Here is a 68199-nt window from a genome sequence, read left to right as displayed (position 1 = left end):
TGAGAGAGAGAGAGCACAAGCAGGGCACAGGGAGAGGAACAAGCAGATTCCTGGCTGAGCAGGGAGCCGTCAGGTAATTTGAATAGCCCTATAACTACTGAGATAATTTAAAACATGAGAAAAAAATCTCCAGGCACATATGGCTTTACTGGAGAATTCAAGCCAATGTTTGAAGAAGTAACACCAATGCAACATGATCTCTTCCAGAAAATAGTAGAGGGAACACTTCTCAACTCATTCTTTGAAGCCAGGATTACCCTAAAACAAACAAACAAAAAAGACAAAATGGTATAAAGGAAAACTACAGACCAATATTTCTCATGAATATGGGGGCAAAATTTTACCAAAATATTAGCAGATAGGATTCAGCAATATATAAAAAGAATTATACACTATGACCAAGTAGCTATTATTCCAGGGATGCAAGGCTGATTCAATATCTGAAAATCAAACAATGTAATCATATTAATGGGATAAAGAATAAAAATCAGATGATCATATAAATTGTTGTAGAAAAAAACATTTGACAATTCAACACCCATTTGTGACAAAAACTCTCTGAAAACCAGGAATAGAGAGGAAATTCCTCAACTTGACAATCTATAACTAACCTAAAAAAACACGAAGCTAATATATCAATACTGAAAGACTGAATACTTTCCCCTCTCAGATTGGGAACAAGGCAAGGATGCCCACTGTCACCACTCTACTCAGTGTAGTACTGGAAGTTCAGCAAGGTTGCAGAATACAGGATCAATATAAATATTAGTCACTTTTTTTATATTGACAATGAACATGTGGAAACTGAAATGTAAAATACAATTCCACCTATAATGGCTTTTAAAAAAATAATTAGATGTAATAAATATAACAAAACATATACAAGAAAATGACAAAACAGTGCTGAAAAAATAAAAGAAGACCTAAATAAATACCACATTCATGAACTGGAAGACTAAATACAATAAAGATGTCAATTCTCCCCAAGTTGACAAGCAAATTGCATGCAACTACTTTCAAGATCCCAGCAAAAGTTTGTGTAGCTATAGACAAGATTATTTTAAAGTCTATATAGAAAGACAGAGAACTAGAATAGAACATTTCTTTTTTTAAGATTATTTATTTATTTATTTATTTATTTATTTATTTATTTATTTATTTTAGAGAAAGAGCATGTGCGTGAGCAAGGGGAGAGGCAGAGGGAGAGGGAGAGAATCTTCAAGCAGACTCCCTGCTGAGCATGGAGCCTGATGGGGGGCTTGATCCCATGACTTGAGCTGAAATCAAGAGTCGGTCACTCAACTGACTGAGCCACCCAAGTGCCCCTAGATAGAACATTTCTGAAGAAGAATAAAGGGGTGGTCACTCTACTTGATTTCAAAGCTTATTATAAAGTAATATACAGTAATCAAAACTGTCTGTTATTGGTGGGGGGAATAAATACATAGATCAACTGAATGAACTAAAGAACCCAGAAATGACCCCAAATAAATGTGGCCAACTAATTTTTTATAAAGAAGCAAAAGCAATCCAATGGAAGAAATATAAGTTTTCAACAAATGGTGCTGGAGCAATTGGCTATATCCATAAGCAAAACATGAACCTCAACTCAAACCTCACACTTCATACAAAAATGAACTCAAAGTGGGGATCATAGATTTGTATGCAAAACATTAAACTATAAAACTTTTAGAAGGTAACATGGGGGAAAATCTTTGGGACATAGGGCCTGATGAAGCATTCTTAGACATGAGACCAAAAGCATAACTCCTAAAAATCTATAAATTGAAATTCATCAAAATTAAAAATTTGTGGGTTTTGTTTCGTCTTGCTCTGTGAAAGGCCTTGTTAAGACAATGAAAAGACCAACTACAAACTGGAAGAGAATATTTGCATATCTAGAATGCATATATATAAAGAACTCTCAAAACTCAACATTAAAAAAATAAAATTAGACGATGGTGTTAAGCCTAAAAATAAACCGGTAAGTTATTTTACCAGCAAAAATTAGTTTATTCGGGAATAACAGAATTGCAATGCAGGACAAACAAGCTATGGTAAAAGGCATAGTCCAACAAACAAAGGAGAGGAACGCTATTTTATGGACAAGGAAGAAGTTAAAAGGGGTTGTTTGGAATGCAAGTCTGTTGGAGAAAAACACAAGTCCAGGGTGATAACAGTTTCTCATTGGCTGAGTTGCAGGGGTAGTTGATTTCTTGTTGGGGCCTGTAAATTGAGGATACTTACCTGTTGAGAATTCTTCTTTTGGGGTCTATAGTTAACCATTCTTCCTGTAATTGACATTGAGTGGAATGGCTCCCCCTTTTAGCTTCCCCTTCTAGCCTCCCTGCTCCATTTTAGTGAGGTTTTTCTTCATTAATTTTCACAATGGGCAAAAGACATGAGGAGACATTTCCCTGAAGATGACATATATGGATGGAAAATAATCATATAAAAAGATGTTCACACTGGGTGTTGTATGCAACTGATGAATCACTGAACTCTACCCCTGAAACTAATAATAAAAAATAAATAAAATAATAAAAAGATGTTCAACAATCACTAGCCTTTAGAGAAATGCAAATTAAGATCACAAAGAGGTAATACTACCACCACACCTATTATTGTTAGACAGCTAAAATTAAAAACAGTGGCAATATCAAATGCTGGAAAGGATGTGCAGTAACTGAATCTTTTATATATTGCTGGTAGGAATGTAAAATTCTCCACCCACTTTGGAAAACAATCTCAAAACAGTTCCTCAGAAGGTTAAATGTAGAATTACCATATAACTCTGCACTTCCACTCCTAGGTATATACCTAAGGGAAAAACATAACCACCCAGAAATTTGAACACAAATGTGCATAATAACATTATTCATAAAAGCCAAAAGGTAGGAACAGCCCAGGTGTCCTTCAAGTGATGAATGGATAAAGAAAATACGGTATATCCATACAATAAAATATTTGGCAATAAAAAGAAATAAAGTACTGATAGATGCTACCACACAGCTGAACATAGAAACATTAAGTTAAAAAGGATGATCACAAAAGACCACATATTGTATGATTCCATTTATATGAAATGTCTAGAAAAAGAAAATCTATAGAGATGCAAAGTAGATTTAATGGTTGCCTAGAGCTGGGTGGGGGTGCTGAGAGGAAATGGGAGCTGACTGCTAATGGGCATGGGTTTACTTTGAGGGTGATGAAATGTTCTAAAATTGATTGTGGTTGAGAGTGCCTGGCTCGCTCAGTCAGTAGAACATGAAACTTGATCTCCAGGTCATGAGTTTGAGCCCCAGGTGTGGCATGGAGTTTATTTAAAATAAAACATTTTAAAATGATTGTGGTGATGGTTGCACAACTCTGTGAATATAAACCACTGTGAACATAAAACCACTGAAGTGTACACTTTAAGTAAGTGCATTGTATGGGCAATTAGAAAATGGGCAAAAGTCATGAAGAGACATTTCACTGAAGGGGATACACGGATGGCTAATAAGTACCTAAAGAGATGTTCAACATCACTGGCCATCAGTGAAATGCAAACCAAGACCATGATAAGATATCACTACATAACTATTAGAACAGCCAAAATAAAAACTAATGACAATACCACATGTCGGTGACAGATACAGTGAAACTGGATCATTCATACATTGCTGGTAAGAATATAAAATGGTACAGCCACTCGGGAACATCGTTTATGAGTTTCTTAAAAAACAAAACAAAAAAATACACCTACCATATGACTCATCAATTGCATTCCTAGGCATTTATCCCCCCAAAATGAAAACTTATGTCCACACACAAACCTTTACACAATTGTTCACAGCAGCTTTATTTGTAATAGCCAAAAACTGGCAGCAACCAGCATGTCCCTTAGTAGGTGAACAGTTAAATTGTGATCCATCCATACCATGGAGTAGCAAGAACAGGGCACAATATTGATAATGATTCTGAAGGGCATTATACTGAGTAAGAAAAAAAAAGTCAACCTCAAATGGTCATGTTACATATGATTCCTTTTATGTAACATTCCTGAAATGACAAAATGATAGAGATGGAAAACAGATTGCTGGTTGCCAGGGGCAAAGGGAAATGGGCTTGACTATAAGGGAGAGCCTTGTGGTAAGGGACTAATTCTGGATCTTGCTGGTAGTGATAGCCACATACATCTAGACATGTGATCAAAGGACTTGGAACTGTACACACACTGTACTAATGCCACACTCCTGGTTTTGATACTGTACCAACTTTGCGTAGGATATGGGCACACTAGACACTCTATTCTATCTGTGCAACTTCCTGTGAATCTATAATTATTTCAAAATAAAAAGTTCTATTTTTGCAGCTTCCTGTGATTCTATATTTCAAAATCAAAAGTTAAAATCCCCAGCAATCCCAATGGGGACTCTAGCTGGGGGACAGGGTCCCAAAGGTCTCTGACAAGAGACCCACTGGGGACTTAAATCCCTGATCATCACCTAGGAGTGCCTGAGGCCTCTGCTGGCATAACTCCAGGCATTGCTTACAGTCTTCTAACAAGAGGAAACTGGGCAATAGGCTCATGGACGTGCCTCGACTTCTGGAGGCCAAGGGCTTATGGAGGAGGCCAGGGTGGAAGCAGGACTCTGTGACTTTGGTGCCTTTACTCGTCCTTCCATCTTTTCCTCCAAAGAGGTAGATGGTCTCCATTTTGGGTGACCAGGTGTTCTAAATACTTTCTGCAATCGATGATTCCTTCCTGTTGATGATTCTTCCACTGGCGCCTGTAATTGACAATTCTTCCTCTAATTGACATTGGGTGGTACGCCTCCTCTTCTGTGGCGGGTGACCACTATTTTGGGTGACATCCCACCCCCCCAACCGGGGAGGCAGTGGAACCAGGCAACTAGGTGCCCCCTGTGAGTCATGTGACCCCTCCGAGCCTCCTCCCCAGGACTATAAAATGAGAAGAGTAATAGCGCCTTCCTCACAGGGTTAGTGCAGCTACACATGTGATGCGCTCAGCTGCGGGCACAGCTTATGACAAGCATGTGATAAACAGAACTGGATTCAAATCCCAGCCCTGCCAATTGTCAGTGGTGACATCCCTCAGTTTCCCTTCTAAGGGAGATGATGGGATCGGATATTGGCAGGACTGACCTGGTGGGTGTGGCATGAGAAATCATGAGCACAGCAAGCACTTCGCACAGTGGCTGTCATAGAATGAGTGCTCTGTCACAATGAGCTGTTAGTATTATGGACACTGTCACTTGCTCTGCTTGACCAACACTCCTTGGTGACGTTGAGTCACACACCTCTGGCTGCTCAGCTCTAGCCTGGGCTTGACAGAGAGACCCTATTGTTTCCCTCCCATTATCCAGGGAAGATATTCTGGGCAGACCAGACTCTGGGATGGGGGTGGGGAGTGTCTTCTGTTTGGCTGCTGCCCTGCCCGTGAGGCCCGTGAGGCCCGTGAGGCCCGTGAAGCCCGTAAAGCCCGTGAGGCCCGTGAGGCCCGTGAGGCCCGTGAGGCTGAGGTTGTCTCCTCCTGTACAGAGAGCAGGCTGGAGTTAGAAGCCAGGAGGGTGGGGAAGAGAGAGGCTTGGCTACTCCTGAGCGGTGCTATGCGTCCCCAATCCTGGCCCAGGGGAGGAGGCTTGGGAGTAGCCCGCCCTGGCCTGGAGCCCTTTCATCGATGAGGATATCAGAGCTGCCTACTGCACGCACTGTCCTCAGGACAGGATTGGGCGCCACCAGGGATGGCTTGTCTCAGCCAGGGGGGACCTGGGAGGTTGGGGGGAGAAGAGGGAAAGGAGATCCATGTTGTCATGACCCTGGCCTGGTGCCTGGGCGTCCTCCTTCCTACACGGGGTGGCCTGTCCCTGCCAACACAAGACCTGCTCCGCTCTACGCGAGCCCAGCCAGACGTCATCTCCTGCATCTGTCCCCGTCTCTCTGAGCCACCATGCCATGGGTTCTGACTCTTCCTCAGCTTGTCATTTCCCAAGGGAGGGGTGCCAGCAGCCTGTTCCTGTTGACGGGGCCCGAGTAGAGCACACTCGTGTTCTTCACGAACTTGTTCCTTCCACCATCTTCAACAGCTGAGGAAGTGGCTATCTTGGATTCCTCTCTTTCCCTCCCCTCCTGCTTTAGCAAGCTCCATCAATTCCTCTTACGAAAGAGGTCCTGACCTGTCCGCTCTCCTCATCTCCACTTCCTCTCTCTTGGCCTCCTGAGCCCTTTGCCTGCATCTGCTGAGCAGCTGTGCTCATTGTCCCCGCAGGTGTCAGCAGGGTCTTAGAAACCTCAGCCCCTCCGAAACATTCCTCTGTGTCTCATCCTCCAACGACAACCCAGTTCACTCTGAGTAAAAGCCTGAGCCCTAACCATGGCCTATAAGGCCTTCTGTGATCAGGCGCCCTTGGGCAACTGCTCTGGTTCACCAGCCCCCTCCAGGCATGCTGGTTTCTTTCTTGTTCCTGAGCATAACAAGTGCATTCCCACTATGGGCCTTTGCACCTGATCTTGGCTTTTCCCTGCATCTACATTTCTCAGAAATGGACAGAATTCCCTCCCTTGCTTCCTTCTGCTCTCTACTCAAATGCTCTCTACTCTTTCTAAAACAGCACATTCTGGCCCAGCACATTCTGTCCTATCCTGCTTAATTTCCTTCTTAGCACGCTATCTGACCAACACTTGTTTATCTGATTATCATCTGTCCGTTCCACAGGATGTCAGCTCCATGAGGTCAGAGAGTGTTTCTTCTTGGTCACTGCGGTATCCCTAGAGCCCAGCATAGAACTGGCACGTAGGAGGTGCTCAGTAAATGTGTGTTGATGGAACAGATAAATTCTCTCCCAGGAGAGGGGTGGAGTGTGACATCCTGAATTTTGGTCCTCCTTGTGTGTCATCAACTGAATGCTAGTCCCTCCTATGAGATGGGTCTTTGCATCAGATCACTTCATTTTTCCTGAACTTCAGAGTTTTGCCTATGACTTTCAGGACTTCTGTCCTGTCTGTGAACCTTTATTTCATACATCTCTTTAAAATAATTCACTTGATAGATTTTTTTTTTAAGCTTAGCCTCCTCCTAAGCTTTTATTTAAAAAAAAAAAATCACCAGTTTGATATGCTGGTGCCCTTTTTTTCTGATACGTGCTAAATGAAACATACGTATTAGCATAAAAGTTGCTGTCCCTTCCTCCTGGGATCAGCTGGCTCATCAGCATGGTGCTCAGGTAGTGCTTTGGGCAGCACAGGGTTACTTCAGTCCCTCATTATTGACACTGCTGTGCTCCTCAGGGCGAAGTCCTTAGGGGCATTCCTCCCAGGCCAGACGTGCTGGAGCCAGGGTCTGTTGTCAGAGGACAGGTGTGTCAGGGCGGGGTCCCTGTGCGTGTGCCAGGGATCCAGTGGAGATGGCTCCCGGAACTGCTGTGAAGCCCCTACTAGTCTCTGCCCCATCCCCGACCACTCTCCGGCCTTGTTTTCAGCTCCTGGAATTTTGCCAAATATGTTCCCACTTGGGGCCTTCATACACGGTGTCCCCGTGGGACTTTCCTGTCAGTGGGATGCCTCCCCTGACCCCTGAGACCCCAAGACACACCTCCATTCTGCGCTCTAGAAGCCCCCCTTGCACTGGTCTCGGGAGCAGGTATCACAGGTTGCAGTTGGGCATTATGCATGAAGCCATTGATTCAATGTCCTCCTCTCTACAAGACTGAGAGAGCCCCGCGAGGAAAGGGCTCGGGCAGGCCTCGGGGTCTGTCCCCTCCCCGCCGCTCCTAGCCCCACTACCAGCCTCAGCTCTGCCTTGCTCCTGCAAGGGGACTTCCCAGTCCAGCTGAGGCGGCCTCATCGCCTTCCCTCCCAACGTGGTTTGGTTAGTCCTGCCTCTCAGTCTTGACTGTGGCCTCTGTAGTATCCTCTGCCTTCTTCAAAAACCAACTCTGTTCAGGAGCTGTAACCACACGGCAGCTCTACTCTTAGGGTTCCCTCAGCACCCTCGGGCCCATGAGCTCCCGGTGCTTCTCACCAAGATGGCGGAGCGCACAGTGGTGAGAGCTGTGGGCTCTGGGCTTAAGTTGGGGCTGTGCAGTTACCAGCTGGAGGACCTCAAGGAAGTGATTTAACCTCTGTGCCTCAGCTCCTCTGGGTTTGCAAATGTCAATGCATCAGAATCACCTGGAGGGGCCCCACCCCAGCGTTTCTGGTTCCCGCAGTCTGGCGTGGGGACTTGAGAATCTTATCTTTTTTCTTTTTTCTTTTCCTTTTCTTTCCTTTTCCTTTCTTTTCTTTTTTAAGATTTTATTTATTTATTTGAGAAAGAGCACACACGAGCGAGGTGGAGGGTAGAGGAAGAGGGAGAAGCAGACTCCCCACTGAGCAGGGAGCCTGGTGTGGGGCTCGATTCCAGGACCCCGAGATCATGACCTGAGCCAAAGGCAGATGCTTAACCATCTGAGTCGCCCGGGCGCCCCGAGAATGTGCCTTTCTAACAAGTTCCCAGGTGATGCAGTGCTGCTGGTGTGGGACCCCACTTTGAGAGCCATTGTCATACTACTTAGGGAAGGTAAGTGGAGATTAATTAATGTAGATCAGGTAGAACCATGGGGCACATAGCAAGTGCTCAGCAACTCTTAGTTATTAATACCATTTGTACCGGAGAGTCTGGCCCTCTTCAAATTGCCAACAGGGGTTATGGAAAAAAAGAACTGAGTCCAGGGCCTGGCCACTCTGTTTCCTAGCTCTGGGATCCTAGGAAAATGACCTAGCTTCTCTGAGCCCCAGTGTTAATCTTCACAGCATTGTCCCGTCCCTTCCCAGGATGGCCTGAGCTTCCTGAAGGGGCTCCATACACAGCTGGTGCCTACTTAATGTTTCTTGAACCAAAAAAGTAAAGCTGGAAAGGCTGGAGCTACGGAGTATGGCATGAATGTGAGAGATGGTGGTCAAACCAACACAGGCCCACGAAACACCCCGACCTGCAGGGGACAGGAGGGGATGTGAGTGAGTGAAGGGGCCAGACCCAGCCCACAGCTGCCAGCTCAGAGTGGGGGCAGCTTCAGGGCGGTGGCCTTGGGCTCAGGGCTAGAATTCTTGGGCCCTTGTCCCCACACAGGACCTTGCAGAGGGCAAGGAGAGGGGTGGCAGGCTCCCCTAGGATGGATCAGAAATCATCAGGATCTAGACAGGTGCACGGCTTCATGGCCTTTATTTCAGTCCCTCTGTATAGGTCCTGGGGCCGGGTGTGGAGACCAGGCAGGGGTAGCAATAAATAACATGGATGGACAGACGGAGCTCCCCTCCGGACAGATGAGGTTAAAGGAGGTTAGAGAGGAGCCACAGTGCAGGGTGGGTGCTGGTAGGGCGGGGGGCAGCTGGGAAGGAGGGGAGGCCAGGCCCCCAGGACCTCACTGTCACCTGCCCCCTCCCTTTCCTGCCCCAGCCCCACCACTCTGAGGAGCAAGAGAGCCCATAGCCAGTAGGGGCCAGTGAGGGTCCTGAGGGAGGGGTGGCCACACAGGCTGCCCCCAGCTCCCTCACTTGACACGGATTTCAGCATACTCGGCCAGCTCCTCTGTCAGGGTGTAGCTGTCCTTGGTGGGTCGTTTTCCCAGGTCCGAGTGAGAATAGCTCAGGTCCAGCTCTGGGGGTTCCCCCCGAAGGCCCAGCAGCCTCCTCTCAGATCCCAGTCGCCTCTCACTCTATGAACAGAACCAGCCCATTAGAAGGGTCTTGTGCCACCTTTTTCAGGGGCAAAGGCTGCAGTTACTTGCACCCCCACAGCTCCAGAGTTGAGTCCCAAAGCCCTGTCCGTGTAGACCTCCTTTCTCAAGGCACGCTGGCGCAGCCGGGGGCCTTTGTCCTTGCTGGTGCCCCATGCACAACAGCCTCTTCTTTGCTAAGCCTGAGAGTCATCTACAAATCCAGGAAGCCCTCTTCAACATAGGAATTTGGGGGGGCACACGATTCAACCCATAGCATCTTCGCCGATTAAGGCCACCTGGTCGGGATCCTGCCTTTCCAAATGTGTGTAAGTGCCTGGCTCTGGACGGCCTTCCCCTATGTTTGGGTCTAGGGTGGCTCCCCTCCTCAATCTGGGAGATCCTTCAGGGGTGACTTTGGCTTCCCTGTCCTGTGTTCCACCCCGCCCCCACCCCTACAGGGGGCCTTTGGACACAGACACAGGACAGTGGCCACAGATAGAAGGGAGCAGCAACAGGACAGAATAGACAAGGCCAGGAGGGCTGGGCAGAGTCAGACTTAACCAGGGAACATCCTGGATGCCTGACGAGAACGCACACACATGCACGCCAACCCCGAGGCCCGACAAGGGCCCAGAGGTGGGCACACTGAGGCCCCTGGAACCTACCTCCTGGGGCGCTCATTCCAGGGTAGAGACCTCTCTGGACTATTGGAGAAGGAAATGCAGTCATAGACCCGGGTGGAGAGGATGGGGGCTGCCCTCCACTGAGTCCCTCAGCCCCCTTTGCAGCCTCAGCCTGAGCCCCGCTCCCAGCCCAGATGCAGCCACCCTCCACGCCTCCTCCCTTTCCCTTCTGAAGGGGCCAGCCTCCCGTCTGCCCCTTGGCCTCCCAGGCCCTCCCAGGCCCTCCGTGTCCTTGGCACCCAGTTTCTCCAGCTAGTCTGGAACCACAGGCCTCTGGCCCTCACCTCGTACTTCTCTGGCGCCCCAGAGATGCGGAAGTCGCTGCTGAACAGGACCGGGGGGTTGTCCCCCGCCGAGAAGCTGGGGCTCTCTGTCACGTTCTTTCTGCAGAGCAGGACGTGTCAGCCCCAGCAGGAGTCCCAGGCCTCCCTCTCCGCTCCCTTTCTGCACCCCATCTACCTTAGGAGTTTGGCTCAAGGGACCCCAGGGCTGTTCCCACCCATCTCTCTAAGACGGGGTAGATGGCCTCTTCAGAATGACCAGCCTCTTCCTGTCCCCCACTGCCCATCCCTCCATCTAGCCCCTGGTCTCTGCCACTTTTGGGGAACCCAGCCTGGCTTCCTGGGGTTCTTTCCATGTGCTCTGGCTCTGTCAGCCCCTCTTGCTACCAGGATGTGGAGCAGAAAGATGAATTCGTTTTCAGGGCAGCTGATGTGTGTGTGCCACAAGGAGGAAAAACAGCAAAGGTGTGGTAGGTGGGTGTGGTTTGGGGCTGGGGAGTGTGTTTGTTGCCGAGGACGATGTGTGTAATCACCCGGGCCCTGGAACCGACTGTGACCGACCCTGTGGCTACGAGCCAGGGGCAGCTGGCTTTCCCGCACTGCACCGCAGGAGGGTTCCTAGAGGCCAGGAGGCTATGGCCACAGAACGTGGAGACAAGGTTGCCAACAGGGGAAAGTGCAGCGCCTGGGCACTGGCCCACCCGTGCATGTTAGCAGGAGCCTCCTCCGTGCAGCCAAACATCCACAGAGCAGAATCGCCCTCCCACACACATGCAGGGCTGCCCTCCCTCGCCCACCTGCTGCCTCTAACTGACCTCCCTGCCTCCCCAGCCCCGGGAGACTCCCTGCCTCCCCAGATGAGCCCTGACAGGCCACTCACTTTCTGCGTGTCTGGGTAATGTAGCAGACGATGGCAATTAGGATGGCAAAGGCTACCACGGCTCCCACGGGGCCGATCTTGGCCCACATCAGGCGGTCTGAGGACAGAAGACCCAGGCACCCTCAGGAATGCTGGTGGTAGTGAGGACACCCCGGGGTCTTGGGAGATGGGCTGGGGCAGAGGTAATGGTGAAAACATTTCCATAGCTGGCATGGCCTTGCACTGCCTGACTGGCCTGGAGGGCTTAGTGGCCAGAGGGTCCAGGCGAACATTAAAGCGCAGGCAACCCAGGGCAGCCTCTCCTTACCAACTGGAAAGGGCATCTTTACTGCTTGATCCACCTGCGTCGCCTGACCCGTGCTTGGTGGCTGATGCTCAGCCTCAGGGAGGGAAGCCTGGATTCAAGAGAAGCCCCCTCCACCCCCGTGGCTCCCAGCCCCCGATCACAGCACTCACGGGCTCCCTGGAAGGGCAGCTCCAGGCTCTTGGTGCCGTAGAGGTTGTGGGCCGTGCAGATGACCCGGGGCGGGGCCTGGGCCTGGCCCCGCAGCGTGAGGATGCTGGTGAGCAGGAGGCCGCTGCGCTCCGAGTACACGAACTCCCGCTCCGTCTCGTTCACGGTCACGTTGCGTGAGGGCAGCTCGAAGGCCACGGACGGCTCCGGGTTGGATTTCACCACGCACAGACACTGCACTGTGTCCCGGGCTGCTGCGCAGTGGGACTCCAGGAGGATCAAGGGGGCAACTGCAGGGGCAAGAAGGACCAGGACTCAGGGGACTGGCGCCAACTGGAGGCTGAGCCTCAGGGGACTCCTTGGCGGAGCGGGTGGTAGCTGTCTCAGAGACGAGCTGCATTTCCCCCTTTGCACATCTCTGGCTCTACTCAGATGACATCTCTTTCTCTGACTACTCACGGAAATTGCACGTCGCTTCACCAACCATTTGCTCCCTGTCTCGCTTGGGTTTTGCTCCCCAGCACTATCCTACCCATGTGAGACACCCATACAGCTGGGCTCTTGCCTCCGTCAAGGCAGGCTCTCGCTCTGCCTCCACTCTGTCCCCACGCTTAGAACGCGCCTTTCACATAGCAGATCTCTGCGAAGACTGATGTGGGCTATTGAGTCCTGCCGGCTCCCCTCCCTGGCCACCTGCACATGCCCCTGCTGACTCCTTCGAGCCCCCTTGCACCCTGACTGTCCCCTCTTCATGGGATCCTCCACTGCCACTGGCACCAACCCACGCCCTCCACCCAAGATCATTGTGTTGAGCTTCCCTTTGCTGCCATTTATATTACAAAAATGGTACTGGCCTGGTTTTCGTGGGTTTTTTTGTTTGTTTCTTTCTTTCTTTCATTTTCTAAAATATGATATAATAGAACATCGAATGTTGTTTTTAAAAGTATATTCTCTTTCCCTCCTGAAGAATCCAGCACCAGAGTCTGCTCTCTCTAGACTGAGCCCTGGTTCTCAGTTCTGACCAGAACCCTACTTACACATGGCCAAAGGACCCTCGGGCCATCTACCCCCACTTACTTTCAATTTCCGGCAAAAAAAAAAAAGAATATGCAGGTAACAGTGACGGGCCAGGGAGTCACGTGGCCGGATTCGACCTCGAGATGGTTCCAACTGGAACCTCAATTTGTACTTGCGTCTAAATTTAGTAAATCAAAAATATATAGCCCGAAATCTGTTCAGGCAAACATGCACTAGGCTTGTTGTAGTGTTAGTGAATTAACACCCCACAGAGTAAGTGAATAATGACAAGCCTGAACCAACAGCTATTAACATTTTTTTAGAAACCCTTTCATTCAAGACTGCACCCCTACTGCTCTGGTGAGAGTGTCCGCCCTCGATCCCTTGCCGCCACCCTGCCTGCATGTGCTTAGTATCTCCGCAGCTTCGCAGGTGGCCTGGGAGACCTGGGGAACTGACCCTTTACAGACCCCCAGTCCCACAAAGAATGGGGAGTTTGGGGTGGGACAGCTTTGGCTTGAAGCCCAGCTCTGCCATTTACTGGCCCCGATCAGGCCATTAGGCTTCCCTAGGCCTCCAAGGTGGAGTTTTCATCTGTGCAAACAGGAGTATTGGTCCTTTTTCGCAAGGGCCTATGGGAACTCTGAAGCCAGGCTCACAAGTGTGATACAAAGGCTTAACATTCCTCCCAAGGATTCAGGATAAGAAAAATGAAACCATTCCAGCAGGGGGAGCACGTGAGCAAAGCCTTGGCTGCAGGCACTTAGGACGGGCACCGAGCCTGGAGTCCAAGGGAGAGATTAGTGGGAAATTATTTACGGAGCACAGAGGATGGCTCAGGTGCTGTGGGCGCTCAGCATAACGTCCAGACTCTTCACAACCTTCTCTGGGGTAAGCTACGGTTATCATAAACCCATTTGTCAGTGGAGAGGCTCAGCAAAAGTGAAGTCACTTGTCTGGGATCATGCAACAAGATGGAAGACAGAGTGGGGATTCTGACCTGGGGCAGTTCAGCTCTGTCTGGTGCTGGACACCAGCTCACTTCAGTTTCCTTCTCTTAAACTGGGGTGAAGAACAGTCCCTCACAATCATGTTGTGGCGAGACCAAAATAGGTCAGGATGCGCCAAGGGCTCAGACTAGTCCCCTGCACACGAGCACTCAGTAGAGGGGAGTACCTTGCTGCATGTCCCTCACCAAGCTGGGCCCTGGTTCAGCGATGGTTCAGCGAGTAAGAAGGAAGCCCCACACTAGGGGCACCTGCCATTGTCGGCGAGGGGACACAAACTTCAGGGACAGAGAGGAGCCTGAGGGATGCCGTGCCCAGCAGCCTGAGGCCGGGATGATGATAATGCATATCTGCCTCACAGGATGACCACACGGGCTCCGCAGAAGAACACCTGCAGAGCTCGGGGTCCTGCCCAGAGCAGACCATGAACGACCGTTTGCTGCACAGGAGAGCCTGTGACTGCCCATGGACGTGAGACGCTGTGGTGTTCGTGCTCGGGGGCCTCCATCCAATTCTTGGGGGACTCTCTAACCCTCTGACTTAAAAGGCCACTGGCTTGGGGTGTGACAGGGAAAAGGGGTGTAGCAGAAGGAGGAAGCTGGGCCCAGGAGGGTGAGGATGGAGAAAGCAGAACACCCCACAACTCATGATCACCGTGGGTACTGCGAGCAAGCAGAGGCTGGGAGGGAATGTGCCCCAAGGCGAAAGGTTAGCACAGCAGTGTGTGGCCACCCCTTTGCCTTGCAAGGTGGCACTCCAGAAACAGTCTGTATCTACCACGTAGTGATTATTACCACATCCAAAGTACTGAGTAGGCGTGGTGCTCAATACCGTCTGGGGACCACTGTAGGTGGATTAATGGAGGCGGGGAGTGGTAAAGTATGGAGACTAGTGCCAGACGCCGGGCAGGAGCTGAAGAGGAGGCAGAGGAGATGGCAACATGGAGGTGACATTCCAGAGGGAGTTGCTGCAGGAGAGGGAATGGAAACCAGGAGCTGGGAGCTACAGCCCCACTCACGGGCTGGGGTCGAGATGGGGGTGGGGGTGTTGGCGGTGTCATCCAGTGGGGAGGTCGGGATAGGTGCTGATTGCCAGTGGAAGGTTGAGCTTCATTTCCAAGACCTCCAGGCTTTCTATGTGCATCCATCCCGTTGATCTGGCTATACTGCATCTGTTAATAAGCTTGGTGTCCTCTTGGTCCTCTCCCCCACGTCCCCCAGAGTCACCCTGCCCTTGGCACATAACAACTGCTTGATCAATATATTCTGATGTAATAACATAGGATGAGGTCAACCATGGCAGTACAGAACAGTGGAGCCAGACTGTCTGGATTTGAACCGTTCTCTAGCTGTGTGACCTTGGGTAAATGGCATAACCTCTCTGGGCCTCAGTTTGCTTCTCGGGAAACTGGAGGCAGTAATAGAACCTCTCTCCTGGGAATGTCATGTGGATCAATTGAGTGGATCCCTGTACAAAGCTTCCAGCAATGCCTGGTACATAGCAATGCAACTCAAGGGTTAGATGTCGTGGTTATTGGTGAATGCAAAGGGGTCAGAGGCCACAGGATCCAGAAATCTCCTTGGTCAAAAGCACACCCCAGGATGTGGGGACACAGTACTCTCACGTGGGACTTCCAATTTCTTGCTGTGGATTCAGCTTCCCTCCCTTGCGCATTCTCATCTACTGGTGCAAAGCTGACCCTTGGTTGGGATGCATGGTTGCTTCCCAGTAACCCAGGTGCCCCCACTGAACCATCCACTGAAACAGGGAATGTGGAAGGAGATCAAGTCCAGCTGGCTCTCAGCAGGACAATGGGAGAGGAGCGGGGGGGTCGGGGGGGTGGGTACTCACATTCCACGGATAGGTTGAAGGTGGTGGCCCTCTGGCCATACTGGTTCTCAGCCACACACCAGTACTCTCCGTCATCCTCCGGAGTGACGGCAGGCAGCTCAAGCTGCAGCTCGCTCTCGTAGATGACCGTGGCCAGAATCTGCTTCTCCTTGAAGATGGTGAGAATAGGATCCGGGTTGCTCTGTGTGGAGCACAAGATGGAGACCGTCTCCCCCTCCACGGCCACCATTGTCCCGTTCACCATCGGCTTCCGGGGTGCATCTGGGGGGGGCAGGACAGGGGGCGCCAATGGTCAGAAGCCAAGGGTGCCTCTTCTGCCAGCCAACTCCCACCCCCAGTGTGACCCCATATACCCCAATCTCAGCACACTGGCTCAGGATGGTTCAGGTAACCCCTGTCTGGCTATCCTGTTTACAAGAACAGGGGCTCTGCGGTCAGAGCGCTTGTGCTCGAATCCCAGCAGTACCCCTTACCAGCTGGGTGTGGACCCATGTCCTAACCCCTCGGGGCCTCATTTCTCTTATCTGGAAAATGAGCTTAATAATAGTCCCAACCGCACAGGAGCCACTGAGAACCTATGGGACAGGTGCTGTTTTAGCCTGAACAAAGTAAGACGAAGATTCCCAACCACCTGAGTGGACACTGTGTTAGTAAATAAATGTAGTTGGCAAGATGGGGATAAGGGCTTTGTAGAAAAGGAAACGTGGTATGGGAAATCAGGGTATTTGGAGTTTTAACTAGGATGGTGAGGGAAGGCTTCCCTGAGAAGAGAAGAGGTGGGTGGGGGCCAGCCGTGGGGATGTCCGGGGTAAGCGTATTTGTGGAAAGCTCTCAGAAACTGCTGAGTAAATGTTGGCCGCAGCTCTCATTATTATTATCCACAGCCCTGGGCATTTTGCCTCAATAAATATTTGTGAATGAATGAATGACCTCTCCTTGGTTGCTAACAAAGAACCTTATCTGACCAGCCCGTAGTTCCCCCCGCTCCCCGGGGGACTCCAGAATGTACACAGTGTGCAAGGGGCTGGGTGAGGTCTGGGGTCCCTTCGTCCCTCCCCCTACAGCTGCACTGGGGCTCATTGGGAAATGCGGATTTCCAAGGCCCAGATCTACTCCTAGACCAGCCAAGGCTGGTCTGAAGGAAACGGAGTTTCACTGGCTCCCCTGGGGGGCAGGGACCCATCTGTCTTCACACCTCGTCTGGGGGATGAGAGTGGTGCGCAGTAGGTGTTCATCAGATACTTGTGGGACGCAGGAAGGAACGCCTTGACCCGCAGCCCTCCGCTCCACCTTGGCCTCCACCTTGTTTGTGGCCTGGGGGGCCCGCCCCCGCCCCCCGCCCAGCTCCACCAGCCCCTGGCTCCACCGCCTGTCTCCCCTCTTCTGTCCGCCTGGGGCCGGTGCGGGGCGCGGGCGCCACTCACACATGACGCTGAGCCCCACGGTGCGGTTGTCCTGGCCGTAGGCGTTCTCTGCCAGGCAGGCGTAGACGCCGTCCTCCGCGGGGGTCACCTCTTCCAGATCCAAGAACAGGCTCTCGGCCACGGCCTCCCGGAGCACCGTGCCGTCCCGCATCCAGGTCAGCAGCGGCAGGGGGTTGCTGTCCGCCCCGCAGAGCAGGCTGACGTGCGAGCCCTCGATGGCTTCCACCGAGGCGTTCATCTCCACGATCACAGGGGGGTCTGAGGCCCGCGACACAAGGACGGGGTGGGGGTCAGCGGGCTGGGACCGCAGACCCCGCCCCCGGCCCTGACCCCGCCCCCGCCTCGCCCCGCCCCCAGGCTCACACTTGACGTCCAGGCTGGCATAGCCCTCGAACTGCAGGGTGGTGTTGGGGAAGGAGGCCTGGCAGCCCAGCCGGTGGCCGTTGGCCTCCCTAGTGGGCACGAAGTGTAGCAGTGACACCTGCACCCAGGTGCCCTCGTCCTCGCGCAGCCGACCCAGCACCGCGGGCTCCCCCAGCCCTTCGTGGCCCAGCCAGCTGAGCTCCGGGCGCAGCTCTGGGCAGTTGTCAGGCACCATGCAGCTCACCTCCACTTCCGAGCCTACCACCACCTCCGGGGGGACCACGATGTTGGGGGTGTCTAGATGAGAGGGGGGAACAGGAGGGTTGAGGAGGCATTCTTGGCTCCTGGTCCCCTCCCCGTCCTTGCATACAGAATTCCCTACAACCTTCTCTCCTCCTGGTTATCCTTCACCCAGAGGCCCTCCACCATCCGACCTCAGATGTGTAATAATGAAAATAACAATATAATGGGCTGAGTACTTTACAGTGTTTCCCTTGCCAGTCCTTCCAGCCATGCCAGAAGGTGGGTAATGTTATTTTGCTCATGTTTTAGATGATGAAACTGAGGCCACAGCTAGTGTGCAGTAAAACTGAGCTTCAAACTCTGTCACTCTGGCTTCATCATCTGTGCTCTGGATACTGCACTGTAACCCTGAAGAAACTTCTTTCCCCTGTCTGCTTTGGTTTATTTTCCGTGTGTGTGTGTGTGTGTGTGTGTGTGTGTGTGTGTGTGTGTTACGTCCTGGAGATGCATGTCTAGCTGTACCATTGGGGTCTCTTTCTGCATCGGGGCTGTAACCTGGCTCATTTGGACTCTGTGCTGATGGGGAACCCAAATCTAGGGGCTCCGTGCTATAGGGCCTCTCAGGAATTAGGCAGCATGCCCCACTCTGATTGCCAAATCTGGCCCAGAACTGCATGTTACTCGGCCTAAACTTAGGATTTGTTTTTAAAAATCTGAATCAGCAGCCAATGTTTAGGAATTAGGAGATTACACAGAAAAACACACAGTTCTGGTTTCTCTTAAAAATTCAGACTGTCCGAGAGCAGTATCTCCACATTCTCCCCCAGCACTGGTTACCCAGAACCAGGCATTGCTCTGCACACTCCACAAGGATTCACTCATTGAACTGTAAGTGCTATTCTTATTCCCATCTTACAGAAGAGGAAAACAAGGCCTAGAGACATGAAGTAACATGCCCACAGTCACCCAGCTAACTCAGGGATCCTGAGGCCTTACCCCTAACCCCTGGGCCCCACTGCTTTCCTTCCAGTTATTTCTAGAAGAGGAAGAGCCCTCATTTTTCCTCTTGTTTGGGGCCCTGCTTTGCCTATTTCTGTCATCTGCCTGGTCCGTGAGGGCATGGGAGTTTGCACCCCCCAGCCAGACTGAGAAATCCCTGGCCCGGCCATCCCAGACCTCCCTGGAAAGGCTCCGAGGAGGACTTGGCGCCCCCCCCCCAAACCCCCCGCCCACTGCATGCGCACACCCTCTGGGGACTCACTGATGATATCCAGGACACTGTGCTCTGAGAAGGTGTACTGGTTGTAGCCCCCTAGGTCCCCGCGGAAGTAGTACTTGCCGCCCAGCTCGGGGCTGAGGCTGCTGAGCAGGAGGGTGCAGTTACGCAGGCCCAGGTCCCCCAGGAGGCGGCTGCGGCCCTGAAAGCTCTCATGCACGACTTGGGTTCGAGACTTGAAGACCACCGGGGGATAGTTTTTCGGGTAGGGGCTGTTGAAGTACCAGACGCCATGCACCACGGCTGGCCGCAGCTCATCGGGGAAGTCGAAGCGGCAGGGGATGGAGACGCATGTGCCCTCGAAGGCAGAGATGGAGGAGGGCATCCAGGCACCCCAGTGACCCCCTCGAGAGGCTGTGGGCAAGCAGGACCACTGAGGGGGAGGGACATGTCCTTCCCCGATCACCACGCGCCCCCCCCCACACACACATACTCCCATCACCTTCCACCATGCCCCTGGGGGCTGCAGGGACCCACAGAAACAGCCCCAGCCCACTCGGGGGCCAAGGCCCCAGGATCCCCCCTCACCCCTAGCCCTTACCTGAAATCATAATCCAAAACAGAGGCAGTGTCGTGAGGAATATCATTCTGTCCAGCAAGTGAGCGACAGCTGGAGAGGGGAGAGGAGAGCACTAAAGGCCGGGCGAAGAGGTAAAGGGTGCCTCTGGTAAGGCTTCAGGAGGGGGCCTGTTCAGAGGCTGGCTGCTGCCAGTATCGTTATTTGGAATTACAAACATTTCTAATGCATTGACCATGCATCAGGCCCCAGTGCTTGACTCCGCTGTATTAATTCATTTGGTCTCTTTGAGGTAGGGGCAGTTAGAACCCGCATGTTATAGCTGCGGTCCAGAGAGGTTAAGTAATTTGCCCAAGGGCACACAGCTGGTGGCCAGTCTGCCTAGCTCCGCGTCTGCAGACTTAACCACCAGACTGCCCTGTCTCTATGTTGTAGTGCCATGCTGATAATTATCTTCATTGCCATCGTGCCCCTGGGTGTTTCCAGAAAGTAAGGACAGAGCCAGGGCTGGACCGGCCGCAAGAAGCAGGGGAAGCCAGGGGGAAAGAGAAGTTGGAACCCTGCCCCTCACCTCAGTCTCCCTGAGTTGGGAATGCCTTCGGGTCTCACTTGAAGCTGTCAGCCAGCCAACCTGGAATGAGAGCCAGACAGGTGCAGCGCCGGCCGCCCTCTCTCCGTGTCCGCTCTGAGCGGTGGCCCGCTGTAGGGCTGCCCACGTGGTGTCCGCTGCCCGGGGATGCTCGGGACCCTCCCACACAGCCTGGAAGCTGCAGTCACAGCCTGCCCGCCCCGAGCCGTGATGGCGAAGAACTTTGGGGAGGAAAGGGGAGCAGCGGAGCATTGGGGTGGGGGAGAGGCGGGCTGTGTGGTGAGTGGGGTGAGGGAGCAGATGTCCCACGGCTGAGGCCTGGGGGTGGCGGGCAGGGACCCAGCCCATCAATGACTGGGTTTCACAGCATCAGCATTCCCAACATGCCGCGGGAATTCCTGCCGCCCTCTCCCACCCCACAGACAGCCCCTGCTGTCCCCACCCTCAACAGAGGCCAGGGCCCGGGACAAAAGAGCCCTGTTCTCTCAGGGTGAGGCTGCCTCAGCCTGGGGGGCTTCTCGGGGTAGGTGGGATGAAAGAAGAGTCGGGCGCTCCTGGCTGGGCCCGGAGCGGGGCCAGGAAGGAGCCCGGGGTTGGGAGCTCGTGAGTCCCTGGCACCCGGCTGCTCTGTGGGTCGCTTCAGGGTCAAAGCCAGGGTTTCAAGTGGCTGCCTTCCCTGGCCTTGGCCGCCCTCTTCCCACGGACACGGGCGAATGCAGTCAGACACATGCAAATGCCGGTCTGAAATGTGACAGATCTAGACCCAACCAGAAGGAACAGGCTCACACAATAGTGATGCAGGTGCACAGCTGGGCAGGGCAGCGAGCCCCCTGCACCTGCGGATACCCTCCACACACACACACACACACACACACACACACACACACACACACACGGTCCCAGAAGCGTCCCTGCACTGCCCTGCCTCCCGCCCACCACACCCCAGGGCGGACACGGGCATGCAGGCGCACACGTGGACCTGCCTGCAGGCCATGCGCACAAAGACACACGGACCTGCGTACACACACTGGGAGGCAGCCAAGAACGGACCCACCCAGACACAGGCTGATGGACACACTGCAACAAGAAGGTACGGGACACAGGCGAGGGCCGGTTACAGGGCCCTGGCAGACTTGTGACACAAGCAGGTAGACCACCTGTTCGTAATGGGGGCTGAGATGGGTTCTTAGGGTGGGGGCCAGGAAAGTCTTAGCTGTTACGGTGAGCTGTGACTCTCTAAAGGGCCACAGTACATAAACGTATGTACTGTACGTCTATGGTCGTAAAATTTCATGGTGGGAATGGGATTAGGAAAAATAGCTCTAAAATTATTCCTTAGCGGGGTATAATGAAAACAAGGTTGGGGCGCCTGGGTGGCTCAGTCGGTTAAGCGGCTGCCTTCGGCTCAGGTCATGATCCCAGGGTCCTGGGATCGAGCCCCGCGTCAGGCTCCCTGCTCAGTGGAGAGTCTGCTTCTCCCTCTCCCTCTGCCTGCCTCTCTGCCTACTTGTGCTCTCTCTCTATCTCTCTGTCAAATAAATAAATAAAATCTTTAAAAAAAAAAAAGAAAACAAGGTTGAGGATCACTGATGTAGATTAAGGCTCCCCCAGGGGAGGTGTGTGCGTGCACACGCACGCGAACACACACACACCTGTCATGCACCCAGGGGCTGACACTGTCTCACACACAGTCACTGCCCCCACCCCCTCACAGATGGCAGGATGCAGGTGGCTGATCACCTGCCCATCCCTCTGCTCTTCATCCAGCCCCCCTCACCCCCAACCCCGCCGTCTGGCCCAAACTTAGGAGCCCCAGGGCAGCTGTTACTGCAGACTTTCCACCACAGGGATGCTGAGAAGAGCCCTGCGTTCTTCCTCTCCGTGGTTCCTTCCCTAAGCCCGGTCACTGTCCCTGCCACGGTCCCAGCCCATTCCCCAAGCCGTCCTGAGCAGCACCCTGCCCCATCCTAAACTAGGGGCAGTTCCCGGTGACCATCCATGGCCCAGAGCACCTTGTCTTGCACGTGCTTCTGGGCACCCTTTGCTGCCCCCTCTCAGCCCCGGTCCTCGGCTCTCCGCCTCATCGCCGGCCCCTCTCGGCTGCAGTACTCACTTGGATGCTCTTGCTTCGGCACCCTCTGCTCCACTGGCCCCGCTTGCAGTCCCCTGGCCTCCCAGGGTCCAGGCCCCCACTTGCCAGCCCGTCCCCTCCCCCCGGGTGCCAGGGGCCGCCTGCCTCCAGGGCCCAGCTCCTCCCTGCCCCCGAGGGAGGGGGGCACAAAGGGGCCCTTGTCACCACTGCTGGAGCTGGGCAGCCTGACGCCTGGGTTCTACTAGCTCCTTCCTGGAGGGGATGGGGGGAGGCAGCCTCACTTGCTCCCCCCTCCTCCATCACTGTGCACCCTGGTTCTGGGTCCCTGGGAGGGTCTTCTAATGGCTCTGGAAGTCTCAGGCTGAGAAACAGAAAGCGTTGTTCTCAGTGTCTAGGGAATCTTGGTGGCCAGGACAGGTATAACCTCGGTCCCAAGAGGCCACAGAGGGGGTGAGCAGGAGACGGGACCTGCCCACTCTTGGCTTCAGCATCACCTCCACCCTCTCTTGAATCACTTCCCTGGGTCACGTTTGGTGCCCACATCCTTGTCTATTTTCCAGACTCGTCTTGCCGTCAGAAATGACCTTATGCATTCATTGATTGTCTTCTCTCATGAGAACATGATCTCCAGGAAGATAAGGGCTTCGCCCGCTGATTTCTAATCTATCCTGTTTGTAGAATGGCTCCTGGCACAGAGTTAAGCTTCATAACAACAGAGTTGGTGCACACATTGTTCCTCAAATACCCAGCGGCACCTTCTGACCGGAGACCTTTGCCCTCGTTCCTTCCTCCTGGAAGGGCCTCCCCACCCCATCCCGCAGCACTGGTTACCCAGTGCCATGGGCCACAGCCCGCACATCCTATAGGCTTCCAGCCTGGATGCCACTTCCTCTGGAAGCCTGCCCTGCCCCTCTCACCACGCCAAGCCCCTCCATGCAAATGCTGCCCCGTCCTTCCATGGCCCTCAGCGCGCTTGCTGACTGCACTCCGGGGGGGCCTCCTTCCCCACCGGCACGGGAGCTCCCAGAGGGCAGGGTTTCTGACTGTCTGTCCGCTTCGCCCTCTGTCCCCTAGAACAGTGCCTGGTGCACAGTGGGGCTTATCTAGCGCCATGCTCACTCTTTGAGCTGGGTGAGGACCCACTGTGCGCAGATTCCACACTCCACAGTGACCCTCCTCCCAGCCCAACCCCGCCCATTGATCATGACCTTTGCAAGGTGCTTGTGTGGGAGGGGCGGTGGAGGGAGCTGATGGTACTGTGACCAAGTGTAGTAATGGTTTGACCATGAGCTGCTCAGTCACACTGGAGCATCTTCTATCCTCCTTTAGGCCAGAGCAGTTTTCGGGGAGTGGGGGTGGGGGGGGTCCTTTCTCCCAAGGGAGAACCCAGCCGGGGTGGGGAGGGTGAGGGGCAGGGAAATCCCTCAGACCCAGGCGTGTGGAGTCAGAGGAGGCTGATGGAGGGGGAGGGGGAGTCCCACCCCCACCTCAGGCTTCATGATGTCAGACTCTGCCCGTGCCTTTCCCAGACAGGGACAAAAGCCCATTGAGAGCGGGGTGGGGCTTGAGCGCCTGGGTCCTAGAGAAGAGAGGGCCCTGGTGCCTGGGCTTTGGAGGACGCTGCTGAGATCCTGGGGTGCTCCTGTGTCCCAGCCTTCAGCCTCAACGCCAACCCCCCTGGGGTCATGTGCCTGTGCAGTTTGGGGGTCCATCCCCTCTCTAGGTGTGAACTGAAGGCTGTCCTGGGGGGCAGGACGCACAGGCCAGTGTGTCCACAGAGGCCATTGGCAACCGTCGCTGAAATCTGCAATCCCGGGTCCCCAGGCCACAGGAGGATAGGGCACTGCAGGGCCTGTGCCTGTCCAAACGGGGAGCCACCGCTCGGATCCAGCCAAGCCTTCGAAACCAGGCAGGTGTGATAGGGCTGCTGTGATAGAGCATCACAGACTGGGTGGCTTAAAACACAGAATTTATTGTCTCACGGTGCTGGAGGCCACAGTCTGACGTCAAGGGGTTGGCAGGGTTGGTCCTTTTGAGCGCAGGGGGGAAGGATCTGTTCTAGGCTTCTCTTCTTGGCTTCTAGATGACGGTCTTCATGTTCGCATGGCCTTCTCCCTGCACACAGGCTTCTGTGTCCAAATCCCCGCTTTTTATAAGGACACCAGCCCTCTTGGATTAGGGTCCAACCTACTGACCTCATTTTAACTTGACTATCTCTATGAAGACCCTATTTCCAAATCAGGTCACAATCTGAGGTTCTGGGAGTTAAGACCTCAACATTTAAATTTGGGAGGGTGGGGGGACACACAGTTCAGCTCATAACTCATAAGCAGCTACACTCTGTGGGGTTGCAGAGCAGAGAGAGGATGACGGCAAGGTCCCACAGCTCATGGGAGCCCAAGTTGTCCACCTGCCTTCTCCTCCCCACCCTTCAGCCTCCATTCAGGGAAACCTCTCCCAGAGGATGAGCCTCTCATGGCTTCCAAGACAGAAGGTAGAAGGTGGTGGTGTACGGGACTGATTTGGCTCCCAGCTGAATTCACTTTGGCTACCAGAGTGTTGATTTAAAAAACAAAATCCCTTTAATCAGTTGCCAATATCTTAAAAACCAGGAAATCTCACATCAAAATAAGCATGGCCGCCTTCTCTTGAAAAGAAGCTCTAGCCATGTTTGGCCTGCCTTTGGGCATGACAAGCCATCTCCGGGTCCCCCTAACGATCTAACCCAGGCCTCCCATCCATATGCAACATTGAGGCCAAATAGCCAAGGCCATTTATCACCGTGCTAGTGCTGACGTTTTCTTATGGGCTAAGAAGATGGTGCATCTTCTCTGTATCTGTCAAAAGTGGGGAAATGGGGGGCGCCTGGGGGGCTCAGTCGTTAAGCGTCTGCCTTCGGCTCAGGTCATGATCCCAGGGTCCTGGGATCGAGCCCCGTGTCGGGCTCCCTGCTCAGTGGGAAGCCTGTTTCTCCCTCTGCCCACTCCCCCTGCTTGTGTTCCCTCTCTCGCTGTCTCTCTCTGTCAAATAAATAAATAAAAATCTTTATTAAAAAAAAAGTGGGGAAATGGGATACATCGAGAGGGACACGGTTTCAAGAAGAATGGGAGGGAACTTAACTCCTTGTGGAGGTGAGCGGTCTCCTCCCGCGTGTCTCACGGGCAGTGTGTCCTTGCTCAGAGGATACCACTTATGGTGCTCTCTGAAACCCAGCCACCACCCCTCACTCGGTCTCTGTGCCTGCCTGCGAGGCCGGTGGTTCTCAGACTTCTTTTTGGTGGCAGGATCCCTTTCTACTCTGCAAAATCATCGAGGACTCCCCAGAAAACTTGTTTACGTGGGTTCCATCTCTAGCTGCTCCACGTCTTAGAAACTGAGACCGGGACATTTTGAAAGCCCAAGGCACACCAGCACACACAACCCGTTCCCGTCGGAGCGATGAGGTTGACCCGACGTCACAGAGCCCGTGAGCCCATGCGCCCCCGATGGGAGGCGAGTGAGCCTGATGGAGCCCTATCAGGGGTTCCCCGGACCTTGCTTTGCGAACCCTTGTGAGGACTCTGCATTAGTTACCGTTCTTTTAAGAAGGCTTCAAGGAGAGGAAACTCGGTTTCACTTCCAGCCCCTGCTGTTGCAGCATAGGTTCTAGGTCTTCTGAAGCGGGGAAGGAGGAAGGGAAGAGCAGGAAACAGATTTTCCTTCACCAAACCTCCGTGCCAACCCCGGTACCCACCAACCCCGCATACCCGTACCAGACAGGGGCCAGAACAAGCCCCTGGCATGGGCCTCGGGCAGGAAGAAAGGGCAACAGACACTCTAGTATGGAAAACAACAGACAGAAACATTTTATTCCACGTCCGGTTAGGCGGGTTGGAGGGCAAGGCAGGAATAAATACAAGGGGCGGGGAGGACCGGCGGGGGCGGGGGCCAGGCCGGGAGGCTCTAGGTCTTGCAGCATAGCCCACACATTGGTTTATTACAGCAGCCACAGCAGAACAGGCAGATGGGGAAGTGGGTGTCTCGCCTCCTCAGCCTCGGGAGCGTGGGCTGTGGGGAGGAAGGGAGAGTGAGCGGAGCTCGGGCCGGGCAAGGGCTGGGGGAGGCTCAGGAGGGAGTCGGTGCTCTCACCATCAAGCCAGCCTCGGCTCCAGCTGCGTCCTGGGCTTGCAGGGCTGCGAGCTGTCCTGTCTGCGGGAGCAGAAGGGGTGGTGAGGAAGGCCAGGGCCCAGGGGAGCTCTCAGACTTGCCCCCACACACCGGCTCCTCCCCAAGGGTCGGTGTCCTGGGGCTCCGTGGGTGTCCTGGGAGCCGCCCGGCGGTCCGGCCTTTTCTCCCCTCCGCTCACGCAGCTCTTCCCATAGACATCCCAGATCTGTCTCCTTCTCTCCCCACAGCTACTCTTCTTGGGGACATCGCCCTCCCTGGCCTGCTGCCACCCCCGCCTGGAACACGGCTCCCTGCATCTTGCCCCATCCATTCTGTTCCCCATGCCTTAGCAGTCGGATTAAAAGCCTGCGGGGCTCCCCTTGCACGTGGAGGAAAATCAGTATTTCCACAGTTGCCCGCAAGACTTGGCACGGCCGCCCCTCAATCTCCTCTCCAAGTAAGGTCCCCTTCACTCACTACACCTCCTGATCCTTGGGGACGTTCGCCACACTTGCCCTCTCCCGGGCCTTTGTTTGCTGTCGCCTTCTCTTATCCTCCCCAGTCCTAGGTCAGATTTCATTTTCTCACCAAACTCCTGATCCCATCTGAAGTCCTCCCCCCACCCCTCATGGTCACTCGGGTATCATCATCATTTTCCATTATTCATGAAGAGCATTTACTAAAACACAATGATCTTATTTCTGTTTTAATGGTTCCCGGACTAATTCCCTGACTGGGATGTAAGGTCCGTGAGAGCAGAACTCCTCTCATCTACCTTGTTCCCTGTGTGCTCCCCACTGTCCAGACTAGGACTGAACACGGAGCAGACACACCACTCATGGTGCAATTCGTTCGGGGCCTCCAGTCCCTGATACTCAGGCCCCCGGCTCTGTACCCCCCTTCCCTGCCCTGAGCTCTGTCCCGTGCTAAGGGGTCTGCGGCTGCCCTCAGCACTCCCCTCCCAGGGCCTGGCTCTCCGGTGGTCTCGGCCGCCGAGCCGGACCCAGGCCCTGTGGGCTCTCACCTGGTGCGGAAGAACCCAGCCACTGGCCAGACCGGCCAGGAGGAGGGACAGGAGGCCCGCAGCCTGGATCCGCGTGCTCATTGCCATCGTGCCGTCTGTCTGGCTGTCCTGCTGTCCCGTTGGGTTCAGGACTGGCTGTGGTGTCTGGGGCCCCGTTTCAGTTGCTTTTATGGGTCCTTCTGGAGGAGGCGGGGGTGCTAAGCCCCCTCCCCTTTGTCCTAACTCATTTCCAAGAAGGTGGTGGCGCCGACAAGACGGGAGATAAGCGGGAACAGAGTGACAGGGAACAGTGTTATGTCACCCTTAGCAGAGGTGTGTCCAGGGGGTGGGGCAGTCGGGGCCACAGACACGCGCCTCTAGCCAGCCACCTGGGAACACTTTCCCTGACATGGCATCACCCTGTTGACCTTGGGAAAAAAATTCCCCCTTTTGCCCCAGAAGTTGAACAGGTAGATGAGTAGGAGCGAGGTGACCTCCTATTCCCCACCCTTTCCCGATGTCCTCATCCCCAGGGAGGCTGGCCGTTGCTTACGGGCCCCTCCGGGGGTGCCCAGCATCATTCCTCCCGCTTCAGGCTCCCTTCACACAGGGCACAGATCCGGGCAGGAAACGCTGGGGCAGCCAGACGCACGGGTTTGTGTCGGCACAAGCCCCCAGCGGGCGTGTGGTTTTCTGAGTATCAGAAAAGGTCTCTGGAGTTCTTGCCCATTGAAGCTCAGTGTTCGTCATTGCTAACCCCGGAGGCCTGCCTCTTCTGTGCCACCTGTCCGAGCGGCTCCTGCCGGCCCCGTGCTGGGCTCTGCTCTGTATTCAGGGGCCGCGGCTGCCTTCTTCGCCCCCAATCCCCGGGGCCTGGCTGCCCAGGCCCTGCTCCCTCTTAGCACTGTGCCCACCCCAAGACTTGATTTCTTCATTTTATAGGAGGAACAGCAGGGAGAGATTGGGGCAGTGCTCAAGCTCACGCAGAGGCAAGAGCTAGGGTTCCAGCCTGAGCAGCCTGACTCTGGGGCCTGTGTTCACACCACTGGCCTTTCCCGTCTCCCCACAAGCACAGGAGGCCACAGGGGAGCACGCTGGACTGGGCCCACACTGGCACCTGGAATCCGGCAGCGGTGGGAGCATTTAAACCGCAGACATCAGCTGACTCTACAAACCTGGGCCTTTCTCCTTGAGGGCCGGTTCTCCAGCAGGCCACTGGATGGAGAGACGACGCAGGTGGCCTGACCGTGGCAACCCCACTCCCACCTACTCTGAGCCATCTCTGGGTGCACATGGTCCCGGGAACCACAAACCCTGATTCCACAGACGGGCCTTGGGCCGTGTTTCCTCCCTGACTCTCGCGGACCACCCAGGCAGGGTCAGCTCCAGCCTAAGGGCCTGTGGACGATGCTGCCAAGGAATGAACGCTCTTCCTGGCCCTGAGCTGCTGCCAAGGCCCACTCGAAACCACAAAAATGGGGGCTGTGGGGTCTGGGAAGTGCAGGCCGCTCCCCGCTGCACACACCTTCACTCTAAGACGGCCTCACGCTGAGGGGCAAAGGGAGACGGGGCCGTCAGAGGGCAGCCCAGTTGGGAGCATTTGGGATGGGACGCAGCGGAGAGCTCGGCCAGGTGAGCAGGCGGGCAGGCCCCGGTCCTGGGAGTTGCATGGGGCCGCGGGCCACACGCTCAGCCCTGGGGAGACGCGGCGGCCCCCAGCACCGCCGGGCAGCACCGCTTCGCAGCTCAGGCCAGGTTTCATCACCAGCCGGGGCAGGGGTCACAGTGCAGGCGCCAGGGCCACGGGGTGAGGCGACAGGCTGACGGGCCAAGCCCGGCTTCCTGGCCATCTGCCCTTCCTGGGGGTGGGGGGCTCAAGGCCAGGCTCCACCATTGGCTGGTGCAGAGGGGAGGGCTTCAACCCTTAAGGGCAGGGTCAGGAGCCAGTGCTGTTTTTAGTAACAGATGACAGGAAAGACCCCAGCCTCTCCTCCGAAAACATGGGACACGTCCTTGACCCCAGCTCCCCACGCCCTCACACCACACATGCACACCTGGAGCCTCAAAGGGGATATTCAGTCCTTAATCTCTCCACCCATCCGACCGACCAACAGACCGGGGTCCGGGAGGTACAGGAAGGATGGCAGGGCCTGGCACGCCGCCACACACACCGCAGCCGAGGCAATGCCCTCGTGGAGCTCCCCACGGTCCCCGGGCCCCCTCCCCATCCCCGAGATGGACAGAGACACAAACAGACAAGGCGGGGCCACATGGGGCCAGTTTATTGCAGTTAAATACCTCTCTCTCTCTCTATTTTTTTCGTCCACTTTTCCATAAAGAAAATTAAAACACACACACACACTCAAAGGGGAGCAGGGATCCAGAAACAAGAGGTGGGGTGGGACATGGCCTCCCTGCTTAGGTCCAGGCCCCGGGGATGGCCCCCCTAAAGGCTCCCCTCCTTCCCGAAAGCACCCTGTCTCAGTACCTCTAGAGACCAAGGAGGCAGCGGGGTATGGCAGGGCCTCTGTCCTCCTCCCTCTTGCCTCCAGGCGAGACCACTAGAAGTGCTGGGGCTTAGTGGGGGCCGGGAGAAGGGAGACAGACAGAAGGGGGGGGATATCGCTTCCCAAGTTGAGGAGAGCGGCGGGCGCTTATCCACAGAAATGCGTTATTTCTCCCCGTTTTGTTAAAAATCTACTATAAAAAAACGCAGCTGGGGGAGGGGCGTGTGTCCCTCTCTGTGCTAAGGGCTGGGGGAGGGGCGGCCGAGGCGGCAGCGGGGCGGGCGTCACTGCCGCGCGCTCTCGCCCACCATCTCCAGGTTGTGCTGCTGCAGCTGCGCGCGAAGCACGGCGTTCTCGTTCTTCAGCTCCTCGATCTGGCACACACGACACGACAGGGGGAGCCGGCAGGGGGCGACGAGCCAGGGGCTGGCTGCCCGCACCTGCCCGGCCCCCCCCCCGGCCCCGCCCCGCCCCGCCCCTCACCTGCTGCCTCAGCAGCTCGTTGTCCATCTGCAGCCGCTCGGCCTCCTTGAAGGTCTCCTGCATGCGCTGGTTGGTCTGGCGCAGCTCCCGGATGTAGTCACAGGCCTTTGACAGGATCCCTCCTTTACTCTGCGGGGTGGGCAAGAGCGCCGGTGAGCGCCGCCCGCTGGCTCGCCCAGGACGGCGCCTGGGGGCCGGGCCAGGCCCACTTTCTCGAAGGGGTGGCCGGGGGGAAGGGGGGGCACTTACCGCTCCCGTCTTGCTGTTGTCTGCATTACAATCTGGAATGATTTTTGAAAGTTGGACGATCCAGTTGTTGATCTTGTCCCTCCGCCTCCTCTCCACTGCAAGAGTAAGAGCCGTGTGGCCCGCCGTGCGCACGGAGCTTCCCAGAGCTGCCCGCGCGGCGCTCCTGCCCCCCGCGGACCGGGGCCGCCCCGGGGGCAGCGCCCACATGCGGGCACCTGGCTGCCGCGCCCCGCTCCACGCCGCTTCTCTCGGGCCGCACGCACACACCTTTCGGGCAGAATCAACAGTGGGGACGGCGGGTTCATTTTGTTTACCTGCCTGGCGTATATTTTTAAAAAGTAATTCACGTAATTAATTGGCATCTTCTGAAAAATGGGGAGTTGTGGCTTGTGTTCTTGGGAGGCAAGAATGGGCCAGAGCCCCTTTCCACAGGACCCCGGCGCCCCTGTCTGGTTCTCCACAGCTGCTGCCTTTGATTTTCCACAGTCCTCAGGCCTCCCCCGGGGCTTTGGGCTCCACAAATTTTTTAGTTCAACTTTAAAATCACAGTCTGACCATGTCTTCCCCCTGGTTAAAATCCTTCTCCAGAGCCCGGGCAGCGAGTCCCAAGCTGCCACGGCTGATGCTTGTGGCTCTCAGGGGCCTGGCCCCACCAGCCACGGGGGCGGTCACCCAAGGGCAACGTGAACCCTACCTTGAAGGCCAGGGCTGGCAGACCAATGGAAGACTTTGCTTGAAAAATCCAGATTCGTGATTTACTCCCGTAACACTCAGCAATCTCACCCAAACTCTGTCCGCTGACCTGAGCGACGGCTACCCCATCCCTGTGGCTTCTCATCGGGCTCATGTCATGGCCTAATGACAGCCACTTGGGGTCTGCCTGCATTGGAGCCTAAGACCAGGGTTCAGGGCCTATGGAAGCAAAGCTATGCCAGAATCTTCCTTACCTTCCAAGCACAGTACTAGGGATCGGTGTGGACACACACAAGAAAGCCCAGTCACCTTCCCCAACCGACACACGCCCTCATCCCTCCTGCCAGGACAGCTCATGGGCAGATGTAGGCAGCGTTTGTGGAGGAGACGAAGCCTATAGGTGGGATTTGGAAAGTGGGGCAAAGGAGTATTTCCTCTGGGCTGGGCAGTGCTGATGGGGGTTGTCAGAAGGGGTCTGGGTGAGAGTGAAAACGGACGGTGGGCCAGAATCACACCCCTCACCCCTCACGGTCTCCGAGGCTGGTGGCTCCCGCTGACCGTGTTGCTCTCACCAACAACACGCCTGGCCACCCATCGTCAAACCCACTGCTGGCTCCTGGCACTTGGCTCCGTCTGCTCACTGCCAACCGTCCTTCCCCATGTCCAGGTGCCCCCTGCTCTGGCCCGGGTTATGACACCCTCCTCCAGGGACTCTCCTCCTCCCTTGCTCTCCAGGACTGCACTTTACCCACCCGTCGCCCTGGGGTGAGGGCGCAGCACCCGGGTCTCATTCCTGCCGGGGAGGGCTGCGCCTCCCCACTGAGGATGGCCACGTCCTACCACCTCGAAACTCTGTGCTAAAAACTGCAGTGGAACCAAGAGTCTAGCCCAGGCCTGGCGGCATTGGCCACCCTGCCCTCCAGCAGTGCGCTCTATTCCCAAGGTTTCAGCAGGGAAACTCAACGGCAGACGGCTTCTCCGCTTCCTGCTCTCCCCTCATGCAGTCTGGCATTCTCAAGCCCCGGCACCGGGCTGCAGCCAGATCTCCTGCGGACTCCTCCCTTCCAGCCACCAGACGGCAGGGATGGGGGCGCCGGGCACATCTTTTCCAGTTTGCGTTTACTTAAAACTTACTGCCTGCCCAGGGCACCTGGGTGGCTCAGCCGGTTGAGCATCCGACTCTTGGTTTCAGCTCAGGTCACGATCTCAGGGTCATGGGATTGAGCCCCAGGTCGAGCTCTGTACGCAGCAGGGAGTCTGCCTGAGATTCTCTCCCTCTGCCCTTCCCCTGCTCACTTACGCTCTTGCTCTCAAATAAATAAAATTTAAAAAACCCCAAAACCAAAAAACCCCAAAACCAAAAAACCTTAGTGCCTGCCCTACTGTGTGCAGGGGGGCACCTGCAAGCCCAGAGTCTGCGGAGGACTCAACCTCTGTCCTGCTGGTGTGCACGGCACCTCTGTGCAATGTGTGTGAACGGGGGACACGGACACCGTAGAGGTGCTATGACCGAAGGTTGTACCAAGTGCCTGGGCAATGGCAGGGTGAGCCAATGATTTCTACATGGTGCTGGGTGTGGTGGGCCTTCAGAGAAAGACTTGGGGAGGGAACATTTGGGCTGCTTTCTGAGGGGAGGGGCATCAGGCAGACAGGTGTGGAAAATGCTGAAATGGGGACATGGAAATACTCTGGGGAGGCAAGTGGGGAAGGGAAAGGCTAGGTTGTGAAGGTCTCAAATGCCTTGTTGATGGGCCCAGGCCCTTGCACCAAGCAGGTGGTGAGGTGGTCAGACCTGTGGCTCGGGAAGACCATCCTGGCACGTTTGAAAGGGAGGACGCCCGGTCAAGACCAAGGCCACGTCTACTCCACAGTAGAGCTTCGCTTACACCCATACGACACTGAAAACAATCCAGAAGCAAAATCTGCCAGGACTGAAGGGAGAAACGGACAAACTCACAGACATGCTTGGAGACATTAACGTTCCTCTCTCAGTAACTGATAGAACACGTAGACAAAAAAGTCAGGATAGAAAACCTCAAGAGTGTCAACCAACTTGAGCTAGCCGACCCCGAGGGAACTCTCCACACCACAGCAGAGACACACATTCTAAGCGTGCATGGAACCTTCCACAAGACAGACCATATTCAGGGCCATAAAACAAGTCTCAACAAATCTCAGAGAACTGACATTATATAGTAACAGTAAGTTTCTGATCAGAACAGAACTAAATTAAAAATGAGTAACAAAAAAAATCCAAAAAACACAAATGTTTGGAAATTAAGCAATGCACTTCTAAATAACCCATGGGTCAAAGAAGGTATCATTAGGGAAATTGGAAAGCATTTTAAACTGAATGATAACGAAAACCAATATATCCAAATGAGTTGCAGCTGAAGCAGCACTGGAGTGAAATTTACATCTAGAAAGGCTTGTGCTGGGAAAAAAGGAAGGTTTAAATCATCTTGAAAGGCCAGGAAAAAAACCCCAAACTAATTAAACCCAAAATAAGTAAATAGAATGAATTAGCAACATTAAGAATAGAAACTAATGAAATAGAAAAAGCAATCTCATCCGGCATTTAAAAATCAGATTTCTGGATTTCTGACTCCTCAGAGGTTCCCGGCAACAGTGGGCCCAAATTCTGACCCGGCTGCAATGGGCTGGCCCCACAGGCTCCAATCCCCCGTGGGGCCTGGAGATGGGCTCCCGCAGTCCCAAGAAAAGGTGGAAAAGAGGGAAAAAGGAGAAAGAGAAGCTGATATGGGGTCTAATTTAGCACAGAGTCTCAGGGTTCGCAGACATGAGGGAAAGAGAAGGGGCAGAGTCGAGGGTGGCCCTGGCTTTTGGTTCTGGCTTGGGTAATTCTAAGAGGGGTGCCTTTTGCCCTGTGGGAAAAGAAATGTTGCATGGGAACCTTTGGGGGGGGAGTGGCGGGGAGCTTGTTTTGGACAAGGTGAGTATGAGGTGTCTCAAGGACATCCAGAAATGAAGATTTTGAATGGACAGTTCAAACTACGGCTACGGAGTTCAAGAGAGAAGAACGGAATAGAAACAGCTTTGTAGGCAGCCAGGGTCCGGGGCGAGGGGGGAGCCCTGGGAGGACACTGAGGAGCGGTTCTCACCTTGTCCGAATCACATACTCTTTTCTGGAGCAATGATGAATACCTACAATCGGGCATAGGGTTTGGGGGATACTGAATATCCCTGAGCTGAAGGCTTCAACTCTCCCGAGGCCAATGGAAGACAGGCCAGACTTTAAGGAACACCAACAGTCAAAGCAGTTTCCAGCCTTGCCCAATGGGAAGAATCACCTGGGTAACTTGTTGAAATACAGGCTCCTGGGCCTCCCGCTGACCTACTCATTCTGAACCTTGAGAGGACAGCCCCAGAGATCGTGACTGTTAACAAGCTTCCCGGAGCTACTGGGAAGCTCTGCTCTGAGGAGCAGGCTGGGAAGGAAAAGCAGAGTGCAGGAAAACCAGAGCGCGTAGAGCAGAAAGGAACATTCCCGAAAGGGGACCAGGCTGGGTCAGATGCTTGGAGCACAGACAGGAAAGGAAGCCAGTGGATTTGGCAATGAGGTCGTCATGGGTGACCTCAGACGGACCTCCTTTGGTAGAGAAATGAGCCAGACTGGCAAGGGTACAGGGAGGATGGGCAGAGGGTGGGTCAAAGACTGTGCAGGTTGGGAGACGGAGGGCAGGATGCAGCTGGAGCGTAAGGACAACGTTATGAGAAAGACTGCTGACTGCTCTCTGCAGGATGAGCAAGATTCAAGACTCGGCAGGTGAGAGGCGGAGAGTGCAGAGCAGGGTGGAGGGTGGCTGGATGGTATCCCCGAGTCACCGGCTGCAGCCTTACCAGGTGCGCACTGCAGGGCTGGGGGCACCGGGGTCGTCGAGCTTACGCCATTTCACACACGACTACAGAGGTGCAGAGACTGAGAAGCAGCCTGATGTCACAGAGCCAGTAAGCGGCAGGGCCGGGACTGCCTGGGGTAGCCTACTGGAGGCCCCTCAATCACACCACACCCCCAAACCAAGCTCGGCCTCTCCCCTTCCCTTCAGACCAACCTGATGCCATCAGGAAACCCTGATTCTCCAGCCTTGCAATCTTCTCCCCCAAGTGCTCCCCTGCTTCATGCCCTGTCCTGTCTCAGGCCGACATCTGCAGTCACCCGCGATGTTCCCAGCCTCTGGTGTCCCATCTCCTCCATACAGACCCCTGGCTTCCCCTCCAATTAGAACAAAAACCCCGGAGCAAGGATGCTGTTCTTACAAGGCCCCGTGTGCCCTGGCCAGCCCTCCCACAACGCCACCAACTTCCTCTTTCCTCCTCTGAATTCTGCTCTTCTTCAGACACACCAAGTCTGTCCTGGCTCTGGCCTGGGTGTTTGCACTTGCTCAGCCCCCTGCCTGGGACTCTGCTTCGGGGACTCGGCTGCCCGTTCAGGCCTCTGCTCCAGACTCAGACAGGCCTACGGAGCACACCGCCGCCATTACTCCCTAGCTTCTCGCGCAGCTTTCTCTCCTCCTCACATCACACCGCAGCTTCGTGTAATCTGTCTCTCCCACCAGAAGGAACGCTGCGAGAGCCAAGACCTCATCCGTTCTGTCAGCCCCTGGACCCAAGGGCCTAAAAGCCAGGCAGATGTAGGGTACGGATATACTAAAGGCTGAGCTCAGTGAGCTGCTCGGGTCACAGCTGCAAAGACCCAAACCCAGCCGAACACCTTCAGGACTCTCAGGGCCTCACCCTGACATTCAACGCCTTCCTTAGTCCTCCCTGGTCCCGCACCCCCAAGCACGCCGCATGGAACCTCTGCTTCGACCCCATCAGCACTGCCCGAAGCAACCTCGGCCCACTCTGCCTTCCCTCCAGCTTGAGCTCCCCTCCGCCTGACAGGCTCTCCCCAAGGCCAGCTCTCTGGGGAAGACACCAGCCTAAACTCTGCCTCCTTCACACCGCAGACCAGGCTCCAGACCAGGCCCGGGGTGCACGCTGCTCAGCCTAGAATCCGCCTTCAGGAAACATGTGCTGAGAGAGGATAACCTAGGTGTAAACGCCCCCCTGGACTTGCATGCTACCATGACCAGGGGGTGGGGGGGTGGAGGGGGGGATGCGGTGGAGGACTAAGGGACAGCATTAAGGGCCAAGATGACCTTAGGGTGGGATCTGTTGTTTAACGGAAGGGCACGACGCTCGGCCTTGGCCAGCCAGGGGCACAGCTTCGGGGAGTTTCAATCTCAGATGTGTTCCCCAGCAGACCAGAGCTGCTTCTAGAAGTCAGGTGGGCGGGGGAAATGAAGGACAAGAGGGCAACAGCTGCCACACGGAAAGTAGTCCTAGGGAAACCAAATCAAACCGATTTTTCAAGAGAAGCAGGATATCCACATGTGAACGTGAAATTTGCCATTTCAGACGTTGACCATGAACTCAAGATCACTAGCCAGCATGACAAAACACCTTCCAGGTCACACCTCCTGCCTTTCTGTTCCTGGCAACGGACTTCTACCTGTTTTTACTTTTCCAGCGTTCACCAAACACCTCTCGTGCACTCATGGTGAGCCAGTGAGCCGTGACACCAAGCACCAGGCCTGGCGGTGCCCGTGGGGCCCAGAAACTCCAGCCGGACCTTACCTTCATTGTGCTGGGCCCTCCTTCTTTCATCCCGTGGTGTTCTGGTTCCGTCAATTTTCCTAGAAGAGGAAAAAGATGGGCATGTGTTCTCTCAGATCCCATTTGTCTAAACACCTATTAAGGAGTCAGATTTGGAAATTATCTCTGTAAAATAAACTCCCATGCAAAAAAAAACAAAACAAAACAAAACTAATGCCCTTGCTTATACTCAAAAAGCAGAAACAGACCAAAAAAATACGCTGACTGCTTGCTGTGTGCTCAACTGTCTGGCTCCCATTCCAGAAAAACTTCCCTTCCTTTGGCCCCCTCGCACCAGCCCCTCCCCGGGTCCCCTGCTCCTGGGAGCGGGTCTCCCACACGTACGGGGAGTAGGGGTGTGTCCGGGGTGCAATCGTCCTCTGCGTTCCTGTCTGAAGCACATCTTGTGGTGTCATCATGACATAGAACTGGCCTGCAGCAAAAGCGGGGGTTAGTGCAAAAACTGGGGGGGGAAGGGGGACAATCAGAACCGGTTGGGGGGGCTTCCCTCCCTGCTAGGCCTGCTGCCTCCCCTGCCTTCCGCCCTGGCCCCTTCCTCCCTTTACCTCCAGCCTGCAAGCTCTGGTCTGTGGTCTGTACGGACACAGCCGTGGTATCTCCCACACTGGATGCTGGGAAATAGGCAAACCGTGCCTCCCCACTGACAGCCTCAGCTGCCGGGCTGCCGCCATTGCTGAAGGGATTTTGGATTACGGCCTGGGGAGTAGGAGGACACAGAGGCCACCCTTAGCCATCTTTGTTTGCCAACCCATCCCCTTCTTGCCGTGTAGAACGTTCACCGCATCCTCTGGAGGACGGGAAACCCCTCTGTGTGTGCCACTCTGCCCTGTCTCCTAGCCAGGGAACTCAGCAGATGCCCAGCAATCACCTGATGAGCTGATCCACTTTCACCTCTAAGAGACTTTCCTGTTACCATCATCCCCATTTTACAGAAAGAAAGAAAAGCTCTTGACCCAAGTTTTACCACGCAGAACAGGGCTCTGACCCACACCGCCTGATGGTCTGAAGGCAGCATCGGTTTCCCACTTGCCCCACCCCGTGGGGATTCCCAAGAACAGCGTAGTGTCCCCTCTCCATCCCCCCAGGGGTGGTGGGCACCTACCAGCGGGAAGGGCGCTGCGGGACCTGGGGGCACAGAGGCAGCAGTGGGGCCAGGACGCTGGGCTGCCCCGTCCACACCCACCTGGGTCACAGCCTGCTGCCCCCCCGCGAAGGCAGCCGTAGACACAACGCTGACGGCGCCAGCCGTGTCGCCCTGGCCATCCAGCTGACCATCAGTCACCTGGACTACGCGGTACGTCACCTGCAGGGGGCGGCAGAGCAGCGAGATCGGCTCTGGGGTCCCGGCCGGGGCCAGGTCTGAGCCCCTCCCAGCCCGCCCGCTCGACCCTCGGCTCAACCCTCCACTTGCCCGCGGGCTCCCGGCCCGCAGCTTCACCTGTCCTCCATTATTCTCTGTGCGGAACTGGTACTGGATGTTGTGGTCGCCAAACGCCGCCTGCTGGACGCTGGCGATGGCCACCGCCGTCTGCTCCTCCGCCCCAGGGCCGTCCCCGCCTGCGGTCGGAGGAGGGGGGGGAAATGGTCAGTGGTCACGCGGCCAAGGCGCCCCCAGTCCCCTCCCCGGGCGCAGGCCGCGGCCCCGGTGAGCCCCGCGAGCACTCACCTTCCTGCAGCTCGACGCCCTCCTCTGCCTCGGGTCCCTTGTCGTGACTGCGGGGAGGACGGGAAGAAGGGGGTCAGGGCCGCCCGCGCCCCCGCCCCTTTGCCCAGGTGCACGGCCCCCGTCCCGCCCGGCCCAGTCTGGAGCTGGGGCACCGCTAGGACCCGGGGCCGAGGGTATTAGCGCGGGTCCCCCCTCCCTCGCAGCCTCCATTTTGAGCCGGGCCCAGCGGCCGCTCGGGATCATGGCGGCCCGGCCGCCAGGCCGAAGGGCCGGGGCCAGGGCGCGCGGGGGCACGGGCCGGTCGGGCACTCTTACCTGGCGGCGGCAGCAGCGGTGGCCGAGGCAGCGGGATCCAGACCCGGGTCCAGCATGTCCATGGGGGGGGGGGGGGCGGGGGGGGCGCGGGGCCCGGGGGGGGGGGGGAGGGGAGGGGAGGGAGGGGAGGGGGCGGGCGGCCGGGGGGGCCCCGAGCCCGGCGCTCACGCCGCGCGGCAGGAGGGGACGGAGGAGACACGGGAGCCGCTCGCGCTGATCACGGGGACAAACAGTGGGGTCATGTGAGGAGGAGATGCCGCCGCCGCCGCCGCCGCCGCTGCTGCTCCTGCAGCCGCCGCCGCCGCCTCCGCCCGCCCGCCCGCCGGCTCCCGGCGGCTCTCGGCTCCGGGACGCAGCGCGGCCGCCCCCCGCCCGCTGCACGCGGCCCTCGGGCCTCCTTCCCTGAGCAGCGGCCGCCGCCGCCGCGACTTTTTTTTTAACCCGGCCCGCCCTGGGTGGCTGCTGCCTCTCCCCTGGATCGCCGGCTCGCGCGTCCGCCGCCCGGCCTGGCCCAGTCCGGCGGCGGATCACTGCTGCAGCCGCCGCTGCTTTCTATTTTTTCCCCCTTTTTTTTCCTCCTTTACTTGAGCTGCGCGCGCGCGGCGGCGGCGGCGGCGGCGGCGGCGGCGCGAGCCCGGGGCCGACGCGCGCGGGGGGAGGGCAGCCCCCGGGGAGCGCGCGCGCTGTGTGTCTCCGATGGCGGGCGGGCGCGCGCGGGCCCGGGTCTCGGCGGGGCGCGAGGTCGCCGTCGTCGCCTCGGCGGCCGCCTGGCACCCGCCGGCGGGCCGCCCGAGAGGAACGCGGGCCCGGATAGAACGCCGGGGGACCCGGAGGAGGGGCTCTGGTCGCCGGGGACGAGGCAGGCCGCGGGGTTTGGAAACAGTAAAGTAGGTCGGAGTTTGGGGGGGGAGGTGAACGGGGTTGAAGGGGAGAGGAGCGCGCACGCGCGCTCCCGGCGGCTGGTCGGAGGTGCGCGACGGCGGAGGTCCGGGGCGCATGCGCACGACTGGGCGGGGCCGGGGCGCGCACGCAGGGCCGGGCGGAGTCAGCGTGGGGCACGTACTCCTGGCCCGGGGAGGAAGGCAGAGCCGGTGCTTCCCTCCTAGCCCAGGATGCGAGTCCTGGGAGAAAGCTGGACGCGCGGCCTTCTGCAGACTCGCAGGCACGCACACACAGACACAGCAGCTGCCCGGGCTACCCACCTCGCGCAGCAAAAGAAACACCTCCCTCTAGACACAGGCCTTGTGATCGTAAGTTTTATTAGACTTAGGAGGGCAAAATCATCAATAAGTCCCTCAAATTAAAAAAAAAAAAAAAGTACAAAAGGTACATAGAAAAAGTGAGATCAGACGATTAAACTTTCCCGACTCAGGGCCAAGTTCTGCAAGGGAGAAAGAAAAAGGGTGTGAGCTGGGGACGACTGGAGGAGAGGGTCCAGGAAGGGTCTTAAAGCCTGGAAGGATTGTTCACTCACCTTCTTAAGCCTCCGCTCGCGTGAGGCCTGGGAGTCCGTCTCAGAGTAAGGGGGAGGCGCTGGAGGGTAGTAGGCCTCCTCCTCCTCTTCCTCCCTGTAAGGTCTCCTCCTCTCAGCTGGCCCCTTTTTCCTCAAGGCCTCTTCCAGTAGCCGCCCATCATATTGGGGGTCCCCAGACCTGGAGCCATCCTCCCGAGGGTCCCGGGAGCGGTGGTGGCGGGACCTAGGGTCAGCATGAGGGCGGTCTCTAGATCTGAAGTCATCGTAGTGGGAATTCCGGGAGTGTGGAAATTCCCTTGGGTCATCTTGATCATAGAGGTCATCTCGGCTTCGGCTTCTGGGTGGTCTATAGGCTTGACCTCTCCTCCCCCTACTTGGGGGAGACCTCCTCCCAGATTCAGCAGAGCTCGGCCGGGTGAGGTCATCCAGAGCATCCACAGATCGGGCACGGGGCCGCCCGGCCCCCCAGTCACTCCCTGGCCGCTCTACCGGGGGCTCTTGCTCCCACCGTCTGGGACTTCGAGGGGAGTGGCGACCCCATTCCTCATCCCGGATTGGAGTAAGGGCAGGACCTCGGGAAGGCCGGGATCTCAAGTCGTCCTCGTGGAGGGAGGTAACTTCACTCATGGCTGTAGAGAAGGGGGGTGTCACTGACTGCTGGGAGGTCCGGAACTCCAGGGCCCAGCGGAGTCACCCACTTGGCTCATACACTTTCTAGGGGGCCCTAGACTTCTCATCTTTTAAGTGTTGACACGGAGGGTGTTGTACACTTCTCACTGTGGCCATGGTAGGGAAGGCGGTACTATGTCCAGGATTTGCAGCAAGCATCCCTGGGGTTTCTCCCTCCCCACTCAGGCACCCCTCAAACCGCAAGGATCCCACTCACCCCGCTCTACACGGCCATTGGGGGCACCAGGTCGAGAAGGGTCAAAGTTGGCCAGCTCTTTCTCCATGTAGTATAGGACCCGCATGGAGTCATCCTGCTGGCTGGCCTGGATCCTGTAGCCACTGCGGACTTCTAAGGACAGGAAATGGAGGCCATCAGTTTAGGAGAACAGACGCTGACCCCGCCCCCTCCCGTAAAGACATGTCCAACCTTGTAACAATTGGTTCTCACCAGAGGTCACACTGCTGTCTGTGTCACGAAGCAGGGGTACCTGGGAGCTGTGGCCGCCAACTGAGGGAGATTCGACTGTCAGTGGCCGCCCACCTGGAACAAAGCCCTCCAGGCCCAGCCTCCAGTCCCCTTTCCTCCAGCCCCAGACCCCTCAGTGCCCAAATGCCCAGCCTACCCCTGCCCCAGCTGCTCCCAGCTCCCCCAGGCCTCACCTGAGCTATTCCTGTCGAAGTCTCCAGGGTACCCGTTGTAGATGGGGCCCATGGGAATCATGGCTGGTGGGGGCGGGGTCTTGGCAGGGGACAGGTGAGCATAGGTGCTGGGGGCATAGATGCTTGGGACGCCCGAGGTGGCCGCTTTGCCTGCGGCATACACTGGGGAGGACACACGGTATGAGAAGGCAGCCAGGAGCCATGCCGCCCTCCAGGGTTGGAGGGTCTGCAGGGACACGTGCCTGGACCTTCTTCCCAACCCCCGAGCTGTGGGGCTTCCCTAGGCGCTTGGATTGGTTTCTGCAGGGTTCCTGAGACTCGCGCCATCAGCTTCATTGAATCCACAGCTCCTCTGGGTTTCCTCACACAGGTTTTTGGGGAGGGGGTGCACACTGGCAGCCCATGACCCTCATCTGGCTAGCCAATGCGTTTGTTTGACTATATGATGGTTTGCCCACATTTGATGGGGTTTTACTGAAAATCCCAGCTCTCTAGCCGCCTCATCAGGAGATGACGCCACCCTGGGCCTGAGTTCTTACAGAGCAGCAGGGGGCAGGTGCCCCTTCAGATAAGGCCCATGTGCTAGACCTCTAGCGGGATTCAAGTGTTCCCCTTTGGCAGCTGAGCCACCATGGGGGGGGCGGGGGAGGAATCCCATGCCCACTCCCCTCTCATGGCTGCTGGGTTCTCCAGGCCCAGATGCAATGGGAATCATTCTGAGGCAAATGTGTGGGAGCCTCAGCGTTCACTTGCCTCGGCCAAGCAGCCAAGTAACTCCTCAAAGTACCTCTAGTGTTTCCAACCCCAGGGCCACACCCACCCCCAGCCAGCCCCCGCCTGGTGCTAGGCTTGACAGCTCAAGGGCAAATCCTCCCTGCTGCCTTCCTCCCCAAGCAAGAGGCAGGGTTCAGGTGGCTTGCTTGAAGTCACTTGGCCTGACTGAGCAAGTTGCTTCCTCCCTGGGATTGGGACAGGGAAATGGGAGGCTCCGCAAGCTCCCTGCTCTGCTTCAGTTTGGAAGCAGGAGGCTCAGTGCTCAGCGGCCCCAGGAGAGGCCCCTCGGTAGCTCGGGGGAGCGGGCATTTTATAACTCGCTGTGCGAGTTGCTGTTCCCAGCCGCCTCGGCAGGGTTGTGGCCCTGGCGAGAGTAACAGGGTGCACGCTGGCAGCCCACGGCAGTGAGTTAATGGGTCCTCTGCTTGAGGTATCAGCGTCTCGGGACGGGAGGAGCGTGGCCTTGGGACAGACACCGGCCTTTCTGGCCCCAGCCTTAATCACTGGGGTAATAACTGCAAACTTGGTTGCAGCCCCCTGCGGGGGGGGGGTCCCCTGCACCTGTGATTGGGACTAACACCCACTGCCTGAGGCTGAGGCCCTCAACTAGAAAGGACAAGAGACACAGGATGGCCAGCATCAGCCCCCAGAGAGCAGTGGATTTGTCTCAGGGCAGCAATACTTTGAGGGTCCAGTTGTCCAGTGGTGAGTTCAAGGATCAGGAAATCAGCCAGTAAGGACTGAGCGGCGGCCCTGTGCTGGGTGCTTGCACCCAGTCTTCCCTTAATGCTCGCAACACCTCGTGGGAACCTTCTAAAGAAGGAAACCGGCTCAGAGAGTGAGCACTGCTTGTCTGAGGTCACACAGTGGCCCCGGCACGGCTCCAGTGTGCTTCCTGGCCCCGGTCATGACCAGTGTTGACAGCAACATGGCCAGCAGCTAGTGGGCGAGGAGCATTTTATGTAGGCTGAGCCCCGCACTAAGTGCCAGCCACACGAGGGGAAGTCACTCCTTAGGCTTCCAAGCAGGTAACACATCCAGCCAGGCCTCCAACCTCCACCTGCCTAAGCCAACAACGACTGCCCGTGATTTCACTGTGAAAGCCTCTTGGACTGAGCAGAGCTGCGGCCATCCCCGGGCACTCTGGAAGGAACTGGCAACAATGCCATCCCTGAGGAGGGGAAATGGGGCGGTGGCAAGAGGGAGACTCCGCCTTCTCCTTTGCTTCCCCCTTCCCTGTTTTGTTTGCTCTTTCCCCCTTCATCTCTGGCCCCACTCCCATCCCCCAGCCCCCCAGGTACCTACTCGGGATGTGCTAGATGTCCTTAAACATAGTATCTGCGTAAAACCCAGTGTGCTTGTGTGGATGTGGGTTTTTTTAATTGTGTAAATTATATTAGTGCTGTAAACCTTGTTTGGTTTCTTACCTTTTTCATTTAAGATTTTATTTTTAAAGGGAGCTTTACTGGGGCTCCTGGGTGGCTCAGTCGGTTAAGCACCTGCCTTCAGCTCAGGTCATGATCTCAGGGTCCTGGGTTGCAGTCCCCCTGGCCTCAGGGTTCCTGCTCAGCAGGGAGTCTGCTGCTCCCTCTCCCTCTGCCCATCCCCCCCCCCCCCCCCCCCCGTTCTCTTTCGCTCTCTCTTGCTCTCAAATAAATAAAATCTTTGGAAAAAAAAAAGAAAAGGAAGCTGTACTTCCCAGTGAATGATGTTTTGTACTATCTGACAATTTTTTTTTACCATGCGCATAAATGATGCTTTCAAAACAACTCTAAGTGAAAGTTTAAAATGAATGCAAAGTTGGAAGTGTATGTAAACGGTCATCTCAAACAGCAGAGCCTCCTTGGCCCACCTTCTCCCAGACTGCTCACCTCCCGCCCTCCAGGCCACAGCGCTGTCCTGGGAAGCCAGCGGACGGCCGCCTCCCACCCTGCAAGCCAGGAGGGAGGCATGCAGGGGTGGGCACGTGAGGGGCACTTACGCGCCTCCGGGCAACAGCACCTGTCCGGGCAGCAGGGGCACCGGACATAACAGCAGCAGGTGTGGGGACAGCACTGACACCAGCAGATGCCCAGGAGGAGGAAGACGAGGAAGGCAGCCAAGCAGACCACGACCACGAACAGCCAGTCTGCAGAGAGAGAGGAGAACAGGTCGTGAGCAGGAGGCCTGGGGGGGACACAGGGACACGGGGACACAGGCACAGTGGGGGCGATGCAGAGTCAGGGGGAAGGCGAGGCTATTTGTGAAGCTTCCTGGGGAAGCTGCGACCCCTGCTGCATTCCCCAGCCACATGCAGGGGCCTCAGCAGCAGAGGGGCACTCACCCTCTACCACCCGGGGCCAGCCCCGAATTCAGGGAACTTGCACTGGGCTCCTCTGGCAGAGCAGAAAACCAGAGCTGACCTGGCCGGAGCAAGAACAGGACGTAGCTGCAGAGGAGGGACAGAGAGCCAGCTGCCCGGATGCCACCCTCTAGAAGATCCCTGCAGGCGCCAGTCAACAAGAGCCCCCTGCCTGCACCCCAGGCCCCTCCTCAGCCAGCCCGGCCCACCCCAAACCCCAGAGCCAGGTCACTAGACACCACGGAGTTGGAGTCAGGTGGGGTTAGTGGGGGTCCACAGGGAGCGGTGTTTAGGATGGGGGGGCTCCACCCCGTACCTTCCATGGGCCCCGCCTGAAAACCAGGTAAGAGCTCTGCCACCCCCGAGGTCCTGCCTGGAGGGACAAAAGAGAGACAGATTACGCTGGCAGGGCCAGCCCAGCCCGCCCCTACCCTGAAGCCACGCTCTAGGCTCTTCAGGGTGAGGGTATGTCCTGCAGCAGAGGGGTTGGTGGTCTACGAGGGTCCTAGCACATGGCTCTTGCAACCCCCCCCCCCAGACCATGTCAGTGTTTTCCAGAAGGCTTCCACCCCATAATTCACCCACTCTCTCATGCCATGGGGAATTCTGTTGCCCCAGGGTGTTCCAGAACACGTCCTGTGGGTTCTGAAGGTTCAGCCTCAAGTGTGGGTCCCCCATCTGCTCCACATACACGGGTCCTATCACCCCCAAGGGTTCCATCTCCTGGCGAGACGGATAGTCCTGTTCCATCAGGCAAGGTAGGCACAGTGCCCTAGATGTTTTCATTTTATTTTAAAATCTGAAGAAAAAAATAGTAACACCCAATCTATAATAATGAATCGTCTTTACAGCAATGCAATCACAAAATGTCTAATTTTTTAATACGAAGGAAGAGGCCCATGAAGGCAGAAGTGCCCACAGCCCATAAAAATCACAGAATGGCCCTCAGTTCCAGCTCATTGCACGCATTCTGTCCCCTGTACAAACTCCGAGGCCCACTCCCCTTAGGTGCCACCGGTTCTCTGCGCCCCACGAGTGTCGGATCGCGGGGGCACCCACACACCCGGCTCTAAGTCTGCAAAGCTCTGCGCCACCTGCCCCCACGAGTAGGTTCTAGCATGCAAAGCAGGGGCTCCCAAAGCGTGGTCCTGCCCATGAGGCCAAGACCGCTTTCGGAGTAACACCAAGTCTCATCTGCCTTTTTCGCGGGCAGGTGCTCTCCCACAGGTGTTCCAGAGGCTCCGTGAGGAGTGGTGGCCTCATCGCCCTGGTGACAGTGGATGGCGTGCTCACATGCCTTGCGCTTTAAAAATTTCCTGCTCTCAATCTGTCACGTTAAGCAACTATCATCACCCACAAAAACTTACACACAAACTCTTTGAGATCCTCTAGGGTTTTTTTTTACAGTGTTAAGCAGGTCCTGACGCTGCGTTTTGAGAAATGCTGATGTAGGCTGTGCGTTTGGCCCACAGACACCCGGATTTCTCCGGGTCCCTGCTGTGTGCATTCTGTCACCCACACGCGAATTCTGTCGTGATCGGAACACCTTGGGGCACGCCCCCGTCATGTGTGCTCATTCACACATGCGTTTCCTTGCATCATGCGGGTGATGATGGCAACGTTCAGCCCGGCAGCGCCTCCCGAGCCCGAATGTGCTGGCTAAGAACAGGGCATGCGGCTAATGGCAGCGTCCCTTCCCCACATGGCGGGGGGCCTCGCGGCCAGACGGGGGCTGCCGATGGATGACCCTACCCTGGCCTTGAGCATGGGGCGGCGGCCTCACTGCGTCAGCCACACAGCGCCCTCCCTGCGGGGCGGAGGGTGAGGTTCCTGAGCTTTGGCCAGGGCCGCAGGGTGAGCGGCGGCCCTGCGGACGTGGCAAGGGCTGGGTCCGGTCTCCCCCCAGTGAGACACACCATCTTCCCTCTTCACTCCCTGCCAATTAACTCTGAAAGTTTGGGGATTTAAAAAAAAAGGAGACCGGGAAGAGGTAGAGTCCCCAATTCTCTCCACTCTCCAGTTTGGCTCTGGCTTATTTGAAATGTTGGGGGGAGGGGCCCCTGCCTGGGGTGCAGGGCAGAGAGAAGCCCCAGTGACTGGCGGTGCCATGAGAAGAGAATGAAGCAGCGACAGAGTCCAGAGAGTGAGCTGAAGGGCAGAGGGCAGACATACAGAAGCAGCTGAGGAAGAGGCCCTGATCCCGGTTCCCGACCCCTTCCCAGGCCCTCAGGGCCCAACCCACTCACCCAGGACGATGAGCTCTGCATAGGCCTCGTTGTTCCCCTGGAGGTCCTGGGCCGAGACCACGGAGCAGTAATACACGCCACTGTCCCCCCAACCCGTCTGCTCAAAGGTCAGGTCAGCATCTGCAACAGGAGAGGGATGAGGACACGTCGGGGGAGGGGACCGGAGCCTCCCCATGCACGTCAGGAGCGCAGGGCTGCAGACGGCCCAAGGGAACGTTAGACAATTCATACCGAGGGCGTGCTACTGTTTAGGGTCTGTTGTAAACACTTACTTAACACGGGGTATTTCAACAAGTCTGTGAGGTGGGTCCTGTTACCTTTCCTGTCTTGTAGGTGAGAAACGAGGCCTGGCAAGATTACCCACTCCGCCCTGTCACAGTCATCAGTGCTGGAACCGGATGGGCCGACCCTGGAGCCTGGGCTGCAGACCTACAGCCATCCTGGTACCCCTCCTCACAGCAAAGTAACTCCCCGACACGAACCACCCAGAGCCTGGTGTAGCCCCAGGGGCAAGGGGCCTGGGTGGCGAGGCCGAGATAAACAGGCCAGATTCCAAGAATCAGGTGCCGCCCAGGCATGAGAAGGAGTGACTGGGAGACGGAGCCGAGGGCCGCCCCCGGTTCCCGAGTCGTCAGCCCCGCATTCCAGGTCAGGCCCAGGGCTTGGGACGCTCAGGCGGGCGAGGAGCCCGTCAATTAGGGCAGTAATGAAAGTCTTTCAGCACATCCGGTTTCCTCTCTGCTCCTCAGGCCCTAATTAGTTAAATCCCTTCGGCCATTCACTCCCGTGGGACAGGGTGGGACCACGGGCGACTCGTGGAGGATGGCAGACCGGAACGGGCGAGGTGAGCACCCCCGGAGCTCCCCTGCGGCTCTCGCCGACCTGCCTACCTCCCTGCCCCACGTGCCCACTGCCCTTCTCCATGGCGGCTCGGACGGGGGTGACTGTGCGCGCCCCAGGCTGCACCACCCGGCACCCACCAGGGCACCAGTCCACTGCGGAGGGAATGAAAGAACGGGAGCCTTCTTCCTTCTTCAGAAGACCCCACGTCTACAGAAAAACCCTCCTGGGGCTCCTGACTTCGGCTCAGGTTGTGATCTCAGGGTCATGAGATCGAGCCCCATGGCAGGCAGCGCGCTCAGCAGGGAGTCTGCTGGAGATTCTCTCTCCCTCCCTCTGCCCCTCCCCCACACTCCCACTCTCTTCCTAAAAAAAAAAAAAGAAAGAAAAGAAAAAAGAAAAACCCTCCTGCTGATGTCTTCCTACACCATTACAAGCACCTAACCCCAGCCTGTAAGGTCCTTGGCAAGATCTGGCTACTGGTTACCACATCAGCCTCAACCCTGTGGTTCTCCTTCGCTCACCAGACTCCAGACATATTGGTCTCCTCGCCGTCCCCCAAGATGCTGGGCCCATACCTGCCAGGGCTCCTGCTACTCCCTCTGGCTGGCACTGGGCTCCCAGATGCTCACAGGGCGGGTTCCATCCTGCAAGCATAACCCCCACCTGACTGCTGGACTGTGCCAGCCAGCTGAGGGGCTGACCGTGCATGACCCCACGCCCAGGAGAATGTGGGCTCCATGCAAGCAGAATCTGGCCTGTCTCAGCCACTGCCAAGTCCCCAGTGCTTGACACGGGGGCCTTGGCCAGGACCTGGAAATGAACCCCTTCCCTCTTCATGCTCCCCTTCCTTAGCTCTTGTCATCTATTCCAGCATTCTGGACACATGGCTATATTCAAACTGGCACCTGATACACTATTTCAATATTCAACACGTAATTCCCGAATGCACCCTATGTTCCCGGCAGTATCTGAGGCACCTGGTGTACTAAAGAACGAATGTTCTCGAAGTCTGATCTATGGACCCCGGGGTTCCGCCAGATCTTTTCAGGGCAGCCTTGAGGTCAAAGTTATTATCATAATATTACTAAGATGTTATTTGCCTTTTTCACGGAAACTCTCATGAGTGTGCCCTGAAGTCCTCCAGAGGCTACAGGACAGGTGCTGTCACAATAAATTGAATGCAGAAGCAGCTTTGAGAATCCAGCTTGTTCTATTCAGGCAGACTTGAAGGAGACGGGCAAAAATATAAAGCTAAAGCAATGCCATACTTCTCATTAAGGTTTTTTGCTGTGTTTTGGAAAATATGGTCATTTTTCATAAAAAGCATGTTTTTTATGTTAACCGCTAATGAGTTTGTTATTGTCATCTTGAGTATTTTTTTTTGAAGATTTTATTTATTTACTTGAGAGAGAGAGAATGAGAGACAGAGAGCACGAGAGGGAAGAGGGTCAGAGGGAGAAGCAGACCCCCAGCCGAGCAGGGAGCCCGATGTGGGACTCGATCCCGGGACTCCAGGATCATGACCCGAGCCGAAGGCAGCTGCCCAACTAACTGAGCCACCTAGGTGCCCTCATCTTGAGTATTTTTTAAACTTCTCTCAGCTTGCTAATTATAAAAACAAGGTTCTTGGAAGAATTTAAGAGTGAAAAAAAAAAAAAAGAGCCCAGCGGCCCTCCAACCGACACATTTAAGAAGCACTGTGACAGCGAGCAGACATAAATCCCTGCTCCTATATGGAGCTCAGATCCTAACCGGGAAAGAAAGACAAATAAAAACTGTAAATAGATCACATATCAGATGGTGATAAGCAGTATGGAGAAAACCAATCAGGGAAAGTACCAAAGTGGAGGTGGGAGTTGTGCAAATTTCAGGGGGGACTGGGGGAAGGCTTTCATGTAAGGTAACCTGAGGAGCCGTGAAAGGGGTGGAGGACATGACTCCCCTCCGCGGTCATGCATCTAGCCACAGAGTATTGAGCTCTCTCTGTGCTTTCATTGAATCCTTATACAATGCTGAACTACATGCTCCCCAATCTTTCTGATTCTCTGTAACACCCCGTCAGCCCATCGATTTTCCACCTATATCCTTAAATCAGACTCCAACCATATCTTTCCCCAGTCAGAGCTCAGGGGCAGGTCCCTGCACAATGCTGAGGAGCTGGACAGGAACCCCCTGCTCCTGCAAAAGTTCACAGGCTGGGAGTTGAAATCTGGGCTCCAGGGGGCCGGATCCTGGCCTCAATGTGTTTTGTTTGGCCTGCATAATGTTTTCAAAACCCGCAAAAAAATATGGCCTTCCAGCTTCTTTTGATCAATTCTAAGGCTTGGGCCCACCTCCTTCCTGCAAGGCACACCCTGTTCCTGGTCTGTGTCTGGTTCTGACACCAGCTGGGCCGGGCATTGCCCTCATTGTTTCAGGTACCAGGAGAAGATGCTGGGTCTTCCGCTGAGAACAGAAGCTGGGCCTTCTCCATACCCCTGGGCCTCTGCTTCCTTATCCACATAGAGCAGAGGCAGCTTTCCTTTCAGGGGTCTCAGGAGCCCCAAGCAGCCTGGCGAGGTAGAAACAAGGCTCCTATCCCGGTGCTCCCCATCAGCCAGAGCAGAGATGGATGGAGGGGTAGTGGAAGCCACCCCGGGCTGCCGGACCCCAAGGGTGCGCACCATTATAGTTTGCCTAGGACAACTTTCGGTTAAAACCTAGACAGCTGGTGACCCCAAGAGCACCAGAAGGAGGTCCACTTTTCTCCATCCTCAAAGCTGAAATGGAGGAAGCTCCTGCAGCTCCCGGGCTTCCTGAGAGGACATACACACAATGGATATTTACAAATTATGGCCCGTATCAAACACAACAGCACGTCAAGGCGGCTTGAAACACCCAAAGCCAGGGGGCCTCTGGAACACGAAGAGTCTACCTCCAGGAGAGCCTGAGGGTCACTCTGGAATTTTAGACTCAGCAGAGGAAGCATGATTCCAGCCAGCCTTCAAGGGTACCCTCAGTTTTTTGGGTTGTCCTGAGCGGGCTGCTGGGCCGTCATGCCTGGTCCAGGCCCGAGAGGACACGGGGTAACAGGGGAGGGGCCTGTAGAGGTTGAACCCCCAAGAAGCTCTCCCACCGCCAGAAAAGCAGGATGCTTCGGGCCGAGCTGCTCAGGAAAATTCAGGGCAAGCAGGTCCGGTCCCTCCCCCAAATACAACTGAAAGGCTGGGTCCCTAGACTGAGTGTGCCTGCCTGGTCTCTTGGGGTCTGCAAAGGGACGCTCCTTCCCCACTCTGTCCCCATGCCCAAGATTAAAACTCTAATCCCTGTTTAAGACAGTGAAAGGCTAAATCCATTAAGTGGGTTGAGTGTTCATCCCTCGCCCACGGCAGCCCATCACCTTCCTCAAGATTCTCTAGGGTCTGGTCATTCTAAAATCACATTCGCAAAAGATTTTAAGGTGTGCACCCCCGAGTCATTCCATATAGCACCTGGTCCTAGCCGGCTTCCTTTGTAGCACTTAGTACTCCCTGAAATTCTCTTGTTCTTTATCTGCCTGTTTACCACCTGTCTCACTAGAATGTCACCTTCTCAAGGGCAGGGACCTTGGCTGTCTTGATCACCACTTACATCCCCAGCACCAACAACACTGCCTGACGCTTAGGAGATGCTCGGTAAATACCAAAAAGAATGAACGAACGGCTCTCTCCCTCCCCCTAACTTAGTCCCAGTAGGCACATCTTATTAGCTGGCAGGTTTACGGTTAAGTACGAGGCTTCTGAGGGCCGCCTGGGTTCAAATCCCAGCTCCAGCCCCTTCCTAGGTGTGTGCCTAGACAGCCACTTAACCTCTCTGTGCCCCAGATGCTGTGAGTGCACAATGTGGTCGTGAGGACTCCACGGGAGAGAGTGTGCTTAAGGCGCCTGGCAAGTCAGAGGCTTTATCCATTAAAATCTCTCATCCGGTCAGTTTACTCAAGTTACCCCCGTGGCAAGCCCTTTGCTGACCACCCCGGGCAAGTAAAGGGGTTACAAGCTTGGAGACGAGACCCAAAGTGGCCGACTTAGAATCCCAGCTCTGTTTCTAGCTTTGTGACCCTGCGCAAGTTGCTTTACCTCTCTGGGCCTCTATAAAGTGACAATAGAACCTCCTCACATGGTTACTGTGTGGTCTAAATAAGTTAATCCATATAAACCTGGATTAGAGCCTGGCACATAAGAGGCCCTTTATAAGTTGTTACTTACATAAATTTTACTTACTGTTGTTGGTATTCGTATTATTATAGAACCCCTGGGGCGCCTGGGTGGCTCAGTCATTAAGCGTCTGCCTTCGGCTCAGGTCATGATCCCGGGGTCCTGAGATCGAGCCCCGCATCGGGCTCCCTGCTCCCTGGGAAGCCTGCTTCTCCCTCTCCCACCCCCCCTGCTTGTGTTCCCTCTCTCACTGCCTCTCTCTGTCAAATAAATAAATAAAATCTTAAAAAAAAAAAAAGAACCCTTGCTTCTCTTCATTACCCAATTTTATGTTCCAAGCACTTGCCAGCATGTGTTATCTTGTTCGCCTCCCTCTCTGGAATGCAAGCTCCAGGAGGGAAGGGATTTGATGAATGTGTTTACTGCTCTATTTCCAGCTTCAAAGAGCGCCTGCGTATCTTAGGTGCTCAATTAACCTTTGTTGTTAAATAAAGCATAGATGGATGAACGGATGGACGGATGGAAGGATCGATCCCTTCATCAATCGTTTCAGGCACTGGTGTTCAAGAGCTGCCAGGTGGGGACACGAGGCTGGGCACAGGGAGCCGGCATCACCACCCCAGCAAGCCCCGCCCCGCCCCCCTGCCCCGCCCAACATACTTCCTGTGATGGTGATCCTTCGGCCCTGGTAGTAGTCTCCCAGGGTCACAGCATTGCCCTGCTTGGTGGCCACGACCCTGACAGTGCGCATGCTGTCCTGGCACTCCACATAGGGGTTGTAGCCTGGGTTACCCGCTGCTAGCTGGGCATTGAGCTGGTTGTCAGCACTGGTCGGGGAGAAGGCATCGGCGATGCGGTCCCGGCAGAAAGACTTGTACTTCCAGATGACGATGGGTGCCGTAGGGGTTGTGGTCAATTGGTAGGTGCAGGGCAGGGTCACGGGCTGGAATAGGATCACCACGTGGTAGGGGTCTGACACCGTCACCTGGATGGCGCTGGCCGGGGCTGAGGGCGAGAGGACAGTTAGCAGAGAGAGCGAGCTCGGGGAAGTACTGCTGCAGGAATGAGCAACGTCACTTGTCACCCGCTTGACATTTACAAGTGTAATGGCTTTGCAGAGTGCCTAGCACACATTGTTTCTTAATCCCAGGACGGGAGAGGTAAGCTCCGATAATCGTGCCCATTTTCTAGACCCATGGGGCCAAAGTGGCAAGTACAAGGTCACACAGCCAGATTTCTTGGAACATCCCGTCCATCCCTCTTCCCAGAGTGTGGCCTCTGAACCCAGCTCCCTCTTCCCTTAGCCATTCTCTCAGGGAAAGGACCTCTCTCTGTGGCCCATACAGGAAAGCACAAATGACCACCATAAAGCCACCACACTCAAGGTCCTACCGCAAAAACCACCACTACAGGTTCCAAGTAACACCGGGCTTTGTGGATGGGGGGGGGGGGGCGTGGAATTTTGGAGTTCTTTCACTCAACTATTTTGCTATGGAGTAGGTAAAGCCCCCACAGTGTCTCCATCAGCGTCCCACCTCACCCTACCCAAAGCCATCTCAAAGGAACACACCAAAAGTGCTTGGGGAGAGAGAAAGTCCCCTCCACACCCCGCCCCAAACAAACACCCGATCCAGGTGAAAGCTTGCCAGCAGAAGATGATTTCACACCAAGTCCATACGTCCATCCCACCAGACCCTTAAGCAGATACTGCGGGACATGGGTGGGACTGGGGGCTGGGGAGTCCCCGGTCCTACACCCACCCGAGGCCTAGGCACGGTTTCTTGAATTCTCTCTCCAGAAAGCGTCTGATCCAGTCCCTCGAGTGCCCGCTCCCCGTTACCCCAAGACTTAGAAATCTCGGGGTGCGCCCAAGTCCCCATCCCGGCCTTTCCCAGTGATCGGGTGGTCCTTCACCCCTACACCACAAAGGGTCCCATTCTCCTTGCCGCTCCAGCGCTCGCGGTTCGGGGAGTTTCACTTCCTGCTGTCTCTGAACAAGGGCGGGGGAGCGCTCCCTGACTCCAATGGGGACTTCCCCTCACTCTGGCACCCAAGGGATTTCCCGAGACCCTGGGGATCAGGAGATCCTAGTCTCGGCTCTCCCCCTCCCCCAGCTCTGCAGCCTGGTCGGCGGTGTAGAACTCCATCCATGCCCCATCTATAGTGCCCTCCCGCGGTTCCGCCGCACCAGAGGCCCGGCGCTCCGTACCTGTGCACAAGGTTCTGAGAAAGAGCCACACGAAGACGGCCGCGCCCCAGCCCCGAAAGGCCGGGCAGGGGCCCATCCCCCAGGGGAGCCCGCGGGCCACTGGCGCCATCGCGGCCGTCTGGGCGCGTCCGGCCCGCGCGTCCCCTACTTGGTACCGAGAGGGTAGGGGGCGCGGCGCGCACCAAGGCTGGGAGGGGTGCGTGCTCCTCCCCTTCCCGCTTCCGTTCCTTGTCCCTATTCCAAGCCCACTCTGCCCTGTTCCAGGACTTTAATGAGTGGAAATAACGTGGAAGAGGAGCACGCTTCCAGCTTTCGGGAGAAACTTGCCTGACCCACTGTCGCTCTCCGAGCCATTCCACCCCCTGCGCACTCTGGGGAATGGATCGGCCCAGGTACATTGGGTGAGAGCAGAGGGCTGGGCCAGGGGGTGGGCGGCGGGGAGGGGCTCCTCCACCTCCCTCCCCGGAAGTGGGCTGACCCAGGTGCGCTCCGGCCCCGAGGGTCGGAACCAAGTGACCAGTCCGCCGGGAGGGCGCCTGCAGACTGGGGAACCTGTCCTGCCCTCTCCTTCCCCGGGCGGAGCCGAGCAGAGTGTAACTCACGGAAACCGAGGCCCAACTGGAGTGATTCACCTGTTGAGGGGGGCGGGTCCCTCCCTCACCTGTCCCCGCTCTGCCCACACCCCTCTCCCCGGCTGGCGATGGACCCGCCTAGGCACATCCTGCGGGGAGGGACGAGGCTAAGCGTGGAGCTTTGGGCAGGGAGAGGCTCCGGTCCAGGGGGCACCGGGGCGCTACGGGCCTCTTGTGTCTTCCGCTTAGATGACTTAAAGAACCGACTGAAGTTTCTGGAAAGGAAGGTCTGCCCTCTTCGGGACGCCCGAGGGGAATCAGGTCCAGGAAAAGTTGGAATTCTCTTTCGGAAGTCCCCCCCCCCCCCCCCCCCCCCCCCCCCCCCCGAGTCGCGGTTCAGTCCCCGGGCATCCCTCGCTCTGGACACTCTGGCTCTTTTAAAGGGGCCGAGTGGAGGCGCGGAAGTAGGGATAGGTTTCCGCTTAAGGATCGCCAGGGCCTGGGCCACCTGCGCCCGGGGGCGGGGCGTGTCGAGGCTCCGGAACGCGGGGCGTTCAGCGCGGCTCTTCTGCCCCCCCAAGGCTGCTAGGGGAAGCGCCACCTGGGAAGCACTAGGCGCTTTCTCGGAGGGACTCCCTGGAGGTCGCCAACTGGCCGCTGGCTGGCCGGTGCGGTGCCCGGGGATGTTTTGTTCGACTGCATCCTGTTAAAATTCAGGTCGGATCACGTAGATCTATCTGCTCAAAACCTTCCTGTGGCTCCCCTTCCCAGAAGAAACCAAACTATAGTGGCCCGAGCCCTCTCTGACCTCCCCTCCTTCCCCCCTCCCCCTGGCTCATTCAACTTCAGCCACACTGGCGGCCCCTCTGCCCCGTTCTGGAATGTGTCTCTCAGGCTCCCACCTCTGGCCTATTGCCCTTACTACGACTCCCTCTGCCCGCACCCCCTTCCTGCAGATGGCCACACGACCTTCCATCTCCTTTAGGGCTTTACGTAAAGGTCATTTCTTATAAAATTTCAACCCTTTCACGTCCCTCCCTCACCTCTTTATTTTTTGTGTATGTGTGGTAAAATATACCATAGTGCTTACCATTTTAGCCATTTGTAAGTGTACAATTCAGTGGTATTAATTACATTCCCAGTCCTACCTACCTGTCCCCAATATAAGCTCTGTATCAATTCAACAATAACGCCCCATTCCTACCTGCCCCCCAGCCCTTGGTGACCTCTCTTCTACTTTATCAAATTGCCTATTCTGAGTACCTCGTGTAAGTGGAAACGTCTACCATTTGTTACGTCTGGCTGTAGAGAACAAAATGGAGTCTCTCATGTCAAGCAGCGGCTTTGTGTCAAGCCGTGACGCAAGTAGGTAAGGTACCGCAGCGGGGAGACATCCCCGGGACCAACGTCAGCCCAGAACGGATAATGAGCAGAACCAGAGAAGGTCCAGAGACCCAAAACTGATTAAATCCCTTTAAAAAGGGAAGGATTTTTTGGCCAGTAAACTCTCAGACTCTTCAGACCTGACCCCTCTATGTCTGACCACGTAAAAAAGGCAAATGCCCCCCGAAGCCTCTGCCGGATTGATCTCCGGACAGAACTGACACCCTTCGTGGCTTGAACATCAGAAGCAGTAAGTGCCAAGAGCTGACCTGGGCCAGACGGAGGCCTTATCTCAGCTGCGCGCCCACAGACTGACTTAGCATTTGGTTCGTTCACTTCCTGCACCCCTCTGTTACCTTGTTTGTTGCGCGGGCTTGTCTTCTGTCCTGCTTTGTGTCAGAAGCCAAGTTTAATCGCATGGTGAATTGTCACTGAGTTTGGAATCCTGCACCTGTTTTATAATTGTGATTTAACTTTTTTTTTTTTAAAGATTTTATTTATTTATTTGACAGAGAGAGATAGCGAGAGCAGGAACACAAGCAGGGGGAGTGGGAGAGGGAGAAGCAGGCTTCCCGCCGAGCAGGGAGCCCGATGCGGGGCTCCATCCCAGGACCCTGGGATCATGACCTGAGCCGAAGGCAGACGCTTAACGACTGAGCCACCCAGGCACCCAATTGTGATTTAACTTTGCTTTATGATCGAATAGAGCTGACATTGTGGAAAGACACAACTCGTGTGTCTCGTGACACTGGCTCATTCACTAAGCGTAATGTTTTCGAGGTTCATGCATGTCCTAGGCTATATCACAATGAAAATTTCCTCCCGTTTTATGGCTGAATAGTATTTCATTGTATGTATAGGCCACATTTTGTGTATTCATTTACCTATTGTTAGACACTTGTGTTGTTTCCATCTTTTGGTTGTGGTTGTTGTCGTTTTAAAGATTTTATTTATTTGAGAAGGAGTGCGAGAGCGCACGTGCCCGAGAAAGAGAGCACAAGCCGGAGAGAGGGGCAGAGGGGGAGGGAGAAGCAGGCTCCCCACTGAACAGGGAGCCCTACATGGGACTCAAGTTTATTAACTTTACCTCTCTTCAATTTGGATGCTTTTTACTTCTTTTTCTTGTCTGATTGCTGTGCTAGGATTTCTAGTACACTGTTGAAGAGCCACAGTGAAAGTAGGCATCCTTGTCTTGTTCCTGGCCTTAGAGGGAAAGTATTCAATCTTTCACCATTGAGTGTGATATTAGCTGTGGATTTTCCATAATACCCTTTATCAGGTTGAGAATTTTCCCTCTATTCTTGGTTTTCAGAGAGTTTTTGTCAGTAAAGGATATTGGATGTTGTCAAATGCCTTTTCTCCACCAACTGAGATAGTTGTGTTTCTTTTCATTCTTTTTAAAATTTTAAAAAAGATTTTGTGTATTTGAGAAACAGAGCACGAGTGGGGGGAGCGGGAGGGGCAGAGGGAGAGGGAGAAGCAGGCTTCCCGTGGAGCAGGGAGCCCGATGTGGGGCTCGATCCCAGGCCCTGAGATCATGACCTGAGCCGAAGGCAAATGCTTAACCGACTGAGCCACCCAGGCGCCCCTCTTTTCCTTTCATTCTATTAATGTGATGTATTACTTTGATTAGTTTTCTTATGTTGAACCACTCTTACATTCTTGGATAAATCCCACTTGGTCATGCTGAGTAGTCTTTTAATATGCTGTTGGATTTGCATTGCTAATATTTTGTTGTGATTTTTGCATCTATATTCATAAGGGACATTGGTCTGTAATTTTCTTTTCTTGTGATGTCTTTATCTGGCTTTGGTATCAGGGTAGTGCAGGCTACATAGAATGAGTTAGGGTTTCCCCCCTCTTCAGTTTTTTGGAAGAATTTGAGAAGGATTGATGTTAATTCTTCTTTAAATATTTGGTTAATCTGTGAAGTCATCTGTTCCTGGCTTTTCTTTGCTGGAGGTTTTTAATTACTGCTTCAATCTCTTGTTACAGGTCTGGTGAGATTTTTCTATTTCTTTTTGAGTTAGCTTAGGTAAATACATGTTTCAAGGAATATGTCCATTTTTTCTAGGTTACCTAATTTCTTGGCATCTAGTTTGCTCCTAGTTTTCTCTTGTAATCCTTTTTATTTCTGTAGGGTCAGTAGAAATGTCCCCACTTTCATTTCTGATTTTCGTTATTTGTGTCTTCTATCTTTTGTTCTTTGTCAGTCTAGCCAAAGGTTTGTCAGTTTTGTTGATATTTAAAAAAAAACAACAACTTATGATTTCATTGCTTTTCTCTTTTTCCCTATTCTCTATTTTATTTGTCTCTGGTCTACTCTTCATTATTTCCTTCCTTCTGCTAGTTGTGAGTTTAGTTTGCTCTTCTTTTTCTAGTTCCTTAAGGTATAAAGTCAGGTTACTAATTTAAGATTTTTTTAAAATACAGGCATTAAAAGCTATAAATTTCTCTCTAAGCAATGCTTTTGCTGTATCCCACAAGTTTGGTATATTGCATTTTCATTTATCTCTAAGTATTTTCTAATTTTCCTTGTGATTTTTTTGACTTACTGTTTAAGAGTGTTTCATTTCCACAGTTGTAAATTTTCTATTTTTCCTTCTGTTATTATTGATTTCTTACTTAATCCCATTGTGATCAGAGAAGATAGTTTGTATGATATCTATTTTTTAAATCTACTGAGACTTAGTTGGTGGCCTAACACATGGTATATGCTGGAAAATGTCTCGTGTGCACTTAAATTTTGTTCTTGGGTAGAGTGTTCTGAATATGTCTGTCAGGGCCAGTTAATTTATTGTGTTGTTCAAGTCTTTCATTTCCTTACTTATTACCCGTTTGTTCTATCCATTATTGAAAGTGGAATATTGAAGTCTCCAACTATTATTGTAGAACTATCTATTTCTCTGTGCAATTCTATCCACATTTGCTTCATATTTTGAGGGTCTGTTATTAGGTATATAAATGTATTGGGTATAGCTTCTTGCTGTGTTGAAACTTTTATTAATAAATGCTGTCCTTCTTTGTCTCTTGAAACCTATTTCAATTTAAAGTCTGTTTTGTCTCATATAAGCATAGCCATTCCGACTCTCTTTGGTTACTGTTTTTTCTGTCCTTTCACTTTCAACTTATTTGTGTCTTTGAATCTAAAGTGAGTCTCTTGTAGACAGCCTATAGTTGGATCAACTTTTCTTTATCTATTCTACCAATCTCTTGTCTTTTGATTTAAAGAAATTACTGATAAGGAGGGACTTATTTTTGCCACTTTGCTATTTATTTTTTGTATGCCTTATAACTTTTTTTGGCCCCTCATTTACTCCATTACTGCCTTCTTTTATGTTTAGTTAATGTTTTTATTTTATTCTTTTTAAGATTTTATTTATTTATCTGACAGAGAGAGTGAGCACAAGCAGGGGGAGCAGCAGGCAGAGGGAGAAGCAGGCTCCCCGCTGAGCAGGGAGCCCGATACGGGGCTCCATCCCGGGACCCTGGGATTCTGACCTGAGCTGAAGGCAGACGCTTAACCGACTGAGCCGCCCAGGCGTCCCTAGTTAATGTTTTATAATAAAATGTTTTTATTCCCTTCTCATTTCTTATTGTATATATTCTATGGTGATTTTCTTTGTGGTAACCCTGGGAATTACATTACACGTAAAACCCCCTAAAGTTATTACACTTGAATTTGAATTTATACCAGCTTAATGTCAGTATCATATAAAAACTGCTCCCAGGGCGCCTGGGTGGCTCAGTTGTTAAGCGTCTGCCTTCGGCTCAGGTCATGATCTCAGGGTCCTGGGATCAAGCCCCACATCGGGCTCCCTGCTCCGCGGGAAGCCTGCTTCTCCCTCTCCCTTCCCCCTGCTTGTGTCTCTCTCTGTCAAATAAATAAATAAAATCTTTAAAAATAAAAAAAAAAATAAATAAAATAAAAACTGCTCCTGTTTATCTCTATCACCTCCATTCTGTTATTGGTGTCTCAAATTACATCTTTATACACTATTTTCCCAATAGCAAAGATTAATAATTATTTTTATGGATTTTCTTATAAGTCATGTAGACAATTAAAAGTGGAATTTAATACAATAATACTAACTTTTATAATTGTCCATGTATTTACCTCTGCTGGAGATCTTTATTTCTTCCTATGGCTTCTGGTTACTGTCAAACATCCTTTCATTCCTATCGGGAGGGCTCCCTTCATCATTTCTTTCAGGGCTGGTCTAGTGGCAACAAACTCTCAGCTTTTGCTTATCTGGGCATGTTTAATTTTCCCCTTATTGTTGAAGGACGCTTTTGCTAGTTATAGAATTCCTGGTTGAATTTTTTTTTTCTTTCAGCACCTTGAAAATTTCAACCTGTTGCCTTCAGGCCTCCAGGGTTTCTGACGAGGAATCAGCTGAAACCCTTACTGGGGATCCCTTTATGTGACAAGTTGCTTCTCTCCCTGCTTTCAAGTTTGTCTCTTTCTTTTTGGCTTTAACCAGTTTGATTACAATATGTCTTGGTGTGGATCTTTTGGGGTTAATGCTATTGAAGTTCAGTGAGCTTCTATGATTTGTAGATTCATGTCTTTCATAAAATTTGAACGGTCTCTGGCCGATATTTCTTCAAATGTAATTTTGTAGCAGCTTTCTCTCTCTCTTCTTCTGGGACTCTAACAATATGTAGGTTGGTCTGCATGATCGTGTTCCATAGGTCCCTTAAGTTCTGTTCACTCTTCTTCAATCTTTTTTCCTCCTGTTCCTCAAACTCAGTACTTTCAGTTATCCTATCTTCAAGTTCACTGATTGTGTCTTCTGCCTCCTCACGTCTGTTCGGAACCCCTTGAATGAATTTTTCATCTCAGTAATTGTATTTTTCAGCTCTGGGATTTCTTTTTGGTTCTTTTTTATATTTTCCATGTCTCTAGTGATATTTTCATTCTGTTCATACATCATTTTCCTGTCTTTCACCATGTCTTCTCAAGCTCCTTGAACATTTTAAGACCGTTGTTTAAATCTTTGTCTAGTATGTCTACCACCTGGCTTCCTTGGGGATATTTTTTTTCCTTTGAATGGGCCATGCTTTTCTGTTTCTTTATACCTTATGATTTTTTTGTTGAAAACAGACATTTGAATCTTATAATGTGGTAACTCTGGAAATCATATCCCCCCACTCCCCAGGGCTTGCTAGCAATTGTTGTTGTTGTAGGGTGTCTCTATGCTGGGGATCAGCCTGAGGGGAAAGCTTAGGGTCATCTCAGATCTCTTCTGAGTTTGCATTTTTCCCTGGGCTTCTGCAATGACTTTCTAAGTTCCCCTACCTTATGTATGTATTGTTGCTTACAAATGTCCTAATCCCTAAATGTCTGGCTTCCAAAAAGGAGAAAACCCAGAGGCTGTCCCTTTAAATCTCCTGGAAGCTGCTTCAGCCAGTGAGGGTCAAAACAATGGTGGTCTGCTTCTGTGTCTGCACTTTTGTGATCAGAAGTAGTAATCTGCAACCAGAATATAAAACCCTGATATTTAGAGAACAAGGTCCTTATTGTGCATTCTCCAATAACAACACTGGCTGAGCACTTTATTTGCAAAATCTCATCAAATCTTCATAAGTGCCCTTTGTAGCCAGAACCATTAAAATCCCTATTTTGAAAATGAGGAAACAGGTTCCCAAAGAGAAAGCCATTTGATCAGGCTTCCATTGCAGAAATAGATTTCATTGCAGTTCTTTAAATGTGTGAGAAAGAGAAAAAGCAGCCTCTGATAGCTGGGAGCTGACCTGACACTAATAACAGTGTTGGTGTTACTAGAAGCTGGCCTAGAACTCACAGCTAGATCATGTTATGCTGTTGAACATAAACAATTCCACAGAACACCAACATCACACAAAGCCTCTCTGTGACTATGGTGAACCAAGACAAAAATGAGATCAATCTATAATCATGTCTGAAAAGACAAAACAGAACATTGTCCAAGCCACAAAATACCAAACGTCCCCTCCCAGGTCATATGAGTGACTACTACTCTAGCTTCGCTGCATTCTTCTCAGCTTCTAGGTAATATGGAATTACTCTCACCAAGTAAGCATTCTCTTCTACATCTCTCCTATATACAAAGCCCTGATTTTGTTTGTCTTAGATGACTTCTGTAGTCAGAGAAGGTTATACTTCCCCAGTCCTAGAGAACACATTCTGATTGTTAAGCCAATCATGGAAATTCTGTTGTCTCTCAGGGATTGGTTTGGGTCTGCACATGGGACCTAATCCTGGCCAATGAAACCTTAGGAGATCTGATGGGATGATTTTGGAAATGATTTCAACTTTATGATATAAAAGAACACTCCTTGTAGTAAACATCAACTGCGGTAATCATTACTGATTTCCTTTTGCCAAGTGTTTCCTGGGCATAGTAGAATTCCATTTCTTTTGTTGGGTTGATGGATTGGTGGTGCCATGTAACTTTGTGGCCAGTGGTTTGTGAGCAAGTGACAGGTGTCATTTAAGGCCAGAGCATTTAATTGTAGACATGAAATCCTACAGAGCTCTCTTTCTTCCTCCTCTGGCATGAAACTAGAAATGTGTGAGATGGCTTTCCATTATCCTGGGTCCCTGAGTGATTATAATGCCAACCCACAATGGACATGGAGCTTGACTGAGAAGTAAACCTTTGTTTTTGTAGGTCATTGAGATTTGGAGTAAGTTTACTATAGAAGCAAATAGCCTATCTTGAGTGATACAGAAATCGGTATCAGGAGTGAGGTGCTGCTGTAACCAGAAATAAAAATGTATGGCATTGGCTTTGACACAGGGCAAAGGGAACAAGAAAATTTATTTGAAAGCAGCAGGATGGAGACTGTTGCCTGAGATACTTTTAAAGGCAGATAATATACTTCATGAACTTGCAGCTTTAGGGGAAGCAGTTGGAATACAGAAGAGTAGGAGTGAAAATTCATTAAAGTTGGCCCAAAATTGGGAAGGCCTTTGAGAGACAAAATCCAATTAGCACTCAGATTCTGCCAAGGATAAAATCAAGGGTACAGCCCTAATTAAATCATTATTAACCATTGTTAAAATCTCTGAATGAATTAAAATGCTCCCAGAAAATCCTTAAGATACTCCCAGGTAGGCAAAAGGGCTCAGTGAAAGAGAGATGAAGAATATGGCTCTCCATATCTCCTGATAATGGTGCCTCTGTCATGACAGAGAGAGAGAGAGAGAGAGAGGGAGGGAGAGAGATGGGGAACACCTTGAACAGAACTGTGGATGTGGGTTTTTGGCAAGTGGAGTTGGCTGGAGGCTTATAAGAATCCTTAGGTCCCAAACTTTGGAAGACAGGGAAAAGGCTGAGAACACTGCTCATGTGGGAAGGAGGGCACATCTTTCAATGCCACCTCAGATGCAGCCAAGGTTAATAATGGAAAAAGAGACATCTCTCTGGAGAGTGGAGACATGAGCCGCAGGGAACAAAGATTTAGAAAACACCCGCAGCCCACCTCAGTGAGCTGATCTGGTGCTATCTAATTAAGCAGTCCTCCCCAGTTACGAGACAGGAGGACCTTGCAGTATTTTCTCAGTGGATTGTAGAAATGATACAGGCCAGTGATTTCTGTGTACTCCAGAACGTGCAGCAGGCCCAGGTTTCATTCCACTTGGGGCTGATGCCTGAGTTCTGTGGATGACTTCATAATGCCCAGGATGGTTCCCAGCATCCTTTTGTAGTCTCGGGCTACCATGTTGGCCCCCCTTTGGCTGCTTAGCCTTTCTCTCCCCACTCTGTGGGCCCAGATATTAATCAGGTGTTCCTATAAGAGTCTCTGCCAGCAGGCCCTAGTCTCGGGCAACGATGTTGTTCTGCAGTGTGACTATCCCAAGTCACTCTGGTACTTCTCTTCCATTCTGGGGGAAGATCCCTTCCTGCTCTCCTCAATGCCTAACATAAAGAAACTGCCTGGGGGCAGCCTTCAACTGACCAACCCTCAGCCATCCCAGACAGGCCTCTATCACTGCCAGGACAGTGACAATGCCCTTGTGGTAGAGTATGAGATTGATTTCCAAGATGTCAACACCCTGCATATTACACACAAAGGCCTGGGCCAAAAGCCCCTGCAGAATGAGACCCTGAGTCTGGGTGGCCATGTACTCATCTTCACCCAGTGGGAGCCCTGGCAGGACTGTAACCGCTGTGGGGAGCCAGGGGAGCGGAAGCGCCTGGGCTACTGCTACGTTGAGGAGCCCCTGGAAAAAGCCATGCCCTGTTGGCTCTATCTGAGAACGGAGAAGGCACACTCCACCCGTCTGCGGCCTGAACTGCAGGTGGAAGCCTGCTTTGTACCCTGCGAGCACATCAAGGAAACCAACCAGCCATACTTCATCTTTGACATTTATCAGTTGGGCAAGATGACCAACACCATGTGGCTTACCTGCCCCTTGGCCTCCATCTACAGGTGACTGGACCAGGGCATCAGCCCTGCCTTTGATCCTCGCCTAGGCTTTGTTTCCTATGCCCACGTGAGGCAGGGGTTTGCCTTCCAGTGGGAATGCAGGCTCTGTCTCCCAGCCCGTAAGCCTTCATGGTCAGTCTAGGAAGGGGTCTCTTCACTGGCTTGTTCAGATGTTTATTCAGTAGGAACTTCTTCTGCTCCTTCCCAAGCCAGACCCCGGGCAGGTGATGCTGGGGACACAGTGGTGAGCAAAAGGGTTGGCTGTTTGTATATATATTTTGGAGTCAGCTTGTAGTTTCCATCCCCCCACCAAATCCTACTTTTTAATAAATTGGGACTTCATTGAACCTAAAGATAAATTTGGGTAGAATCAATATATTACAATATTCAGACTTCCAATCCATGAACATCATAAATATTCCCATTATTTAGGCTTTGTTTAATTTCTCCCAGTAATGTACAGTTATTAATATAGAGATGTTACATGTATTTTATTATATTTATTCTTAAATACTTCATTTTTCATGCCATTACACATTGTGTCTTCTTTTATGGATTTTTTAAAAAAGATTTTATTTATTTATTTATTTATTTGACAGAGAGAGAGATAGCAAGAGCAGGAACACAAGCAGGGGGAGTGGGAGAGGGAAAAGCAGGCTTCCCGCCAAGCAGGGAGCCCGATGTGGGGCTCGATCCCAGGACCCTGGGATCATGACCTGAGCCAAAGGCAGATGCTTAATGACTGAACCACCCAGGTGCCTCTTCTTTTATGGATTTATAATGCATGATTTAATAAGTTGGTACATGAAATAAAATAATCCAAGGTTGTAGAGAGTGTTTTGACTATTGACAAAATTTTAATATACCTGATATTAAAATCTGATTCAAGTCACAGATATATATTATAAATATGACACACAATATATATTATTATAATATATTATATTATACATTATTAAATATATTATGTTGTACACATGAAACTAATGTAATCTTATATTTCAATTATACATCCCCACCATATACAGAGAGAATGTCATAGTTGAAATATGACATTATATTAGTTTCAGGTGTACAACGTAATGATTCAAGATTTCTATACACTGTGAAATAATCACCACAATAAGTCTAATTACCATCCATCTCCGTACAAAATCACAAAAATTTTTTTCCTGTCATAAGAACTTTTAAGATTTACTCTCTTAAAAACTTTCAAATATATAATAAAATATTATTGACCTCTGTCACCATTTGTCCATTACATCTCCATGTGCATTACATCTCCATTTATTTATTTTATAACAGACTTATAAGTTTGTACCTCTTGACTCCCTTCACCCATTCCACCCACCCCTCAACCTTCCTCTCCTCTGGCAACCAACAATCTGTTCTTCGTATCTATTTTGTTTGTTCATTTGTTTAGTTTTTTAGATCCCATGTGTAAGTGGAATCATATGGTATTTGTCTTTCTGTCTGATTTATTTCACTTAGCATAATGCCGTCAAGGTCCACCCGTAGTGTCGCAAACGGCAAGATTTCATTCTTTTTTAATGGCTGATAGTAGTCTGCTGTGCATATATACTATGTCTTCTTTATCCATTCATCCATTGATGGGCATTTAGGGTGTTTCTGTATCTTGGCCGTTGTAAATAATGCTGCAGTGACCATAAGGATACATACATCTTTTCAAATTAGTGTTTTCATTTTCTTCAGATAAGTTCCCAGTGGTGGAAATGCTGGATCATATGGTAGTTCTATTTTTAATTTTTTGATGAACCTTCATACTGTTTTCCGTCATGGCTGTACCAGTTTACATTCTCACCAACAGTGCGCGAGGGTTGCTTTTTCTCCACATTCTCATCAACACTTATTTCTTATATTTTAAATAATAACCATTCTAACAGATGTAATGTGATATCTCATTGTGGGTTTGATTGGAATTGCCCTGATGATAGTGATGTTGAGCCTGTGCATGTTCATGTGCCTGTTAGCCAGATGTATGTCTTCTTTGGAAAAATGTCTGTTCAGATGCTCTGTCCATTTTTAAGTTGGATTATTTGGCATTTTTTGTTTTTGTTTTTGGTATTGAGTTGTATAAGTTCTTTGTATATTTTGGATATTAACCCCTTATCCAAAAAATAGTTTTCAAATATTTGCTCCCATTCATTAGGTTGCCTTTTCATCTCGTTGATGGTTTTCTTTGCTGTGCAGAGCATTTTAGCTTAATGTAGTCCCACTTGTTTATTTTTACTTTTGTTGCCTTTGCTTTTGGAGTCAAATCCAAAGATTTGTTACCAAGACCAATGTCAAAGAGCTAACTGCCTATATTTTCTTTTAGGAGTTTTATGGTTTCAGGTCTTATATTTAAGTCTTTAATCCATTTGAGTTCATTTTTGTGTATGGTGTAACATAGGGGTCTAGCTTCATTCTTTTGCATGTAGCTGTCCACAGTTTTTTCCAACACCATTTATTAAAGAGATTGTCCTTTCCTCATTGTATATTCTTTTTTAAAGTTTTTTTTTATTTTGATGAAGTCCAGTTTATCAGCTTCCCCCCCCTTTTTTTTTAAGATTTTATTTATTTATTTGACAGAGAGAGAGAGCACAAGTAGAGGGAGCTGCAGGCAGTGGGAGAGGGAGTAGCAGGCTCCCCACCGAGCAAGAAGCCCAATGAGGGGCTCGATCCCAGGACCCTGGGACCATGACCCAAGTCAAAGGCAAATGTCTAACTGACTGAGCCATCCAGGCGCCCTTCCTTATTGCATATTCTTGATCCTTTATCATAAATTAATTAACCATATACACATGAGTTTATTTCTGGGCTCTCTGTTCTGTTCTATTGATCTATGTGTCTATTTTTATGCCAATACCACACTATTTTGATTACTATAGCTGTGTAATATAGTTTGAAATCAGGGAGTGTGATGCCTCCAGCTTTGTTCTTTCTCAAGATTGCTTTGGTTATTTGGGGTCTTTGGAGTTCCACACAAATTTTAGAATTATTTGTCCTATTTCTGTAAAAAATGCCATTGGAATTTTAATAGGGTTTGCCTTGAATCTATAGATTGCTTTGGGTAATATGGACATTTTAGGAATATTAATTCTTCCAATCCATGAGCACAGAATATCTATTTATTGGTGTCTCCTTCAGTGACTTATAATTTTCAGTGTACAAGTTTTTCACCTCCTGGGTTAAATTTATTCCTAGATATTTTATTCTTTTTGATGCAAATGTAAATACGGTCATTGTCTTAATTTCTCTAATAATAGATAATGTATAGAAAGGCAACTGATTTTTGTACATTGATTTTGTATCCTAC

At 53.2% G+C, this 68199-nt stretch overlaps 5 protein-coding genes across 7 annotated transcripts; 1 reads left to right on the top strand and 4 right to left on the bottom strand.

The window, feature by feature from the left end:
• Nucleotides 1–9164: 9164 nt before the first annotated feature.
• Nucleotides 9165–22494, bottom strand: MAG (myelin associated glycoprotein). 3 transcript variants are annotated; one of them, XM_032390254.1, is made up of 12 exons: nucleotides 22400–22494; nucleotides 20269–20328; nucleotides 19722–19790; nucleotides 19166–19534; nucleotides 17662–17958; nucleotides 17299–17556; nucleotides 15875–16135; nucleotides 12002–12289; nucleotides 11546–11642; nucleotides 10669–10768; nucleotides 10367–10405; nucleotides 9612–9698 (listed from the first exon to the last, which is right to left on the bottom strand). In XM_032390254.1, the coding sequence occupies exons 3-11, from the start codon at nucleotides 19765–19767 to the stop codon at nucleotides 10379–10381; spliced, it is 1743 nt and encodes a 580-aa protein (XP_032246145.1). In that variant the 5' UTR covers nucleotides 19768–19790; nucleotides 20269–20328; nucleotides 22400–22494; the 3' UTR covers nucleotides 9612–9698; nucleotides 10367–10378. The 3 variants fall into 3 exon arrangements, with proteins under 3 accessions (XP_032246143.1, XP_032246144.1, XP_032246145.1); XM_032390252.1 differs by lacking the exon at nucleotides 10367–10405 and having other exon boundaries at nucleotides 9165–9698; XM_032390253.1 differs by lacking the exons at nucleotides 10367–10405; nucleotides 22400–22494 and adding an exon at nucleotides 22299–22393 and having other exon boundaries at nucleotides 9165–9698.
• A 3728-nt stretch (nucleotides 22495–26222) lies between these two features.
• On the bottom strand, nucleotides 26223–27865 carry HAMP (hepcidin antimicrobial peptide). Its single transcript, XM_032390411.1, has 3 exons — nucleotides 27549–27865; nucleotides 26507–26566; nucleotides 26223–26425 (listed from the first exon to the last, which is right to left on the bottom strand). The coding sequence occupies exons 1-3, from the start codon at nucleotides 27633–27635 to the stop codon at nucleotides 26321–26323; spliced, it is 252 nt and encodes an 83-aa protein (XP_032246302.1). The 5' UTR covers nucleotides 27636–27865; the 3' UTR covers nucleotides 26223–26320.
• A 1916-nt stretch (nucleotides 27866–29781) lies between these two features.
• USF2 (upstream transcription factor 2, c-fos interacting) lies at nucleotides 29782–39203 on the bottom strand. Its single transcript, XM_032390351.1, has 10 exons — nucleotides 39120–39203; nucleotides 38805–38851; nucleotides 38577–38695; nucleotides 38241–38441; nucleotides 37684–37834; nucleotides 37463–37550; nucleotides 37100–37158; nucleotides 30767–30861; nucleotides 30518–30646; nucleotides 29782–30408 (listed from the first exon to the last, which is right to left on the bottom strand). Exons 1-10 carry the CDS (start codon nucleotides 39179–39181, stop codon nucleotides 30319–30321), a joined length of 1041 nt encoding a protein of 346 aa, XP_032246242.1. The 5' UTR covers nucleotides 39182–39203; the 3' UTR covers nucleotides 29782–30318.
• Nucleotides 39204–40084: 881 nt separating this feature from the next.
• On the bottom strand, nucleotides 40085–54890 carry LSR (lipolysis stimulated lipoprotein receptor). Its single transcript, XM_032390275.1, has 9 exons — nucleotides 54508–54890; nucleotides 52959–53303; nucleotides 47284–47403; nucleotides 44678–44824; nucleotides 41923–42084; nucleotides 41711–41770; nucleotides 41480–41611; nucleotides 40594–41222; nucleotides 40085–40500 (listed from the first exon to the last, which is right to left on the bottom strand). The coding sequence occupies exons 1-9, from the start codon at nucleotides 54614–54616 to the stop codon at nucleotides 40465–40467; spliced, it is 1740 nt and encodes a 579-aa protein (XP_032246166.1). The 5' UTR covers nucleotides 54617–54890; the 3' UTR covers nucleotides 40085–40464.
• Nucleotides 54891–64170: 9280 nt separating this feature from the next.
• LOC116623206 (protein FAM187B-like) lies at nucleotides 64171–65022 on the top strand. The gene is given in 1 exon segment (XM_032390145.1): nucleotides 64171–65022. A coding segment is annotated over 1 exon segment (852 nt).
• Nucleotides 65023–68199: the final 3177 nt, after the last annotated feature.

Source organism: Phoca vitulina, unplaced genomic scaffold, assembly GCF_004348235.1.
Source record: "Phoca vitulina isolate PV1807 unplaced genomic scaffold, GSC_HSeal_1.0 scaffold58, whole genome shotgun sequence".
Lineage (NCBI taxonomy): Eukaryota > Metazoa > Chordata > Mammalia > Carnivora > Phocidae > Phoca > Phoca vitulina.
This window is presented reverse-complemented; position numbering and strand designations above follow the sequence as displayed.

Coding starts and splice junctions, on each gene's coding strand:
- MAG (XM_032390252.1), bottom strand. CDS start 19,767: ATGATATTCCTCACGACACTGCCTCTGTTTTGGATTATGATTTCAG. Junction 17,959..19,165: donor CAGTGTCCTGGATATCATCA/GTGAGTCCCCAG, acceptor CCTCTCATCTAG/ACACCCCCAACATCGTGGTC. Junction 11,643..12,001: donor GCTGCCCTTCCAGGGAGCCC/GTGAGTGCTGTG, acceptor TTCTGTCCTCAG/ACCGCCTGATGTGGGCCAAG.
- HAMP (XM_032390411.1), bottom strand. CDS start 27,635: ATGGCAATGAGCACGCGGATCCAGGCTGCGGGCCTCCTGTCCCTCCTC. Junction 26,567..27,548: donor GCTGGGTTCTTCCGCACCAG/GTGAGAGCCCAC, acceptor CTGCTCCCGCAG/ACAGGACAGCTCGCAGCCCT. Junction 26,426..26,506: donor GAGCCGAGGCTGGCTTGATG/GTGAGAGCACCG, acceptor TCCTCCCCACAG/CCCACGCTCCCGAGGCTGAG.
- USF2 (XM_032390351.1), bottom strand. CDS start 39,181: ATGGACATGCTGGACCCGGGTCTGGATCCCGCTGCCTCGGCCACCGCT. Junction 38,696..38,804: donor GGGCGTCGAGCTGCAGGAAG/GTGAGTGCTCGC, acceptor CTCCGACCGCAG/GCGGGGACGGCCCTGGGGCG. Junction 30,409..30,517: donor ACGAGCTGCTGAGGCAGCAG/GTGAGGGGCGGG, acceptor CGTGTGTGCCAG/ATCGAGGAGCTGAAGAACGA.
- LSR (XM_032390275.1), bottom strand. CDS start 54,616: ATGGCGCCAGTGGCCCGCGGGCTCCCCTGGGGGATGGGCCCCTGCCCG. Junction 53,304..54,507: donor TCTCAGAACCTTGTGCACAG/GTACGGAGCGCC, acceptor TCTCGCCCTCAG/CCCCGGCCAGCGCCATCCAG. Junction 41,223..41,479: donor CAATGGCCGTGTAGAGCGGG/GTGAGTGGGATC, acceptor CCTTCTCTACAG/CCATGAGTGAAGTTACCTCC.